The following is a 60,948-nucleotide window of genomic DNA, read 5'->3' as shown; positions in this document are numbered from 1 at the left end:
TACAGAAACGATAATCCAAAAACAAGGTCAGGTCACACGCAATGGTCGAGGCAGGCAGCAAGGAACGTAGGTCAAAAATCAGAAGGAAGGATCTGGTACACTAGTAGGATCAATCAGGACCGCTTAGGTACAGAGGCAGTAATAGCTTGATACTTGAGCAATGATCTCTCAGTGGAAGGGGCTTTTATAATTTGAATTTGGCGCCAAAATGACGTCATACTAAGAGACGCGTTGCCATGGCAACGCGTACACAACTCCTACGTTGCCGGCGTCTATCAGCAGTAGCAGGGAGTGGACGCGTCTCCATAGCAACCTGGGACCGCGTCCTCCTCCCTGCTGCTCTCTGCCGGCAGTGGAGGGGGCGTGCCTGCACGCAGCCTCTGCTCGTGTCTGTGTCAGCGAGCAGAGGCTGAGAGGAAACCCGACGCCGAGACCTGCCGACGCTGGAACCGGGGAGAGGGTGAGTTGATTTATGACACTATCAAACTACCACCCCATCTCTCTTCTTTCACTTGCCTCCAAACTTCTTGAATAGCTTGTATATCCAACTGACTAACTTTATTCATTCAAACTCTTTACTTGACCATCTTCAATCTGGATCCCTTTCTCGACATTCTATTGAGATCACTCTTACTAAAGTGGCCAATGATTTACCCACTGATAAATTCTTCTTCCCCTTTTGACACTGTGGACAACCCTCATCTTCTTCAAACAATTCACAATCTTGGTGTCTGTGATGCTATTCCTTCCTGGTTCTCTGATTGCATTTTTGGGCCCTCCATTTCCAGTAACTAATATTCTGTGCTTACACTCTCAATTGACATAACCCAAGGTTCAGCTCTAAAAACCATTTCTTCTTTGAGGATGTCACTGATTGTCTCATCTCTAATTGGATGTCTGCAGGATTCTTAAATCTGTCTTTTTAAAATCTTCATGTCTTCCGTGCAACGATAATTTTCCCTTTATAGTCTCCCTCAATGTCAGTGGTGCAGCGATGATGTCTTTGACCTCTCATTCACCCATCGCATCCAATCTCTTTCCAAAACATGTTGCCTACATCTTAGAACAATGTTTTTGATGCTTCCTAACACATAATGCAACTAGAGCTCTTATCTATATACTCATTATATGATGTCTCTTGATTAGTGTAATTCAGCATATCTGGTCTCACTCATACAGGGCTAGCCTTATGGGTGTGCGACCTGTGCGACAGAGCACAACACCCCAGGGGCCGCCTTCCAGGGGTAGAAGTGCAGATGGTTGCCAGCCCTTCCCTGGTGCCTCCTCTGGAACTGGCTGGGAGAGAAATATCTCCCCTCACCAGAGCTTTCTCTGCAGGGGCAGGAAAGCAGTCAGACACAAGTATCCACCACCCTGTCACCCCCGTAAGAGGTGGACCAGATTACCCCCGCTGGAGGAGCAGAGCCAATTGACCTAAAATAAGGAGAGCGTGAGGTCTGTTCATACATACTGTCACTGTCCCGGCTCCGGACGCCGCCGGGAGTGTCTCCATCCCGGCTCCGGACGCCGCCGGGAGGAGTTCTGGCAGCGTTTCCCGTACGCCAGCCGTTCGGGACGGCGGGCGGTCCTCCGCTCGCGGCACTAGTAGCGGGCGAAGGGTTGTCCACAGGTCCCGGGAAAACATCTCCCCGGACAGTGGACGACCCTCCGCCCGAGGTATTGGGAGGATTCGGCCCCGGGAACAGTAGTTCCCGGAGCCTGTGTACTTACCCGTCCTCCGGTCGTCGGTCCGCCTCCCGGGCACGCTGCACGTTGCAGGAGGAATGATGGACGGCTGGGGGGCGTGGTTTTGGTTCTGGTCCGGGAGGGGCTTGTGGAATGGCGCCAGTTTTAAAAGCCGGCTGTGCCTTTCACAAGCACCCTGTTGTGGTCTTCAGTTTGTGTATCTAGCTCGTGCATCTTGTTTCCTGTTTTTGACCTTCGGCTTGCCTGACTCTCCCTTGCTCCACGATTCGGTACCTTTGCTTGAGATCTCTGGTTTTGACCCCTGGCTCGTCTGACTATCCTGCTCCGTGTATCAGACCCCTGGCTCGTCCGACTATCCTGCTCCGTGTATCAGACCCCTGGCTCGTCCGACTATCCGCTCCGTGTATCAGACCCCTGGCTCGTCCGACTATCCTGCTCCATGTATCAGACCCCTGGCTCGTCCGACTATCCGCTCCGTGTATCCGACCCCTGGCTCGTCCGACTATCCGCTCCGTGTATCAGACCCTTGGCTCGTCTGACTATCCTGCTCCGTGTATCCGACCCCTGGCTCTGCTGACTACCCGCATTGTGCTCCTCTCTCGTGCTGTGCCTTGCCGCGGCTGCTGCCGCTCAGAACCTATCTCCAGCTGGTGGGAGGTTGTCCACTGTTGGGATCGTCTAAGTCCTGGACTGCTGCTGCCGGGAATTCCCCTCTCAGTAGCGGTAGTTTGGGCAGAAGAACTTCTGCGGGGACGACCTTCCTTAATAGTCCAGCTAAACAGTGACACATACCTCTGTTTCACTGCTCCCTTTCAGTGCGTGACGGCTATTGATGTTGAACACCGGAATATGATGACGCTGCACATACTCCCACTACAAGACTTCAGAAAGCTAAGAGATAGCGAGATTGATAGTTTGGAATAGATAGTAAAAAAATAGAGAGGTCAAGAGAAAGATATAGGGGTAGATAATAAGAACGATGAGAGATGGGGACACAGCGAAAGTAGAGAGATAGTGATTAAAAGGGGGGGAGATAGAGAAGCAAGAGAGGTAAAGAGAAATTGGAAAGGGGAGATAAAGAAAATAGAAAAGGTAATGAGAATTGGGGAGATAATGACAAAGGGGAGAGATAAGGAGAAAAAGGGAGAGATAAATAAAAAGAGGAAAGATTAGATGAAGAGAAAGGGGAGTGATAAAAAAGGAAATGTAAGGAGAAAAGGGAGAGATAAAGAAAAGGGGAAGAGTGATAAAGAGAAAGAGGAGGGGATTTAAACAGCGAGGGTAGGATAGGGGAAATGATGAAGTAAAGAGAAAGAACAGGAAAGATAATGAGAAGGAGGTCAAAGAAAAGAGGGGGTGATAAAAAGAAAGGGTAGAAGTAGGAAGAAAATGAGAGATGGAGAAAGGGTAGGAATAGGGGGGAAAGATAGAGAGAAAAAAAGGGGAGCATTCAATAGAAAGGTAAGAGTGACAGAGGAGAAGAGATAAAGAGAAAGGGCGAGGAGATAAATCGAACAAAGATAAAAAGAAAGGGGAGAGGTAGAAAAAAAGAGATAAAGAAGAAAGAGAAATAATGAGAAGGGGGATGAAATAGAAGGGATAGATAAAGTGAAAGTATAGCTGTATAAAGAAAAGGGAAATATAATAGGTTAATATAATAGATTATAAAAAGAGAGATAAAGAGAAAGGGGAGAGATAAAGAGAAATAATTAGGGGAAGGGGAGAGATTTACAGAAAGGGCAGAGGTAACAAGAAAGGGGAGAGATAATGAAGTATGTTTGTGTTTAAAGTGTTTGATTGCCCTTAGACATACTTGCATACAAACATACAAATATGTGGATGGAATCTGGGTGCCGGGAAAGCCCTTTGGATGCAATCTCTGTGCTGGGCAAGTCAAGTTGATGTAATCTGGATGCAGGGCAAGTCCTATGTGTGCAATCTGGGTGCAGGGAAAGTCCTATGTGTGCAGTATAGATGCCAGGGTTGGCCTTTGGGGTGTGCAACCTGTAAACTATGCCTGAAATTTAGGCTTTACATGGATTATTTATTTGATCTATACCTCCAATGCTAAATTTGCAGGTAATTGTTCAGTAGATCTATGCCTGCAAGGTTGGGTTTATGTGGAATGCTGTGTTTCCTTGTGTCTATTTGATCTGTACCTGAACTACATGGTGCAACTACTGAACTACTACTGAACTACATGGTGCAGAAAAGAGGGATAAGGCACAGTGAAGGAGGGGACAAATGGACTCTCTTACTCTTAAATCAATTTGTACATACTGTATGTCTTGTTATTTATTTCACCATCTTTTAAATTATAAACTATAAACTTTTTGTCTGTAAACTCCAGACTGTTGTATGATGTAATGCTTGTTACATCCTGTTTAGCCATTATCCTGTTGCTGAATATAATGATGCCATAGAAATAATTAATAATTAAACAAACAATATCCCAGGATTCAATTTATAACATTTGGTCCATGTTATTCAAGAGAAGTGGCCTTTAAACCTTTTTGCCTAGGGTCCTGAAAACATACAGCCACCCCTGCATCCTAGGTATGTAATATAATTGGTGACATGTTAAACATGTGCAATTACCCACATCTTAGTCAGGCTCAAAGTATGCTAAAGTTTATTTAGCCTGTAGATAAAGCACATGCACATTGATTAATCTACTAGTTTGTGAAAATGGTTTATAAAGAAAATCACGTTACCATCACCCATGACCTTTTAGATATTTTAATACACTTTTGATCAGTTGCCAGTTTCCATTTTCCATTTTATACATGGCATATCGCTGATGGGTGTGGAATGGGTCAAATGTGTTTGGGGGGATTCTTCAGAATCCCCCCATACATTTGTAAAACAGACAACAAAAAAATGACTATGCAACTGTTGGTTACTTTAAAGTGCATATGATGGCTGTAGTGTCCCATTTAACAGCCCATCAGAAGGATCCTGCTCATTCAGAATTTTTAATGTTTAGTGTACCCACATAATCTCTATATTGTGTTTTCAAGGATATATGTTTTCAAGGATACTGTATATGTTGCCCACAATTTGGTATTAGTAATGCTAAAAATAGAGAACTATTGAGAGAACGTTTGCAAATTTCTCAAGTCAGCCGCACTGATAAAAAATCCCTGACTTATGTTGAGCAACATTCCCCGATTAGACTGGTTTTATGCATGTGACAGTTGAGTGTTCCCTTTAAATTAATATTTTTCAACTTGCAAAAGCATAGGGGGTAATGTGCAGAATCAAGGATAATGCCCTACCACTCTGGACCTGCAGCTTCTCTTAAAGGTAGGTTTTTATTCCCCTTTAGCTAAATGCATATCAAGGTATGTACAAAGCACTTTAATGTTTCTTATTGCTAGGGCTGCATGGGTCAATGGTGGTGAACTTTCCACTCTTGTAAAGAGTGGCAGCATCACAGAGAACCTTCATTTTAAAAGGTTGGTGTGTTGAAAAACAGCATACTCTAAGTTAAAACCTCCACAAAAAGAAACGCATGCAGGACAATCGAACATTGCACGAGTAAGATAATACTGCTTTATTATAGCATAGTGCTGACTGATTATTCCCGGGTCCTAATACAGAAACATTCTTATAATGCACAGCTATTTAAATACATAGAAACATTTTAGCTTAGCGACAGATATGTTGGAACTTAATATATACACTATATTAATAGCTAGCTCATGTCTACCGGGATATTTGTTTTGCGTCTTTATTTTGTTGTCACTTAGACAGTTGTCATTCGGCGGCCTGACAATTAATAGATATTAGAATATGATCACTTTGATGATTGAACTGTAGAATTTAAGTGCTCATTTTAAAAAGCCTATAGGGTAAATAATTAGTAGGATCCCAGTTCACTTAAGAACCCTTGCATGGTGTGAATGGTAAACACCACCAACAATTATAAGAGGTAGATTATAGTCCAGGGGCCCTCTGTGGGGTACTTAAGTTTCCCAACACCAAACTCTTCAAACCATAGACTTTGTTTTGCACAGGGGGACAGTCATGCTGGAACAGGAAAGGGTCTTCCCCAAACTGGTACCACAGTTTAAAATGTATCTGTATGTATAATCTAGCATTAACATTAGCCTTCACTGGAACTATGGGGCCTAGCCCAAACCATGAAAACAGCCCCATATCATTATCCCTCTTCCACCAAACTTTCCAGTAGGCACCATACTTTTTCGGTAGGTAGTGTTCTCCTGGCATTCACCAAACACAGATTTGTACATCAGACTTCCAGCTAGTTACGCGTGATTCATCATTCCAGAAAGCACATTTGCACTGCTCTAGAGTCCAGTGGTGATGTGCTTTACACCACTCCAGTTGACGCTTAACATTGAATGGTGATCTTCTGCTTGCATGCAGCTCCTCAGCCATGGAAACCCATTTCATGAAGCTCCCAACACACAGTGTGTGTAAATATATCGCTTCCAGAGGAAGTTTGGAACTCTGTAGTGTTTCCACTGCTCCAGAGTGCAGTGGTGATTTTGCTTTACAACACTCCAGCCGAGCCTTGGCATTGTGCATGGTGATCTTTGGCTTGTGCAGCTGCTTGGTCATGGATACCCATTTCATAAAGTTCTCAATGCACAATGCTTGTGTTGATGTTGCTTATAGAGGGCTTATAGAGCAGCCCTGCTCTAAATGTGCATGGTCTACCACTTTGTGGCTGATGTCATGCAACAGAGACCTGCTACCAGCAGCCAAATAGCAGCTATCCAGAGCGAGGTCTCTGTGCACCCCACATAGCGAACAGCCGTCTTCTGCCGCCTGTGCAACCAGGAACTGCTATACTGAGGCACCCTAGTGTGATCCTGGTCTACGTATCTGGCGAATCTGTTTTGACTCCTGGCCTGTTTGACTACTTTCTGCCTTGCGATTTTGTACCTAACCTGCTGTTAAAGAAAGTAATATATTTTTCCATTATTATGACTTATTAACATACCTAGTGCCACACCATAATACACTACCAAATATAGGTTTAAGCAGGGCTTTATTGGTACTTTTTAATACCGTAATACCCAGTTATGCTTATAGCTGCCAGTTCAAAATGAGTAAATGTTTCAGAACAGCTCGTGACCAGCCGTTGCATCATTTGCTATTTGTGTCGACCAGCATGTATCAGACAGTGATAGGCAAATTCCATCTGCAGTCTGCACCACTTCATTCATGTGAAATATTGCCCCAGCGCTTAACAACTCTTTATTGTTTGAGGACGAATTCATGTGAAAACATCCTGCCATCTGATATGTAAAACAACTCTGACACTTTAGAATGACGTTTGCCTTCTAGCAGCAAGTCTATCAACTCAATAGCTGTCATGTAACCAAAACAGTAAGTGAAAGTAAAGCCTTAGGAAGAAATCGGTACTATTTGTATAGTTTAATAATAAACCACGAAACGACAGAAAATGTTAATGTTACAGGGCAAACCAGTCATGTTTTCATTAAAAAGCTGTCTGTACTTTCTTTCTTTAGTTTTAAAATTCTTGGATATATTAGTGTCAGGAACCAATATTTCGCTGCCTGAACCATGGCTTTTTTAATACCTGTGGTGTTTACATCTGCAACCACTAGTGGCCACCCTCCACCCTCTGGAGCACTCAGAACTCAGGTGTGCCTTGTTACCTGGGTTGAGCACTAGTCTACATCCAGCTGGGCCTTATTACCTGGATTACCCTGCCTTTATGAACCTGCCCTGCCCTTTAGTCAGGGCCTTTGTATTGAAGTCTATGGACCTTCCTGCTGTGGCTCTGCACCTGTACTGTTCCTGGGTCCCTGCTATTGTGTCCTTCCAAGTGGACTCCCTGCTATTGTGTCCTTCCAAGTGGACTCCCTGCTATTGTGTCCTTCCAAGTGGACTCCCTGCTATTGTGTCCTTCCAAGTGGACTCCCTGCTATTGTGTCCTTCCAAGTGGACTCCCTGCTATTGTGTCCTTCCAAGTGGACTCCCTGCTTTGTGTCCTTCCAAGCGGGCTGTGTGCCTTTCGTACCCTTCCAAGCGGGCTGTGTGCCTTTCGTACCCTTCCAAGCGGGCTGTGTGCCTTTCGTACCCTTCCAAGCGGGCTGTGTGCCTTTCGTACCCTTCCAAGCGGGCTGTGTGCCTTTCGTACCCTTCCAAGCGGGCTGTGTGCCTTTCGTACCCTTCCAAGCGGGCTGTGTGCCTTTCGTACCCTTCCAAGCGGGCTGTGTGCCTTTCGTACCCTTCCAAGCGGGCTGTGTGCCTTTCGTGCCCTTCCAAGCGGGCTCTCTGTCTGTCGTGCCCTTCCAAGCGGGCTCTCTGTCTGTCGTGCCCTTCCAAGCGGGCTGTGTGCCTTTCGTGCCCTTCCAAGCGGGCTCTCTGTCTGTTGCGCCCTTCCAAGCGGGCTCTCTGTCTGTTGCGCCCTTCCAAGCGGGCTCCCTGCCAAAAGACTTATTACCTGTATTTTATTTTGCCATACGTCCGGTTACTTGCTTAGACTATATTACCCTTATTTGCTGGCCCTGTTATATACATGAAATACACTGCATTACCTGGATTTCTGTTTGTGGTGTCTTTGTTTGCATAATCATGCACCGTGGGTTACATACTGAACCCCAAGTATCCCCTGCGTATGGGCTCCTACCCGACCTGATCACCCGAGTCCTGACAGAATACAAAGGCCATTACAAGGAGTCAGCGGGGTTACTTTCAGTCATCAAAATGATAGGAGAATGCTTGCTTGAACTGTGCAAATCATTAATGCAAATCTGGGACTCCAACTCCAATCACTCTCATAAAGACCATTCACCTACACCTGCTACATCACCTGAGAAATCCAACAAGCCTGTTACCAGTGTTAAAAAGGAATCTCCTAGGAAATCTAGGAAACGTGAACCCCTTACCACAACCGAATTACAACAAAGGCGTGATGAGGAATCTTGCTTTTACTGTGGCAAAAAGGGACACTGGATCACCCAATGTCCTCTGAAACCTCCTAAACCCTCTGTACCGATTGAGCAGTCTACGTCACAACCACAGAGCTCTGCTAAAAGGGGAAGTAGCTTTATTCCCCAGGATAGTGAACCCATGGAGTATATACCAACCCTGGTGATTCCTGGTGCTTCTCAAACTCCGGTGGATGTCCAGCTGAAGCCTGATGATTGTTCTGTGATGGAATGCAGCGTCTGTGATCCTACAGTCTGTGGCAGTGTGGGTTGCTCCCATATGGATGAACTTCCTATTGCTTTCTGTTCAGCTGTGATTGCAACTCCTATCACTGCTACCTCAGCAAAGTGTGATACACCAGAGACTACCATAGCCCCTAGTATCACCTCTGGACTGATAGCAAAGATACATGACCCTATTCCATCTCTGAGGAAGAAGGGGCCTTCCATCAGTGCTTCCCATACCAAGCCTGCTTCTCCCGTTTTGACCCAGTGCAGTTCTGGTACTACCCCCCTGCTCCCAGTAGTGCCCTGGGTACAGGGCAGCTATGTGACCCCTGGTACATGGAAAGAGAAAGCACTGAATCATACCTTCTCATCAACTTCTTCAGCATCCAGTCCTAATTTGACCTACGATTGCACCACAGATAACCTTTCCTTTGATTGTGTTATTACCTCTAATGGCAATATAATCAGAAAGGAAGACCTGGAGATCTGTGAACAAGCTTTACCGAAAAAGAAGAAGAAGAAGAAGAAGAAATCACGTTAAGTACACCCTTCTGCTCAGTTTATTAAAGGTGTACAGATTTTGTTCAGTCTGTTCGCGTTCAGTGACCGCTCCTTGGGGAGGGGGTACTGTCAGGAACCAATATTTCGCTGCCTGAACCATGGCTTTTTTAATACCTGTGGTGTTTACATCTGCAACCACTAGTGGCCACCCTCCACCCTCTGGAGCACTCAGAACTCAGGTGTGCCTTGTTACCTGGGTTGAGCACTAGTCTACATCCAGCTGGGCCTTATTACCTGGATTACCCTGCCTTTATGAACCTGCCCTGCCCTTTAGTCAGGGCCTTTGTATTGAAGTCTATGGACCTTCCTGCTGTGGCTCTGCACCTGTACTGTTCCTGGGTCCCTGCTATTGTGTCCTTCCAAGTGGACTCCCTGCTATTGTGTCCTTCCAAGTGGACTCCCTGCTATTGTGTCCTTCCAAGTGGACTCCCTGCTATTGTGTCCTTCCAAGTGGACTCCCTGCTATTGTGTCCTTCCAAGTGGACTCCCTGCTTTGTGTCCTTCCAAGCGGGCTGTGTGCCTTTCGTACCCTTCCAAGCGGGCTGTGTGCCTTTCGTACCCTTCCAAGCGGGCTGTGTGCCTTTCGTACCCTTCCAAGCGGGCTGTGTGCCTTTCGTACCCTTCCAAGCGGGCTGTGTGCCTTTCGTACCCTTCCAAGCGGGCTGTGTGCCTTTCGTGCCCTTCCAAGCGGGCTCTCTGTCTGTCGTGCCCTTCCAAGCGGGCTCTCTGTCTGTCGTGCCCTTCCAAGCGGGCTGTGTGCCTTTCGTGCCCTTCCAAGCGGGCTCTCTGTCTGTTGCGCCCTTCCAAGCGGGCTCTCTGTCTGTTGCGCCCTTCCAAGCGGGCTCCCTGCCAAAAGACTTATTACCTGTATTTTATTTTGCCATACGTCCGGTTACTTGCTTAGACTATATTACCCTTATTTGCTGGCCCTGTTATATACATGAAATACACTGCATTACCTGGATTTCTGTTTGTGGTGTCTTTGTTTGCATAATCATGCACCGTGGGTTACATACTGAACCCCAAGTATCCCCTGCGTATGGGCTCCTACCCGACCTGATCACCCGAGTCCTGACAATTAGCATACCTGGGAACTTCTCGGCTCTGGCTACCCGGAGCCCTCCCTTGCGGGACGCGGCCAGGACTGCACACTGATGTCAGCGGGCGGTCCCGCTAACGTATGTGGGCGGCCCCGCTAACGTATGTGGGCGGTCCCGCTAACGTATGTGGGCGGTCCCGCTAACGTATGTAGGCGGTCCCGCTGATGTCGGTGGGCGTGGGACAGCAGGGGGAAACACCCCCATTTCAAGAAAAAAATGGGCGGGGGTGACCCGGAGGATTCGGGTCTTGACCCGGAGAACCGGAGGAGCAGCGCTCACCTGGCAATCTTCGGGTCAAACACGGAGAGTTCCCAGGTATGTATATTAGTGATACCAATTAGAAAACTTTGGCATTTTGTTTTTCCTTTTTGGTCCCATTGTTTTCAGACAACAAATTTTTTTTCCTGCCCTTTCGATTCGGACAAAACATTGGAGGGCATTTTAGATTACGAAAAAAAAATTAGTTGTCACTCACAAGATGAATCACTATGTAAAACACCAGCGATATGGTAAAGAAGGAAATAATTATTCTGGCTGGCAGACCTCACCCTTTTCCGGTGTGCCACACAGGCAGCAATAAAGGTACATGGGAGATGCCAGTCCAGGCCTTTTACACAATCACATATTATTATACCATATCATTATATATTATTATATATATGTGAAACTGCTAAATAAAGCTCTAGTTTGGTTTCTTGGCTTCTGATTACAAGGTAAAATATATTGCAAAATATACGTTGTTTCACCCCAGGATTCTGTATTCATGGTCAGTGCTGAAACAACTCAAGCCCACTAAATCTCAGGGTGAAGGGGCAGATTCTTAGGGTCACACAGTCTGGAACTGACTATTTCCTATTCTTCACTGCTGTGATTACATGTAAGACTCTCAAATAGGGATGCCACAGTATTTAAGTTATCCCGGAGCCAGCTTCAAAGCACTGATTACCGTCTGTGCCGGTAAAATACCGGTTGAGTGGCAACCCTACTTCCAAATGGTGTTTTTGCTACTAATATGATATGGTTGATATCACTGATTGAATCCCTATGTCTTAATTTAGTGTGTCTTTAAATAATGACAAGTCAAGGTTTTCACAAGGACCGGTATTGACAGGTTTGCAATGCAGTGTATGTATGGGCTCTGTATGTGTGGGCAAGGGGAGGTAAATGTCTCGATAAAATGGGTGTTGTGCCAACCCTGAGTATACTGTATGTATACAATGCACTCGCCAGGGCAGTTCTTTGTATAGGGCAAAACAGCGTGGGCCTGTGCTCCCACCTATCCGGTTTCCTGGGTTACCCTGGTAACTGAGGCGTTCACTGGGGTCACCTGACGCACGTTATGCATGAACTGGCACGAGTGTGTGTGTATGGTGTTAAGAGTGTCAAGGAGAGGGGAAGAGAGAATGAGTGTACTGAGTGTTAGTGTATGGTGTTAGCGTGAGTGTTAATGCAAGTAGACTGAACCCAGCCAGGGATCATACCACATAGGGGAACTAAGAAACCCAATCTGTAGAGGGGGACTGATTTCACTGCCCCCCTTCAAACTGCCCAGGACACTAGACAGGGAGCCTGTAAGCATGCAAGTAAGTGGGAAAGCAGCTGGGTAAAGGGATATGGGGCTTCTGGTTTTACTTCAACTAGCCTCATTCTTACATGCAAATTATTACTAGGATATTTATTAAACGATATGTACTAGTCCGTGCACATATACAGACAGGAATTGCAGAAAAGATTGGTTACTGGATAGCAACACGTCTGAGAGATCATCGGCCTCTCATGCCACTTTCTGGTGATGTGCAACTGAGAAGGGACGGCCCTGGCACTCCCCGGGGAAGCACAGCTCTACAGGGAGGAATTGGATTGTGTATTATGATGTACATTGTGTCATATGTGTGACTGACACATAAACGAGTCCCTGACATAACTGGCATTTTCAAAATGAAACTCATTATAGCCCCTCCATGTGTGGCCGTTACACTCCGATTTGATTTGATCCCAGGTTCACCTATCAGGTAGTTCGGAGCGCTATAGATGGTGTCACGGAGCATGTGACTGTAACAGTAAAAACAAGTGAGTACACGGACACGCGTGGCCCCCTCAGGCCCCAGCTCGGCACGGGTTTAAGCTTCATCCACCTGTTGGGGCCCTGTGGGTGGTGTTGGGAGTGGACCTGACGTTCTCCGCCTCCCTGTATGTACCCGGGCCGGGGTCTCCAGGGCAGCTGTGTGGCGGGGGGAGAGGTTATTTAACGGGAAAGCGCCTTCTCAATTACTTTGGTCTTTTGTAGCGTCCGTCGGAAGATACGGAAGACATGGCCTCGTCCACCCCAGGCAGGAGCGCAGCACGGACGTCGCTGGCTGGAGCGCCATCCCCGGGCAGCCCGACCCGGCTGAGTCGGTTGCAGGAGAAGGAAGAGCTGCGCCACCTGAATGACAGGCTGGCCGCTTACATCGAACGGGTACGGTCGCTGGAGGCAGACAAGTCCCTGCTGAAGCTGCAACTGGAGGAAACTGAGGAGGTGTCCACGCGGGAGGTGTCTAACCTCAGGCTCCTCTATGAGACCGAGCTGGCCGATGCCCGCAAGCTGCTGGACTACACCGCCAACGAGAGGGCCCGTCTGCAGGTGGAGCTGGGCAAAGTGCGAGAGGAACATCGGCAGCTGCAGGCCAGGTACGACCCCCGGGCCCCACATACACACCTGCCGGCCCCAAGGCACCTGTCTATGGCTCCATTACCTGGAGCGAGCCCCGTCCATGCTAGCCCAACAGCCTTTCCCCCCAGTTTATGATGGGTGATGCCAATTTTACCTACACAGTGCATCGTGATGTCTCTATCTATGTTGATGCAGAAGGCCGAAAAGAATCCCCCTAAGCCAAGTTTGGCTCATGTGGTGAAAAATACCTTTGACTCCAATAAGCAGGTTTATCAGTCCTTGTTGATTAAAAATTACCAAGAGAAGTGCTGCTTTGCCATGAATCAGTTTGATTCCTTCTTAAAAGCATTCACATTATCCATGTTAACTTTATAATCAGGTTATGCATTCCAGATCTTTACTGCTCTCACTGTATAGCATACCTCCTTCTCCTTAACCCCTTAAATTAAGGATCATTTTTTATGTTGTCCTTGTTCAACTAACTAATTTAGTTAACCCCTACAAATTTGTGTGTATATGTGTCTATATGTATGTGTGTGTGTATATGTATATATATGTGTGTGTGTGTGTGTATATATATATATATATGTGTGTATATGTGTGTATATATATATATATATATATATATATATATATATATATATATATATATATATATATATATATATATATATATATATATATAGTAGAGGTTGTAGCCGTATTAGTCCAGTGGTGTCAATATCAAATAAAAGATGGAATAAGTATCTTGTGATAATACCAATAAATAGTCCAATATAAATAAATAAATAGTCCAATAAATTCTGTTAGTCCAATAAAAAAGGTATTATCACAAGATACTTATTCCATCTTTTATTTGAGATATATATATATATATATATATATATATATATATATATATATATATATATATATAAATTACACACACATATCCCCTTTTATGGGACAGGGAGGGCTTTCTTATATGTAACAATATGTATAAATTATTATTCAACATATAAAAAGAAGAAAATCAAAATTGGAAGGGGGGGATTCAGTTTCAACTTTAATAATTACACATGGAGCGAATGATTTGAGGGCCTAATATTAGTCCCTGCTGCCAATATATATATAAATATACCGTATTTTTCGCTCTATAAGACGCACCTGCTGATAAGACGCACCTAGATTTTAGAGGAGAAAAAAAAGGAAAAAATATTTTGAGCTAAAAAATGGGCTAAAATATTTATTACAATAACTGAATAAGCTATGAACACAGTAAGACACACACAGTAAGACACACACAGACACAGTGAGACACACACACACACACACACACAGTAAGACACACACACACACAGTAAGACACACACACACAGTAAGACACACACACACAGTAAGACACACACACACAAACACAGTAAGACACACACAGTAAGACCTCCCTCCCTAACCCCCCTTCTCAGTATCTCCCCTCTAACTCCCTAACCCCCCCTTCTCAGGATCTCCCCTCTAACTCCCTAACCCCCCCTTCTCAGGATCTCCCCTCTAACTCCCTAACCCCCCCTTCTCAGGATCTCCCCCCCCCCCCGCCCCGCCCCGCCCCGCCCCGGTCACTTACCTTAAACTCCTGTGTTGGAAGCGTGAGGCGTTTGTCCCGGGTGCCGGCGCTTCACTGCTGAGCGCCGGCATCTGACGTCATATGCCGGCGCCCAGCGTAAAGCGCCGGCACCCGAGACAAACGCTTCCAACACAGGAGTTGAAGCGCTGAGGCAGGTGGCGGTGGCGGCCGCCGCCAGCAAAGGATTCCTGTATATCTGTCAGGCAGGGGGGCCCGAGAGTTGCCGAGCGGTTGTCTTCAGCAACCGCTCGGCACCCCTTGGGCCCCCCTGACTGGCAGAAATCCAGGACTCCTCTGCTGGCGGCCGCCGCCGCCTGCCTCAGTTGCGACCCCCGGATTTATCGGCGTATAACACGCAGGTAGGGTTTAAGCTCCGGATTTTAGTTAAAAAAGTGCGTGTTATACGCCGATAAATACGGTATATCGTTGCCCCCCCCCTCCCTCCCTCCCTGCCTGCATCTTCGCTCCATAAGACGCGGCTGATTTTTCATCCTACTTTGGGAGGAAAAAAACTGCGTCTTATGGAGCGAAAAATACGGTATATATAAATATTAGACCCTGCTGCCGATAGCAGGTATAGATCAACACATTAACACACAAACCCAGCTTTGCATGTATAGATCAATTGAAATTCACTTGTGATCTCAGCACTGAAGGTATATATCAAATAAACAGAATCAGACATACAAATCCTGTATTTGCAGGTATACAATAATAATATATGAAATGTAGCATTGCAGGTATAGATCAAATCAATACATGGAAACAGCATTGCAGGTATTAATCAACTGAACAAGACATACAAACCCTGTATTTGCAGGTATACATAAATAATGTATGGAAACATAGCATAGCAGATATGGATCTACAGAAGAACACACAAACCAAGCTTTGCAGGTACAGATCAATTGGAATTCACATAAAAACACGGCATTAAAGGTATATTTAAAACCCCCTAAATTACAGGGATAGATCACAGGTTGCACACCCCAACCACGCTGCCCACATAGAACCTGGCCAGCACCCAGATAACACACATAAGATTTGCCATCTTTGTCCCATATACACCCTGCCTGTGCCATCTTGGTCCCCAAGGCTCAAACATCCTGCTAGTGCCATCTTTGCCCTTCCACAATTATACATCTATGATACACACAAACACATTAACTCATGCTCTCCCTCATTCAGACAAATCATCCACATATTAACTCATGCTCTCCCTCATTCAGACAATTCATCCATTTTAAGAAACTACACCCCTTGGAGCTTCAAATGAGGGGCTACATGTATTTCTAGGACAAAAGTTGAGTGCACAAATAATGATGGAATATGTCGCTTTGGCTTGAAAATACGTTTTTTCTAACCATAGCGACATGTTCATTTGTTTCTTGCGCACTCCAGGTTTGTACTAGAAACACATACACAATAAACATTGTGCCATAATTTAACTTCCTACATGAGCAGTAATGCCACGTCAAGGCTTCAACCCTAATTACTGACCATTCACATGCCTTTCATATCTCCATTCACTCACAGAAGCACACGCCATTCTTTCCCCTTCCAATCCCAAAGAAATTATGGTAAAGGGAGAAAAAAATCACTTTTACAGCAAAAATAAGTTTTGCAGTAAAAATGCAAGGTGTTCCAGGGATGATATGGTTACTCACGTACTGCACAGGCTAAATGGCTGATTTTAATAATATTTGCAGTTCATCAGGATTTCAAAGGGATCAAAGGGATCATAGGATTAAAAATTAGTATCGGCCATTTTTAAAAAGGGAATGTGACTTTTTATAGCTATATGATCGCTGTGGTAACATTGGCTACGTGACTCATATGATACAATGTAGTGGTCCCATATTTCAATTTATCCCATTAAATTTATTAAGTTAAACCCAGAGTATTCATCTAGCAAACATATTTGCATGATTCTTACTGTGACGTTTACACCAACATCTGTCAAATCCAGTGGTCAAACATTGTATTTTGTTTAGAAAAAATCCTTGAATTTGCCTTCATCAATTTAAAAATCAAACTCATAATATTCCACCCCCCCAGATACAGCCATTATACGCCTATATGATCACAAGTTCACCTGTCAGGTGCCTGATGTTTAAGTACAGAAAAATCTTTAGACCTTGCTGGGCTCTCCTATTGCTCCCCCTCCCCCCCTGCTTGCTGATCAACATGTATTGCGATCAGCAGTGCAGGGCCATGATATCACTGGCATCAAAAATGTATGAGAAGTCCCCAAAGGGATCTTGAGCCAAACTGTACTGGGATCCTATACGATATGCAATGCTCCTCCCAGAGGAATATTACTAGGGATCCTGCCGGATAATGCTAATGATATTGGGAAGTTAGGATGTTAAACTAGACTTTAAGTCACTCCAGTGAATAGGCCTCTCTGTGCTAGTGCAGTTAATTATAATAAAAAAAAAAAACATAAGGCAATAATACCTCTAACACTGCACTATTTGACAACACACTGTAATTGAAAACTACAAAGCTACCACTGACCACAAGAATTGTTAACTTTTTTTCTTGGAACTAGTCAATTACAATTTATTCTTCAATGAGAAGTAGGCCATGTTTGTTTTATATCTTTTTTTAAGGCTTGTTTTGTTGTATAATCCACACATTTTCTGATGCAATCACCTTACTGCCTTGTAGTTCTGTTCAAATAGAATATTGGAGTATGGAATATTATCATGTTCTATAATCGACCAGAAATGTAATCTGTTTTATCTCTTTGAAGAAATTCCAAAAAAGAAGCAGATTTGAACCAGGCTCTAAATCAGCTGCGAGATCTGGAAGCTAAACTTAACTCCAAAGAAGCTGAGTTGGCCACTGCTTTATGTGAAAGAAGAAGTTTGGATGCACAGCTTCAAGATCTGAAAAGCCAGATAACTGGAGTAAGAAACGGATTTTCCGTTTTGTGAGCAACTAAAGTTCTTTCAGGGAAAAAAGACATCAATAAAATAATACACAATAATAATGTATGTCTGGTTTGCATTGTTAGTGCTGTGCAAAGGGTTAATAATTTAATGATAAACACATTATCTGTGTAAAAATGAGCTCACATGTTTTCTTTTTTTTGTTCATTTTAGCTTGAATCATCATTAAGTGATACCACTAAACAGCTACATGATGAAATGCTGTGGAGGGTTGACTTGGAAAACAAAATGCAAACACTCAGAGAGCAACAGGAGTTTGAAAAGAATATGCATGGACAGGTGTGTTGCTCTTTTTGCATATCTGTGTTGGTGGAGCTGGTAATTTTTGAAATATGCTGTATGACTTGGTGTGGGCCCTAGTTTTCCGGTAATGATTAGTCTTTACTGCTGGCTTTCACTCTCGCCCAAAGTTGTGCTCAGTCCAATTGCTTCAAGAGAAAAGAGTGCACCAGAACCGAGGTGTCTGAGACTTGTCTTCGTTGGTCCTTGTGAGCATCCCTATAGTTCTTCATTACAACTCCCACAAAAGTGGGGCGATTTTCAAGTGGGGCACGTTGCATCTGCATAAGGTAGTGGTCGTGCCCCAAATTTTTCTACATGGAAACATCCACTTTTCTCTTAAAATCTTCCACTAATACTTTCGCTTGACCATTGTTTAACAGACTTGACATTGTGGCAATACCATGTTGTTGTTGTTGCTGTAGGAGGTCAGAGAGATGAAGAAACGTCATGAGACCAGGATTGTTGAAATAGATTCTGGTCGTCGGATAGAATTTGAAAACAAGCTAGCTGAAGCTTTGCAAGAGCTACGGCAAGACCATGAATTACAAATCATGGATTACAAGGAGCAGTTAGAGAAAACTTTCAGTGCAAAGGTAATAGTTGTGTTATAAATGCTCTTGTGTGCATTAGTACAACATTTTTTGGATGAAAGCTTAAGAGTGTCATAAAATAGAGAGTGTATACACTAAAAATGACTTGCTCTGCTTCATTGTGAAGTGTTGTTCTGTGCATTCTAAACATGTAATGTTACCTTTGCTCCTGCTGATTTTTGTTTTGCACAGTTGGAAAATGCACAGCTTGCAGCAGCAAAGAATAGTGACTATGCCAGTGCCACCCGGGAAGAGATCATGTCTACGAAGCTACGAATAGATTCCTTAACATCCCAGCTGAGCCAGTATCAAAAGCAGGTATGACTTACTAAGAGTGATTTTCCATATTTGTTATTTGACTAAACACACCATTTGAAATATGATTATCAGTACTGAATGTCCAAACCTTTCCCAAAAAGCACTCTGATGATGATGTTAAATTCCACACATTAATGTGTGCTTTTTTTTTTTTGTTTTTTTTTGGAATGTGACAAAAAAATAGACAACCCCCATTTCATATAACTTATCGGTAACTGCTTATATATTTTTTTTCAAATGGAAAAACAATACTTCAGCAAATAATATTTACTTGAAATTCTAAGTTCAACATTTTTAAACGTTAAGTAGTTTGTTTTTTCTTTTCCTCCTTTTATTGGCCTACAAAGCTTCTTGTTCCTTAGCCCAATTAACTATAACTGAACGTTCAAGCCTTCTTTGATTCGGAGTTTTGTTTTTATGGTAGAACTTGGCACTGGAGGCTAAACTGAGGGATCTTGAGGAGATGCTGGATCGTGCCCATGACTTGCACAGAAGGCAGATGAGTGAGAAGGACCGGGAGGTTTCTGAAATGAGGCGCCAACTACAGACTCAGTTGGATGAATATGAGCAATTGCTAGATGTGAAGCTGGCCTTAGATATGGAAATAAATGCATACAGGAAGATGCTGGAAGGGGAGGAGCAGAGGTAAGAGCAGCATCCCTGAATAAACTATCGTCTTAACACCTTTGCTTCTAGTGATAATACGAGGAACTCCCCAAAAAGCTGTTCCTGTAGGACCAGCTATATGCTTGGTGCTGCTGCCTTCTCTAGCTCCAGCTGACTTGCCCAATTTGACTGCACACAAAGCACGTGAGGCATCAGGTAGAGTAGCAGATACTACTTAATAAAAAAAAAATAAAAAAATAAAACAAGATCATACATTTAAAGTGTCACCAAGACATTGGGGGTACACTGTAGTTACAAGAGAGATCCCGGGGGTCTAACATACATTAGGTTTCTTTTGCTAAAGAATTAACCCCCCCCCCCCAAGTAAATCTTGTTTTTGTATAAATATGATCCTAAACTAAAGCCCTACATGCCCTGGAAAAAAAAAACACAAAACATTACATAGTTAAATATATATATATATATATATATATATATATATATATATATATTACTGAAAAAAGATGTGCGTCCATCAAGTTCAGCCTTTCCTATATCTGTTAATTTGTTGCTGTTGATCCAAAAGAAGGCAAAAAACCCCAGTTTGGCTCTTTCCAATTTTGCACTAACCAGGGAAAAAATTCCTTCTTGACCCCAAAATGGCAGTCAGATTTCTCCTTGGATCATTAAGCTGTTTTCCCATAATTAAAGATTATATCCCCGAATATTATGTTTTTCCAGGTATCCATCCAGTTGCTGTTTAAACGTCTGTACAGACTCACATAAAACTACCTCTGCAGGCAGAGAATTCTACATCCTTAGTGTCCTTACTGTAAAAAACCCTTTCCTCTGCCTTAGCCTAAATCTCCTTTCTTCCAGTCTAAACGCATGACCACGTGTCCTATGCATAGTCCTGTTTATGAACAGATTTCCACACAATGGTTTGTATTGGCCCAGAATATAGTTATATAATGCTATCATATCCCCTCTGAGGCGCTGTTTTTCTAAACTAAACAGATTTAAATTAGTTAACCTTTCTTCATAACTACAGTGCTCCATTCCTTTTATTAATGTTGTAGCCCGCCTCTGCACCCTTTCTAGTCCTATGATATCCTTCTTTAGAATAGGTGCCCAAAATTGCACAGCATATTCAAGGTGCGGCCTTACCATTGATTTATACAGAGGCAAAATTATATTTTTATTCCGCGAATTGATGCCCATTTTTATACACGACAATACCTTACTGGCCTTGGCAACTGCTGACTGACATTGCACATTGTTGCCTAGTTTGTTGTCTATAACAATTCCCAAATCCTTCTCGTTCGTCGTTACCCCTAATTCACTACCATTTAGGGTGTAGGTTGCTTGTGCATTCCCTGCGCTGAGTGGCATAACTTTACATTTATCTACATTGAATTTCATCTGCCATTTGTGTGCCCAGTCCCCCAGTCTATCTAAATCACTCTCACACTGTATTACTTTACCTAGTTTAGTGTCATCTGCAAACACAGAAACATGACTTTCAACGCCTATTGCCAGGTCAATTATAAATGTTGAATAAAATTGGTCCCAGAACAGAACCCTGAGGGACACCACTTACCACTTTTGACCAGCTTGAAAATTTATCATTTATAACAACTCTCTGCACTCTCTCTCTAAGCCAATGTTCTACCCAAGCACAAGAATTAGCATCTAGACCAATTTTCTTCAGTTTGAATACTAACATATTGTATGGAACCGTGTCAAACGCCTTGGCAAAATACAAGTAGATTACATCCACTGCCACACCCTGATCTACACTTCTACTTACTTCTTTGTAGAATGCAATTAAATTAGTTTGACATGACCTATGTTTCATAAAACCATGCTGATTTTTGCTAATAATACTGTTCTTCCCAAGGAATTCCTGAATATTATCCCTAAACAGCCCTTCAAATACTTTCCCAGCCACAGAAGTTAAGCTCACAGGTCTATAATTTCTGGGCACAGATTTTGAACCCTTTTTGAAAATAGGAACCACATCTGCCTTCCTCCAATCCTCTGGTACAATTCCTGAAAGAAAAGAATCCCGAAAGATTAGAAACAGAGGTTCACTTATTTCCTGACTCAGCTCCTTAAGTACTCGAGGGTGAATACCGTCAGGCCCCGGAGCTTTGTTAACATTAACTTTCTTTAGTTGCTGCAGCACCTTGTCCTGAGCCATCCACTCACAGTTTGACTGAAATTTTTTTTCAATAGTCCTATATATATATCCATTGCCATAGGTTCCTCCTTAATATATACTGAGGAAAAATAGTAATTTAAAGTTTCTGCTTTTTCCTGGTCCCCCTTAACCAACACTCCCATCTCTGTATCTTTTTTTTTTTTTTTTTTTTTAATGTACTTTTTGGGGGGGGGGGGTTAGTTTTGCTCTCTTTGGCCGTCACTCTCTCTTTCTAGTTTAGCCCATCTAATTACCTTTTTGCATGCTTTATTAGCTTCCTTATATCTTATATAGGATGCCTCTGATTCGTCTGATTTAAATGCTGTAAAAGCCATTTTCTTATTTTTAATTTTCTGCTTAACGTCCCCACTAATCCACATTGGTTTCAATTTGTTTCTTTTGTATTTATTTCCTAGTGGTACATACTGAGAAGTGTACCCTGCTAATATTTGTTTGAAAATACTCAATTTTTCCTCAGTGGTTTTATCCCTAAAAACATTGGTGATGCCATGTGTGTTTGTGCAGGTTGAAACTATCACCGAGCCCTGCTCAGAGAGGCACGGTATCTCGAACATCAGCTGGTCACACAAGCCGCTCACATCGTGGGAAAAAGAGAAAGCTAGAAGACAGCGAGAGGCAAGAGACCAGGAGGACGTACCAGGTGGTTCAGCAAGGCTCTTCTTCAGGGCCTGTATCTATTGATGAAATTGACCCCGATGGGAAGTTTGTTAGACTGGTGAACAATTCAGAAGAGGTACTGGTTTTATGCTTTTGCACATGTATGTTTAACGTAATTGTGTTCTGATGAAAATGTGTTATATATGATAATGCGTACTAATGTTTGATCTGGCAACAGACAAGGTTAACCCCTTCGTGACAATGGCCGTTTTAACATTTCTGCGCTGCTCGTGTTTAGTTGTAATTTTCTTCTTTCCCGTTTACTGAACCCACACACATTAGATATTGTTTTTTTCAGGACAAGAAGGGCTTTCTTTAGATGACATTGTTTTGGTTGTATCATATTTACTATTAAAAAAAGTATAAAATATGGTGAAAAATTCTAACTTTTAGTTGAAAAATCTTTTACTCGTCTATAAAAGGTAATGAAAAAACCTGCTAAATAGATTCTATTTGTCCTGAGTTTAGAAATACCCAATGTTTTTATGTTTTTTTGCTTTTTTCTACACATTATGGGGCAAAAAGTACAGGTAGCGTTTTGCTATTTCAAAGCCATTTTTTCCAAATCTGGTAATTCTTCCCCCCATGTGCCATTTCAGGTATCTTTGAAGCCGGCCATTGCAATTTACCCCATCAAGTCATATATTTTTGAAAACTAGACAGCCCAGGGTATTCCAAATGCTAGTATTTTAACCCTTTCCAAGCACTAATTCTACCATCAGCCTTTGTCAAACTTTATGGTAGTCATTTTTTTTGCATTTGTTTTTTCACACACATTTTACTTTAGGTATGAATAAACAGGTTCTGGTATATGTCACTATCATAAAACACCCCAATATGTGTTTAGCAACATATCCTGAGTACAGCGATACCTCACATGAATGATTTTGCCTGGGCCATTTCAGTGTGCCCAACAAAACCATATATTTTTGAAAACTAGACACCCCAGGGTATTTTAAATGCTGGTATTTTAACTCTTTGCATGCACACATTTTTTCAAAGTTTGCAGTAGTATTTTTGTGTGTATTTTTCCCCACACACACCTACTTTATATATGAATTTACAGCTACTGGTATATGCCGCTGTCACACGACACCCCAATATGTGTTCAGCAACATCTCCTGAGTACAGTGATACCCCACATGCATGGGTTTGTCATTTTTGGGGGGAACTAAAAGGCCACATTTGGTACGTGTGCATTTTTCTAATTGGAAATTTGATGTGTGGCCATCCTTCCCCCCCGTGTTAATTGGGACATTGTTGAATCCGGCCAATTCAATTTACCCCATCAAATCATACACCCCATGGGCATTTAATATGCCAGTATTTTAACTCTTTCCATGCGAGAATTGTTTTAAGCTAATGTGCTAATTTTAGGACTTGCTCACAAAAATATATTTTTAATTTTTTTTTTTGCCTTTTTTAAAACATTTTTAACATTTTTTTTCAACTTGAAGGTTCCCCTGACATCAGAGGGAAATTATTTTTACATTTTACGGTTTTTTTACTATTTTTTTTCTAATTATTATTTATTTTATTTTTAATTTATTTTTTCTAATCACACTGTGATTAGAAAGCTGGGCTCCATTGACTTGCATGGTTGAATGCAGTACCTTTTTTTATTCCCGGGCCGCCGCCATCTTGCTGATGGCGAAGATCACCGGCAGCTGCGGCTGTGACCGCTCTCCGGAGCGGTCACAGTCCATCAAGAGGTAAGTGTTTGGTGTCGCTGGTGATCGTTGATGCCTCCTAAACGCTTTTAAAACGTGTATGGCGGTTGTTGACGCCCCAGGGAGGGGCCAGACATGGCCCCTGATTCCGATCATGGCGTTGCTGAATGCCTCGAGGTCGAGGCATTACAGCAACGCCGTTTGGGTAAAAAAATCGATCACGGATCGAATATTTTTTTTTTTTTTTTGTGCGTTTTTTTTTTTTTTTTTTACCCGTTTTAACAAATGACAGTCCTGGCACGTCATTTGTCGTTAACGACATGTTTTTCCGTGACGTGCCCGGACCGGCAATTGTCATCAAGGGGTTAAGCAGCTTCCTATGTTCTTGCGGTCTGCTTATATGGTGTCTGTGATTAAGCATGCTGTGCCTCCTTTTGAAAAACTATTGAGATTACATTCTTCAGACAGTATTTACCATCGTTTGCAATGGTTTGTAGGAACATGTTGAGTATTGCTATCTTGTTTTAAAGTATCCAAACTTTATAGAAAAGGCATACTGGAGTCTGGCTAATCTGAGGCTTTGATGTTGGGTGCTGTGTAATTTGTGCATATACCGATATTTATAAGCGCAATGAGATTTAAAAGAAAGAAGAAAACAAAAATGAGGGGTTAAATGCAATCATATTGCTTACAACTGTCTTCTATAAAATAACTGTTTAGAAAATGGGATGTTGAACTCTGCGTGATAAGAGTATTTAACTTTCCCTGCCCACCTCCGTGGCACATAAGGTAAGAGACAGACTAATCCTTCCTAGGTAGACATGACTCTAGAAGAAAAATACAAATAGCCCCCTCTAGGCTCTTCAGTGGGTTTTTCTGCCTACTTTTTCTTGTTATGATCAAAATAAGGGTTTCTAAAGAGAGCCCTTGTCCTGGAAAAAAATATAATTTGTGTGGGTACAATAAAGAAAATTACAGTTAAACACAAACACAGCAGAAATGTTAACTATTGTCACGAAGGGTACAAAATTTGAAAAAAGGTTTTGTCGCGAAGGGGTTAAAAACCTTACTTTGGTACTTTGAGTGTGTTTTTACAAACAAGTAACGGAGGGAGACTTTACCCGTGTGGAAGGTGCAATGTGCAGATGCACTGCCCAAGATTATCTATAGCGGTATAAAGCACCTCACAAAAAGGGTGTTTCTTCAAGATGCATGTAGAGAGAGTCCAGATGAAGGGTGGGTACTGGGGGAGTCTCTTATTGGGGCATCTTCTGAGTGGCGCCTGTAAACCGAAATACATGTGAGACATAATCCATGGTGCACACTAGAGCCCTGTGCGGGACTGCTTTTTTTTTTAATCCCGTTCCCGCTGATTTTTTGTTCAATCCCGCCCTCTCCTGCAACATGTGTGCCCAATCCCGCCCGCTCCCGCCACAAATGTGGCCAATCACGCCCACCTCCTTTCCTGAACTGCAGACTTCTCACGCAGTCACGCAAGGCTGTCCTCGAGTTTCTCACTCACAGTGTCTCTTCTCTTGCTCCGCCCAGGAACACAGCAGAGTCACGGGAAGTGACGTCACATCACGTGACTGCGCTTTGTTCCTGGGCGGAGCAAGAGAAGAGACACTGTAAGGGAGCAGCGTGAAGGCAGCTTTGCGGGACTGCGCAGGATTACCGGGACCGCAGGTACAGTGCCTGACCGCCCGCAAGACCGCTCGCGGGACCCGCCTCCCAATGCAGTCCTCTAGTGCACACCTCCTCAGCCTTTAACACCCAGTGCCTCAGGTAGAGTTTGGCTAGCACTTTAACCCCAGCAAACATAAGGACCTCTACATTGAGCTTCATATTAATCAAAGGCTTTGTTTTTATGGTTTAAATACAGTAGTATTACATTGGCACTTCAGTGAAATGTGTTAAGTCATTTTGTAGCATTTCTTCCCTTAATTAATGTTGCTGTTTTTGTAACAGTATTATGGAAGTGAGAGACAGTGCTTTGCAATTTTTTTGTGCTCTCAACACAGGATCAACAACTTCATGGATGGACGATGAGGAGACAGCATGGGTGCCTTGCAGACATTGTGTATAAACTTCCTGCCAGGTTCACCCTAAAGGCTGGTCAACATGTAAAAGTAAGCAGAGACTTACAAATGCAACCACGTGACCTAGATCTGACCTAACCTAAAAATCACCCCACAGTGATAAATGTACATATGTATGTTAGCTGGTTTCATTGAAGTGCGTTTGCTAAATATGGTATACCGATGAACTTTGGCTTTTTTGTCCCTAGTAGAGCCTGCTCTGCAGAAGCAGTTTCATGGAGTTTGACATTTCTTTTGCTTGTAATGTTGACCTACATGAGCTACATTTTTAACCACATGATCAAGAAGAGGATACCAGTCTAGTTCCATGAGTGATGCATCCTTTAAATTGTTTTTCAGGCTATTGTGCACTCTATGGCCACCCAGTTAATTAAATTGTGTTCTTGTGTCTGACAGATCTGGGCTTCAGGAGCTGGAACCGCACACAGCCCTCCTACAGATTTAGTGTGGAAGTCTCAGCTATCATGGGGGACAGGAGACAATATGAAGGTTACACTTTTGGACCCTAGTGGTCATGTAAGTATAAAATATGTGACAATTAGACTTGCGCATTCATCTTCGGGCGAACATGGAAACGAGCACGAAGAGGCCGTTTTTTTGTTTGTTCTGAAGACGCGCCGAAGAGAATACAGTGCCGGCAAAACGTAGGAGAAGCCGAAGACTCACAACCACGAAGAATCTTCGATTGATCGTCTTCGCCGCGCAGCCGGCAAAATTTCAAACAGGAGTGAGCTGATCCTCGTCTCTCCAATCAGCTCACTCTTGTGACGTCACGCTAAGGGTCTCGTCCAATGCCTGTGCTGCTGTTTTTTGAATTTCTGAAACCGCCTTTATAAGACCAGAGCTTGCCTGAGAGATCCATTCATTTTTCGCTGTGACTGCTTTGGCAACACTGCTGTGCTGCATCCGAGTGTTACAGAGAGAGATTGTTCTGTTCTGTGTGAGAATGGTAAGCCTCAGCCTGTCATTTCTCACAGTGTACTGTGTTCAGTTCTACATCTACTGAATTAATAATTTTATTAATTTTATCATTTTTTAATTTAATTTTTTTTCAGTGCTTTTGTCTGTCATCAACTGTGTAGTGCTGTTGAGTTGACAGTGCACCCAGTGCCTTACTGGCACTGGGGTGCCCTTGCCCTGGGCTGGCACTAGTGCCTACTGCCTGTCCTGCTTAGATAAAATAAATAGAATTTATAAATAATTTAATAGAATATATTATTAATAATTGAATACATATAAAATTATATATATATTTGTCAGTTATATATACTATAGTTAGTATAGTAATATACTAGTGTAGAGTGTACTGTAGACATTCAAGACATCTACTAGTGTCTAATCTAAAATCATTCAGTAATATCAATAATTCTATAATTCATTTTAGCTAGCTTAATAATTAATTAGCTATAAATAAAATTAATAATTAATTACTACTAGCTTATAGTTCAGCTAATCTTATTAGTACTGGTGCTGCAGCTCTTTAGTTTGTGCTTTGTTTTAGCAACAGCAAGAGACCAAGTCAATTTTTCTTAATTAATATTTAATTTTATTTCATTTGTTCACCTCAGTCCATCAGTGAAGTGAACTTGTTGGGCTAGTGAGTGCAGCCGCATAAGTGCTGTGTGTTTCAGCAAGCAGTGAAGCTAACTGTTTTGCTGTGACATTTTATTTTATTTCTAATTTCTTTTCAAGAAAGATTGACTGTTTGACGACAACAACTGTACTAAGCAAAGCTTCAAGATACTAGCTGTAGTACTAAAATAATTATAATCTTAACCTATAATATATTATATAACATAATATAATATAAATTCTAATTCATAATCTATAATATAAGTAATTCTAATTCATAATCTATATTCTATCTATAATCCATAATATAAGTAATTATTCTAATATTAATTATTACATAAGATAATATAATAAATTCTAATTCATAATCTATAATATATATAAGTAATTCTTTCTAATTCTGCCTAGAGTTAGACTAGAATACTAAGAAATATAGCTTTAGGTTTAGCATAGTAGTAGGATAGGCTCTTAGGCCCGTGTAAATTCAGTCTTTAATTTTTTTATCCCCCTTTTTTTTCTTTTTTTTTTTTTTTTTTTTTTACACACACAACACAAAATTTGAAATGGATCCTCCTTTTGGGACTAAGGAGGGACAAGCTCCATCTACCAGCACCACCACCAGTTCTAAGATGCAGCCTTTGCGTCAGTCTAGTCGGCCAAGTAGGCCAAGCTCTCGCTTATCATTTGGGGAAGCATTGCTTGAAGGATCATCAAGTAAAGGAAAGGCACCAAAAGCAGGCAGTAGTAGTGCTGCTAGGCCCACAAGCTCTATGGTTTTTTACGGAAAGCCTAAAGCACCAGAAGCACGTTCAAAGTTAAAGGGTAGCACAACTAGTACTTCTACTAGCCCAGTGAGTAAAAAGAAGTGCCTTTTGCCCCCAAGCAGCATCTTCCCCATCCACAAGCAGCATGCAAGGTACCAAGCAGAGCCAAATTAGCAGCAAGACTCAGAGGGGTTTTCCCAAACCAAAGCGATCTCATTCCTTCGTAGGGAAAATCACCCCCCCCACCTCTATCGCCTCTACCACCACTAGTGCTGCGCCTACTGTTCCCACCGGTACCGCCATGCCATGTCCTCCTAGTACCTCTAGCAAGCCACCAAGTCCTTACAATATTTTTGTAAAGACAGAGAGAGGGCTGCACATAGTGGAACTCCACCTAGCAGAGGAGCCTGAGACTGAGAGGCCAAGTGCAGAGTCTGTTCTTCCTGCTCACACTACTACTAGTCACGATATCAGTCTTAGCTCCAGCCTAGCAGGAATTCCATTCGATCTGGCTAATGAAGAACTAGACTGAGCCAGAGGAAGTAGAGGACATGAGTGGTCAGGAATCAGATTCCTCAGGGAGCAGTGTCCAAATGACTAGTGCATTTTCCCCCGAGCCTCTGTTCATCCACCCCGACCAGTAGGAGCAGCACCCAAGGCGCGCCCCAATTTGGGAGCACTTTGAAAATGTTGAAGAAGGGCGCTATGGAAAGTGCAAACATTGTGGGAAGCTAATAAGCAGAGGGAAAGTGTCTGGCCATTTTACCAGTGCTAGCATGAAGCATCACCTCAGCACTGGCATGTCCAGCCCACCCTGGAACAATTTGTGGCATTCCACTCCAAGAGAACAATGCCCAAACAGCAGGCCAATAAAGTAATGTGACTTATTGGTCAGTTCATTGCTGTTGGAGGGGCATCCTTCTCTATGATTGAAGGGGAGCCTTTCAAACAATTGATGGCGGCTGTGGCTCCACAATATACAGTTCCGTCACGTTCCACTTTCAGCAGGAACATTGTCCCCTCATTGTATCGGTCCTGTGTTTCAGCAGTGAAAGAGGAGCTTTCCAAGGCTGCTGGTCAGTGTGTTCATTTCACAACAGATTTGTGGAGTGCACCTATTGGGTAGCATGCCTTTCTTTCTTTGACAGCACACTGATGGCAGCCCGGTGTGCCCAAGGAAGCTGCTGCAGCAGGCTACCGATCATTCCTTCTCCATGCAGAAGTGATGGATGAAAAGCACACTTCCCAAAATATTCTGCATGCGATGAGGAAAATGTTTAGCCTTTGGGTGGGAGCAGAGGCAGGCACCAATGTTGAAGTTGGTTTTGTGGTAACTGACGGAGGTGCCAATATGGTGAAAGCGCTGCGAGATGGTCATATTGTTGGTGTGCGCTGTGCAGCCCACATCATCCATCTTGTAATGAAGGCAGCAATGTCAGAAGGAACTAATGTGGCAGCAGTAGTTCTGTCCCGCTGCAGAAAGATCGCTGGGCACTTTCATCATAGTGTTAAGGCTAGCCAACTTTTGAGGGAAGAGCGAGAGAGGTCAGGTCTTCCCATACACTGCCTACGTCAGGATGTCAGTACACGGTGGAACTCCACGTTAGACATGCTGGAGAGGATTTTGGAGCAGCAGAGGGCAATCCATAATCTTACCTCAGAGCATAATATTGGGATTACATCTCCATTGAATAGGGAGGATTGGACAGTGATCGCCCAGCTAGTGGCAGTCCTTAAACCATTCAGGGATGCCACAGAAAATTTAAGATCAAACACTGCCAGTCTGGCCCAGGTAATCCCAGTGTTCTCCCATCTAGGCAGCAAGATGGATGTGTTCCTTGAAAACCGTGAGGCTGTTCAAGGTGGCACTCTACATCCTGACATAGCAGCCATAGTCAGGAAGCTGAAGGATCTGCTAAAAGTACACCTTCGCAAACGCATGGAAGAGAGTCCCGAAATGATGCTAGCGTGCCTTTGCGATCTAAGGATTAAGGGAAAGCTAGCTTTGAAATTCAATGTTCTCAGTAGCTACCGGGAGCAATTGGTCAACAAGGTGCGTGACTGGCAGCGTAAAATGGGAATGCTGTCCGAGGATGGAGAGGTGCAGGAGGAGGAAGAGATGATGTGGTCTGCTACTCCTAGCAGCAGCATCAGCAGCAGTGCCACAAGCATCACAACACAGGTGAGTGGAGCAGCTGCGTTTTGGGAAGAGGCACTTGGTTGGACCATCTGACAGAGCTAGCAGCAGAAAGGAGAGTAGTGCTGCTGAAATGGTCAAACGTTACTTCTGTGAAGTTCCTTCTGCACCTAATGTTGATCCTCTTAGCTACTGGGATGAAACGAAGAGTGTGTGGCCTGCACTCTCATGGGTTGCGCAGCAGCTTCTATCATGTCCGCCAACCACTGTTCAAAGTAACCGCGTGTTTTCTATGACTGGAAACATACTGAGTCCACAGCACTCACGCATGGCACCTCATCTGATGGAGCAGATCGCCTTAAATTCAATCTGCCCAAATTGGGTTACCCAGCTCTTGGCTTGGAAAGTTAATTTTCTTTCTCTAATGTTCAAGGTAGTTTCTCCCCCTGGTTGCACGTGTTTGTGGTGTGGCAACGTCTGCTGCATCCGCCGGTGTAGCCAATTTACGCTAGGGCCTAGTGTCTGAGTTCTGGAAGTCTGCTCCCAAACGGGTGAGCGGGTCGTCAATTGCCCACTCATTCGCCTTTCCCAATGCTGCTGCTGGTGGTGGTGCCAGCGTCTCTTTTCTGCCAGTTCGCTTCCTGGCTAGTGTCATGCCTCAAATGTCCAAAATGTTTAAGGTAGTTTCTCCCCCTGGTTGCACGTGTTTGCGGTGTAGCAACGTCTGCTACCTCCGCCGGTGTAGCCAATTTACGCTAGGGCCTTGTGTCTGAGCTCTGGAAGCCCGCTCCCAAATGCCAAGGACTGACAGTTGTTTGGATGCTTTGCCCTGGGGTGAAACAGGTGAGTGGGTCGCCAATTGCCCACTCATTCGCCATTTCCATTTCATTTTTTTCCGTCTGATACACAACCTACCAAACACACACTAACACATATAACACAATGACATAACACACACATGTACAATTCACAAATCACAAGGACCTTTCCTCCTGTTATTTCTCCTGGCCTTCACTTCTACACTAACTAGCATTAACGCTATAACTCACACTTCACCCTATAACATTTTTCCATCCACATAGCTGCCAACAGACCCAACTTTTTCAGGTCAAATTTAGCTAAACTAGGTATGCTAGTGCACCTAGGTATAGCTGGGTAGGGTAGCACTACAACATTAAATAAATATAATAAAGTAAATAATAATAAATATAACTTTAAAATAAAATTCCTCATTAAAATTAAATTATATTTAGACATAATAATACATATTTAACCAAAACAGTGCACTAATAATCTTAAATAACCGTACATTAACCCTAAGCTATTTTTTAGTTGTCCAACATTTTTTCCATTCGCATACCTGCCAACACACCCAACATTTTCGTGGACAGTCCTGCTTTTATCCAGTCCTGTCCAGTAAAAGTTGGGTTGTTGCAAAGTATGCCATTATAAATAGGTAGCAAATGTTAGGCATGTATTACAAGTGGTCCAAAATCAATTTAAAAATGTAAAATAATCCCTGTTCTTTTATTAAACATCTATGGATGTGTGACTGTGTGTGATAAAAAGGAGGCCAAGTTCCTTGGAGCATTTGTCTAGGTCATTTTGTGTACAGTACACCTCGGTACGTGTGTGCAGCTCTATTGGTCGTTTCGGCAGGGGGCTCGCCTGCCATCAACGAATGAGGTGCATTCTGCAGTTCTGCAATTCATTTGTTGATGCCAGACCAGCCTTCCGGCGACCAATAGAGTCGCACACACGTACCTTCACGGCGCGAACGCATCTGCTACTGCTGCTGCTCCGATGTGTTCTTAACCCCGTATTAACCCCTGCTACGCAGCCGGGAGAAAACGAAGATAAAACGAGCTCGAAGAATGTCCACAAATATTCGCCCGAAAAGAAGATAGGAACGGCGAATATTCGCGGAATACGAAGTTTTTTTTTTTCCTCCGAAGACGAACACGAAGAGCCCCCTGGTGCCCAAGTCTAGTGACAATACAGTTTCATGCTTCTTTCATCAAATGTATGATTATTGTAACTGTCCTAGCTGGTCTCCCTCTTTCCTGTCCTAGCTGGTCTCACCCCTCTACAATCCACCATGAATGCTGCTGCCAGACTTATCTTCCTCTCCCATCGCTTCACTAAGACCTCTCCCCTCTGTCAGTCTCTTCACTGGCTGTCTGCGCGCTTCAGGATTCATTTCAAAATTCTGACTCTTACTTTCACAGCAGCTCCCCTGCTTAAATCTCCTAACGCATCTCTAAATACACTCCTTACCAGTCTCTCTGCTCATTTAACCTGTTACTTCTAGGCATATGCAGAAAGAACTCTTGTAAGAGTAAGGAACGAGGAGGGCGACTCCGAAGAGGAATTACTTGAAGAGGAGCTGGAAGAGTATCGTTTTTGTTCCCAGGTAAGTTTTGTTCTTTGCACCGCTTGTGCATAGGGAACTTAGCCATGTTAGTGTTACATTTTTATTTTACAATTTCTTTGGTAAACCAGCGCAAAAGAAGAAAAAAGAAATGTTGTTCAGTTTCGTGATGGCCTCAGTCCCATGCACTGGGAAGTGTCAGTCGGTGAGATCACTTTGATGTGCCTGCTGCATTCCCTGTGTATAGCCATGCATGTGCCAGCTGTAAATGACTTAATCAGTGCAAGTCTCCTTAGTCAAAGGGGCTGTATATTTATATGCATGCGTACTGATTCATCTGCTGAGTAAGTTAGAACATCTATGGGGTGAGCAATAACCACACTTGCTAGGGGTTCAGAGAAATATGAAAAGTGCTTTTGTTGTGAAGAACACAAATTTTGATAAGAGGGTGTTGGTCTTAAAAAAACCTTAAACATTGGCTTCCAGGATGAATATAGACACCTATCAAATATATATTTTCTAACCTGTATTATTGCTTTGAAAACCATAAACAATATCTCTCTAAGAACGCATCTAATCTAAAAAAATCTTTGGTTTCTCAGAGTAATGTCTTTGGGTGATTACTTAAAGCTTGCTGATGTGCCCTACCTTGATTATGGAGGTTTCCAAATATTGATTGTGCCATTTAGAATATGTAGTGTTAAGACACTTGCATGATGTGAAAACCCACTGCCCCTCTCTGTCATGGAATGTTTGCATTTTTTTTTCCCCTCAAATGCCTACCTAATCTGCATTGTTTTTACAAATGTCAATCCAGCATGTTTAGATGGTTTAGGTAGTTTGCTATTTTTGTCCACCATTAATACTGTGTAAACCTTAAATGTTGCATGGGCTACACTAATATCGCGTGTTATGCATATTCACACACAATTAACAGCATCATATAATGATTTAGGTAAATGACTTGTCTAATTTTGGAAGCTGTGGAAATGTTTACTATAAGTATACTACTAGTTCAGGATGGTATTTCGTTTCTCTGAAACGGAGGCTATACCAAAAGCACAAGTGGTTTACAAATATTATTGGCTAATAAGTTAAAATTAACTAACACACTGTATGACTAAAAGCATGTAGACCTCTGGCCATTACACCTTATTTGACCCTGTTGGACAATGGGGAGTCCAGTCATGTTGCAACAGGAAAGGGCCCTACCCAAACTGGTGCTACAAAGTTAGAAGCATACACTTGTCTAAAATGTCTTTGTATGCTGTAGCATTCACATTACCCTTCACTGGAACTAAGGGGCCATAGCCCAAACCCTAAAACACAGACCATTATTCTTCCTTAACCAATCTTTACAGTAGGCACTATGGATTCTGCCCATCAGATTCCCAGCTAGTGAAGCGTGATTAATCACTCCAGAGAACACGTTTCCACGGCTCCAGGGTCCAGTGTTGACGTGCTTTACACCACTTCAGCTAATGCTTGGCATAACCCGTACTTTGGTTAAGCTGTTACTCCTAGACTCTTCCACGTCACAATAAAAGCACTTGGACAGCGGACTGGGGCAGATCTTTCACAAACTGACTTGTGACATCTTATTACAGTGCCATGTTTAAAGTCACTGGCCTCTTCAATATTACCAATTCTACTGGCAATTTTTGTCTGTGAGATGGCTGTCTGTGTGCTGGGTTATCAATGGAAATGGCTAAAAAACCTAAACTAAATCATTAGAATGGATGTACACATACTTGTGCTCAAATATTTTTTGATAACCGGAGAGTAGACCTTTGAAACAGAGTATTGGGTCTTCTGTCCTTACTCAGATGTCAGGGTTTAAGTGTAGAAGGCTTTTGTTTTTGTCTTTAATTAAATATTCAGCAGTAGCATCTTTGATGCAGCTTTAATAACCAATTGCAGCATGTAGGGTATGAGTGGTTTGATACATCCCTGCATGCTTGGTCTTGGTATGAACATATTCCTTTTCTAAAAAGTTTACTGTTGCTGACAGTTTAAACTCGGTGGTTGAGTTACTATCAATATTTTAAGTTGTCATGTATTTAATTTTTGAGCCTAGACAAACATTGGCAGTAGAATATATATAAAGGGGCTCAGTCACTTTAAACATGACACTGTCATAGGATGCAACCTTTTGTCGCAAGTCAGTTTGTGAAAGATCTGCCCTGGCCCACTGGTAAGTGGTGCTATTGTGACATGCATATCTGTGAACTTCTGAGCTCTGGCTACCAGGAGCCTTCCCTTGCGGAACGTGGCCAGCACTGCCCACTGACATCAGCGGGAAATGCCCCCATTTAAAGGGAAAATGGGCGGGGAGCGCGTTGTCAAGACCCCGCTCCCTGGAAGATTTGGGTCTTGACCCGGAGAAGCTGTGCTTCACCTGGAGATCTCCAGGTCAAACCTGGAGAGTTCCCAGGTATGGTGATGTGGAGGCGTCTAGGAGTAACACATCAACCACAAAGTGGAGACCATGCACACCCACAAAGCAGGGTTGCCGAGTGCTGAAGTGTGTAGTGCATATTCTCTGTAGTATCACTCACTAGAGAGCTCCAAACTGCCTCTAGAAGAAACATCGGTACAATTACTGTGTGTCGGCTGCCGCATGAAATGGGTTTTCCGTGGCTGAGCAGCTGCACGCAAGCAGAGGATCGCTAAGCCCAATGCCAAGCGTCAGCTGCAGTGATGTAAAGCACACCGCTACTAGGGTCTGGAGCAGTGGAAACCTATATTTAGTGTTTAGATCTATTCACGTAATTATAAAATCTGTATGCTTAATAAGGCAGGCACTGCCTTAAGCAACGCCAAGGTGGCCTTCCATTAATGCTTCCGTAATGAATTTTTACAGCTTCCAATTTCGTATTGGCCACGTGTACTAAAAACCTTTTAAAGTGTTATATTTAAGAATTTTTAAATCTTTCTTTCCCTCTTATGTTTTTTTTGGTTTTTTTTCTCCCCTTTAGCCTCACCAGCCAGTGGATCCCAGCTGTGCAGTCATGTAGCCGTTACAGGGGAAAATAAATAAAGTGAAAGCAGGCAGCGTTTCCTGAATGTTGAACTTCTTATGATAGTAAAGTTATAAAGTGGCACTAGTTTGGTTTGGGGTTTAATAGACGTTTAATAGAATACTTGCTCTAGTCAGTTTTGCCTAGTAGGACGTCTAAAATATCGGGGATTATCAGTTCCTGGTTTTGTACCAACTAATGGCACTCTGGAGATAATTTTGTGTCTTTCAGCAGAATGATATGAGCAGACATTACTAAGTTAGCAATGTTTAGAGGTCCACCAAACCCACATTTTTTTTCCCCATAAGGTAACAGTAGGATACAAGTTGTCCTAAGAGTCAAGTTTGTACATTTTAGGCTCAGTTCGGATAAGGCCAGATAACTTAATTTACCTAAACACTTCAATGTAATGTGTGCCAAATGCAGTCCTACAGTTTAACTTGCTGTGAAGGTGCCTGTGTAGATCAGCTTCACATCACTCTCCAGTTTTTGAAATGGAAAATACTTTGTACCGTAGTAGTAGAAGGTCAGCGTTGTGTTCAATCTTTTTATGTTAAGATTTTAGTTTAAAGAATACTTTGATACGTACAGGAGCTATAGGTCTACTATGATGTGAGGACTCAAGCCAATATAGGCACTCCCTACTATATAACAGATCTCGCCCCTGCAGGATGGAATGAGGGTAAGAAGCACTGGTGTTTAAATACTTGTCTAGAAACTAAAACTTTATTTTTATTTTTTAATCTTTTTTTGGGGGTCTTTACAGTCATGCTATGGTGCCTGGTGTGACCACTACATCACTTAAAAACACGAAACAATTAGTTAAGAATTTGTTTAGAATGCGAGTATTAAACCATGTGTACAGTTTAATAAGACCATGTATAAATAGTAAGATATTCTAAAGGTGACTATGTACAGTCACCCAAAATGTAAAATTGTTAAATACCATAATTTTTGTTTTATTTTAGTATTCTAAATAAAGAAGATTTATATGTTTATTATTTCACTACAACAAATGCAAACTCACCCTTTGGAGAGAGCCAAACATTCTAATTTTTTATAGTGCAAATGTATATATGTTAGTGGCCTATATAGGGGTTGGGGGATCTTTAGTTGAATGTTTGCTACAACCCAACATTTCTTAATGCAAAATCATTTTAGCCTATAGGACATATCAAATTGGAGCTCCTATTTATTCTCTACACGCTGTACAAGAAGTACCAGTATATCTGATTTCTTACAGTTAAATTTTTTATTTACTCTATGGCAATATTAAGCGATAGTACTCCAGGTCAGCTTTAGAAAGAATATGAAAGAAAAAAAAAACAGTTTAAAACTGCTTTCTGAGCTGAAAACACCCTATTCAGTAAATCCAGTATTATTAAAGCCTGATAGACACAAGCACTTTTTACTGCCCCCAATATATTTATAACTGAGGACAGTATTGCTAATTTGCACATATGCCTTTATCAATTTGTTTTCTATTATTGATCTTTGAATTAAATGATATCCATATGCTCACTCATTTTTACACTTTTGTCTATTGTTTGCACTTTGTGTGCTGTCTATAAGACTTTACTAATTCCTGGTTTACTTAATAGGGTGTTTTTCAGCTCAGAGTGCAGTTTTAAGCGCTTTTTCTTTATTCCATATCCTTTCTATGTTTTGTGAACCATCTGCACCGCTGTGTGCTTCTGAGATTAAGCGACACTTAGTTGTCTATTAGCTCCACCACCTATTAAATATCCGGAACAGGTGATAATGGTCTTCTTACCCAAACTGCCACAGACAGCTTGCCCATCTTGACTAATTAAGCCTTCTTATATAACAAACACAGGAGGCCACATATAAACGACCACTCCATCTGCTGGTTGTCCTTGTCATTTACTTTATCTCCATTGGCTTTCTGTGTACTCTACAATTGAATTAATACTCACAGGCCTCCACAAAACTTGTTGGGCATGTATACCAAGAGATGTTCCCTTTAACACCTTTTATTTGAAAATTGAAAATGATCCTAGAATTTTCTGTCTAAAAGTCCTAATTTCATTAATAAGACATCTGGTGGAAAGTGCTTGGGTGCTGAATGCCAAGGTGCAGTCACAGTATGCAGTTAGCTGTAAATCTGTGTACGTAAGCTTTTAAATTACAACCTTGTGAGATATCCTAAGTTGTATTTAAACACTATTCAATACATTGCATTTAAGTATGGAATTAAAAAGTGATCTGAAAATGTTAGGCAATGTATTTGTATTTAATATATATTTGGTCAGGTAGACATAACATTTTACGTTATACAATTTACAATATTATGACATTGATTTTCACAAATATTGTGCAATGTGTATCAAATTATTCACAGTTAAACATGGTTTTAATTAAGGACATAAACCATTAACATCCTTTCGTTGTTTAAAGCGGACCGGTCGCTGTTTAAAGTACACACATGCATGTATATCACTGCTTGGGATGGCAATGGTATAGAGGAACTTGTGTGGTGTTACATACATTTGACAGGTCCACTTCGGATATTGTAAGATGGCATCAGAACTAAAAAAAAGTTCCTTGTTATGGAATTTTCACAAATACGCTGTCATTTATAGAACAAGACAGTACAGGTTGACATAAAACAGAGCAAAAAACACAGCCAATGTTTTCATAAAAAATGAAATAAATACATAAAAACACATGACACATTTTAAAGATTTTAATTCAGTTGAGTAGCGTTCACGGAATGCCACATACGGAATACTGAGTCCATTCACACATGGCTAATTGTCATGTTGAGTCAGTCTCTTGTTTATTGAGGAAGTGGAACCATGACCTCAACGTAATTAATGGGAAAGAATCCAGACTCCCCGTTGACCATACCTTCAAACCAGTTTTCGTCAATTTGGTTGGTTAAAGTAATGATGTCACCTTCCTTAAATCCAAGTTCCCCTTCATTTTCTGGATCAAAGTCATAAAGTGCTTTGCAGCAAGGTTGGTCAAAATGTACACTTGAACCTAGAAAGAGATTATACAGAGCCTTTAAGTGTCTAAGAAAATAAAATATCATGTAATTGTTTCTAATATATATATATATATATATATATATATATATATAAATATATAATATATGATGAGAGAGCACTGGGGGGTGCATTAATTGGTTAATATATATATATATATATGTGTAACATGCTTTTGAATGATTTACTGTGTTTTAGCCAATCCGTCATTAACAGTGTTATGAAGTCTAACGTTCCATTGTGAAGCTGTGCCTTTCCTTTGGCCATTCTTTAGTTTAGTTTTAGCGCATGCACTTATGTACGCAGAAATGCACCGGGCGGCCTGATTTACAGAGACACAAACCAGGAAAGAAGACATGGGGAGAAGCAGACAAAGACAGAAGAACAAGGAGATGCAAGAGAAGAAGTGGAGCTGCGGGAAAGGAGACAGGGACACGGAAGCAGTTGGCAGAGAAGTTACGGGGACATTGACAGGGTGTGAGACTGGATATTAAAGATATAACACGTTGAACGATACCATGAAGACCAACTGTATATATGTTTGAAGTAAACATGACAGACACTTCTGCCATTGGACAGAGCCTTTCAAATTAAATTTAAAACCTATCGATTACATTACATTTATTTATGTAGCCCAGCAGATTCCGTAGCACTGTTACAATATTATAAGAGGTGAATACAGAGATTGTTCTCGATTTCTAATTCAGTGTAATCAACCTAAACAGCAATTTGTTACATTTAGGACAAAATCTGTTTCATTAAACCCCAGCTTTGTCTACAGGTTGAGGTGAACTAGAACATTTTAACAAACTCATCTTTCTGTTTTACAAATGGTAATGAATGTGTCTATCACTGTTAAACTGGTGAGAAAGAAACTTGTTGTTTGCTTTAATAACGAATGATAAAGCCTTACTGGTATAGAAATCTAGAAGCAGTGGTTCACCCACAGAATCCAGGTAAAACCCAGAGTTCCTAAGTACGATTAGCACTCACATTTCCTGCCCTGTCTAATAGTTAATCCCGGCTGTAGTGTATTGTATTGCATTTGTACAAATCCTTGCTATTCTGAGGTGGTCTTTTTTTTTGTAGCAAATATGTTACTAAAATGGAAGGAGCATAACAGATCCATGTGTAAAATACCGTATTGGCTCGAATATAGGCCGCACTCCCCCCCCCACTTTAAGTCTTTAAAGTGGGGGTGCGGCCTATATTCCGGGTCTAGTGCCCGACGCCCGGGACATGCAGGGTTAGGATACAGATCCCCCGCAGCGGTGCAAGGGACCTGCATCCTACTCTCTGATACCCTGAGACAGCCTCCCCTGCCATAACTTTCAATGGGGGATTGCCGGCACGGGAGGTTGTCTAACCGCATCGCACAGACGTTCACCGGCAATGTGCTTTAACGATCTCCCTTGCCGGGAATTCCCACGGGGGGAGTCCCGGCAAGGGAGATTGTTAAAGCACATCGTGCAGACGTGCCGGCAGCGAGAGGTTGTTAACGTTTGCATCGCCGCAGCCGGTGAACGTCTGTGCGATGTACGCTAACAATCTTCCTTGCCGGAACTTCCCACGGCGGAAGTGCCAGCACTGGAAGTTCAATACACGTACTGCGTAGCTGTCCCCCGCTGGCCCTGCAAGACCCTGGGGAGTCTGCACCGATAAGTCTGGGGGGGGGGGACCTCTTGGGGGCCGAGTGGCAGCACATCTCGGGGGCAGAGTGCATATCTTAGGGGGGGAATAGAGTGGCAGCATATCTGTTCCACTAAGTGTTGGTTTTTTTTGTTTTGTTTTTACTAAGACATTTTTTTCTTTAAAAAAGCACCTAACTTTTAGGGTGCGGCCTATATCCGAGCCAATACGGTATATACTGGAGTCCGTTTTGGTCTCATAACGTATTTTACTGTCTGTAAATCAGAGCGGGCATTCTATATTGAAGTTACAGAATGTGGCTTCAAAAGGAAAAAATATAAGGGCCCAACTAAAATTAGGTTACATACTAATGCCAGAAGCTTGGGAGCCATGTGGCTTAGCCTTATCGGGTGCTCCCAGGTAAGTTATGTGAAGCAAACGATCTGCACTAGCGGGTGTATTACGGCTTAATACATTTAGGTATCGCTCATAGTGCGGCCCTGCGGGATATGGGGGATTACAGCAGTTCTGTAACAGGTTTTACTGTGTACTGTACAGGACAAATGACGTGTTGATTCTCTCACTTAAAATCGAAGTAAACTATATGTATGTTAACACTGAGGTTTCAGTATTATTGACTGCTGTTACTCCCACCGATTTTAACGAGTGTTACTGTGCATGTGCAGGAACTTTTCTTTCTGTTTATTCTTCCTTGTTTCAGTAGAGGGGGTGTGTGTGTAAAATCCGAATAAAAGGTGTCATTTTCTAAACCAGTAACTATCTGTGCACCAATTTGCATTGAAAAACAAAAATACAACTTTGGAGATTTGACCATTTTCCCTACACCAAGAACATCTCTACCTTATTCGTAATATTTGAATGAAGCTACATTGATAGACATGTTGAATTATTCTTATCACTGGAATACACAGAGGTTTTCCCCAAGAAAAACAACTCATTTTGTGATTGCAGTGCTAAAATCCACATTTTACAATGGATGACTCTAGAAGTTTGCATTAACTTTTTTGTTTTGTAACAGCATAGAATCCACTCCACGTTAGCTCATGTCTTCTAATAGTATAATGTACAAGGCCACATGTCTACACACTCCGCTAACATGATAAATTATATTTTTGTCAGATTATCATCATTTTTATTTGCAGTTCTCATTTCCTGAGTTTAGCGCATGAAATTTGACTACCATCGGGCTTAGAATTTGTATTTTGACTAAATCTGGGTCATTTGCCAAACCAACAAAGCTATTATCCTCCTGAAGCCTTTAACGCCCCATCTGAAAACATAGAACTTGTGGCAATCCGGGCACGAGTCTAACTGAACACGGGAAGCCAGGAAATGGGTAACACCGAAACGGCTCTGTGATTTGTCTAATATCCAGAAACATGCCACAAAGCACTTCAACAAGACAAATGCCTTTCTCAGCTTTCTATGAAAGCAAAAAAGTAGCTGTGAGAACACTTCTGGAACAGATTCCTGGCACATGTGCGTGCTGTTATCTGTGTAATAAAAACTCTACAAGGAACACTTCAGCCATCATATGCACTTTAATGCACATTGTAGGTGCCTGATCCCTTTAAATATTTGTGTTGCTGAAGTGCCTCAATATAAAGGCATTCAGCAACACAAACAAGGACCTATGAGCATTTCAACATTGAAAAATGCACACCTACCAAATGTGGCCCTTTGGCCCCCAAACAAACCCACGCATGGGTGGTATCACTGTTCTCAGGAGAAGATACCGAACATATATTGGGATTTTGTTTGACAGGGACATATACCAGGAGCTGTATATTCATACCTGGAGTAAGTGTGTGTGTGTGTGTGTGGGGACGCAAACAAATGACTACCAAAAAGTTTGACAAAGGCTGGTAGTAGAATTAGTGCATGGAAAGAGTTAAAATACTATCTAGTTATCATTAGCTTTTTAGCTAAGTAAAAGGTTTTTCAAATAAAAGTGTTTTTTTTCAGCATATTTTATAGTAAATTAAATATGTTAAAAATACAGGTAAAGAAAGCCCTTCCTGTCCTGAAAAAACAATATAAAATTTGTGTGGGTACAGTAAATGAAAGAAGAAAATTGTACAGCTAAACATGAACACCGCAGAAATGTTAAAACAGCCATTGTCACAAAGGGTAAAAAAATTACATTATTTGCTCGATTATAAGATGACCCTGATTATAAGACGAGCCGTCAGTTTTAATAATAATTTCGGAAAAAAGATAAAGCGTGAATATAAGACTACATACTATAGGAAAAATGTTTTACTAGTAAATATTAATTTTTGTAATAAAAACTATGATGGAGAAAAATGATTTTTTTTGGTTTTAGTTCTTTTATGTGCCAACCTTCCCCCCAGTTATGCACATCCGCTCCCAGGCTTGCCCCCAGATATGCCTTATACCCACTTATATGCCTGATATGCCACTCTGCCTCCCTGATATGCCTTTTAACCCCCTATATGCCACTCTTCCTACAGAAATGCATTTTAACCCCTACATGCCACTCTGCCTATAGTAATGCCTTTTAACCGCATGTATGCCACTCTGCCCCCCCCCCCGACTTACCAATGCTTCCCCAGACTTGTCCCCTGTACTTCAGACTCCCTGGTGTCTAGTGGGGGCAGCTGGTGGAGGTCTGCGCGCTGCGCATAGACAACCTCTGCTGCCCATTAGTTCCACCAGGGATTCTATGACTGAGCACCAGAAGGTCATGTCACGCCGGGGCTCTGTCATAGAAGCCCCAGCGGAAGTGCACGCAGATTGGGGCTTCTATGATGGAGCACCGGAAGGTCATGTCAGGCCGGGGCTCCGTCATAGAAGCCCCCAGAGGAAGTGCCCGCAGAGGCTGCCAGAGAGGGGGATCCACGTCCCCTGCAGCGCTCTATTTTAGGTCTGATTAGAAGACGACCAAAAATATAAGACGAGGGGAATTTTTCAGAGCATTTGCTCTGAAAAAAACCTGGTCTTATAATCGAGCAAATATGGTAATACAAAACAGCTGTCCTTAAGGGGTTAAAGTACTAAGAGGTTTAGGGTTACCCACAGAGTACTTTAATAGCGGTGCCAGGACATTTAGAGTGTTACTTTAAAGATCAAGTATATAAACCCATCCAGGCCGTGTGTACTGTTATGTGGTGTGACTACTGAGAGTTTATTTGTATATTTTATGTATTCTAGCCTCATGAAGCTGAAGAGGAAACAAAACATCTTATTTATTCTAACAGATGTATCTAAAACTGAAAAAGCCTTCATTCGAGCACCAATAGACTGTTATATAAGGAATGCCTGATTGTGCGATCAAGTATTCCTTTCCGGTAAGTGCGATCAAGTATTCCTTTCTTTGGAGGAGAGATTCAGCCCTGTTGGCTGTTTGCACTGATGGCACCATTTCCATTTCATACATGTTTTCTCCTAGAAAATCACTAAATGCGATTTTTACCTGATGATGCCGTCGACGGATTGAAGGAAATACCATTATATTGCAGCTTTTCAGTAGATTCCAAGGTTGAGATTATCGATGTCGGATGAAATTCCCGCCTAGGGCGACTGGATGCTGTATTGATTCTGGGAGTAGAAAAGAACACTATGAGCTAGCTAGCCCATAAAGGTTAATTCATATTTTTCTCTTTTATGCACATTTTCTTGTATATGTACCAAATATGTATTCTGGGGACATTTTTTTTTCTTTTTGGTTAAATGTTGTTTACCTTTTTAAATGCACATTCCTTTCATCCTGATCCCCTCTGGCCTCCTACAGCCACAACCTCTCGTCTTATTTACTTTAAATTCCTTATTCATCGCTCAAGTTCCCCTCTTGTAGCTTTCCCGAAACACCACAAGCCCTCTGTAAACCATGATTTTGAGATGCAAAATGTTACATCCCTGTTTATTTTCTTTTTACTTCCTTGTTGGCATCCTGAAACCACTTTTCCCCTAATTACTGCAACAAGTGAGCTACTACTCCCTCTTTTCACCCCCTTCTTTTGGTCTCAATTACCTATACTATTCCGTTAGATTCTAAACTGGGCTCTCATAAGCCCACCATTTTTGCTAGGAACTATGATGGCAAGCTCATGGGAAGGGTCTTCAACTCATGTGTAAATGTGTATTTGCTCTGTATGTGTTAACTGCCCCATTTAGATCGTACAGCCCTGTGTACTATTCTTTCTTAAGAAATAAAGGATAATAATAATAATAATAACCTGCAATCTCATAAAAATGCATAAATTGCAATAATATCAGATGTAGACAATCTCCAAAAGAAATCCAACATATATCAAAAGTTTTTGTTTTTTAAAGTAGCTATGATACCAATATGTAAAAAATATTCAAGGCCGGTATACTGCGGAGTTCATTAGTAAACCCAGTAGGTGTGAGGGGATGCATTTGTTGTGCGAGTGTGAAGTGCTCCTGCCTTCATAGGTTTGTTCCATCACCTCAGGAGGAACTTGGTCACAAAGCGTTAGTCAATGTCTCATTCGAATGCTTCTAAACTTTCAGGACTTCTTGCACTGTGCAACCTTGAAATAACGGTACAAGACCACAGAGGTCCTTCAGATTTAATAAGGTATAACAAACTTCTTAAGACTCCCTCCTCTGTGACCAACACAGCAATATTCATTTGTGTGCTCTTTCCATTAGACATTTTTGAATATCTTTGAAGACTTTTTGAATTAAATTCAAATCAGTAGCGATTTGAAAAATCAAATAAGATTGGGCCCCATGGAAGGGTTGTCTTCTCTTCTTACCTGTTGTAAAGCCTACTGTAAAGCTCCTCCAGTATCTGAGCTGTCTGTCTATGATAGTCTGATGCCGCTTCTACCAACACAGCCAGCTGGCTTACTTGTTCTATCTGAGGAAGTAGAATAGGAAGTAAGGGTCCAGAACCTCCAGATACAAAGTGTGTTCATAAACAGATGGGAAGGGGGGGCGAGTACAGGTCAGGACTAGGATATCACAGAGGGTCATCTTCTGATGATGTCATAGAATCAAACACAGAATTTGTCGAGGATAGCCATCCAGCCTATCCATTTTTCCGTACTGTAATGACATGCTATATAACTACACTGACATAGCTTTGCCTACTTTATTCCAACACACACAATGCTTTTCCTGCTACTGGCCTGGGTGCTTTTACATAAATATAAAAAAATAAATTCATGGATCACACTGAAAGGATTGTTCCAACTATTTTCAAACGGACTATCTAGCAAGATTGGTTTAATTTGAGGTTAAGCAGTCCATAACCAAATATCTGTAAAAAAAAAATATATAACTAAGGAGTGTGGGAGTGTATATCTAAGGGAAAGCCCAGGCTATCTGTCCTATTTAGCAAATATATGCCACATTTGTAATAATGTATATCCAGCAGGTGTAACTGTAGGACTATCCACACCAGATGGAAATGTATCAAACAATAATTGGAGGTATTTTGTGCCTTACATAGCAAGGAATTTGCCCACACCGAGCAGATTCATTCTGTAAATACTATTTAACACTTAGTATCAATATTGGGGATTCCATAACACTATATGGCCGTATATTACTAAGATAAAATTAAAGTACCCCAAGCTTGGTGAGTCTTATCTTATCTTAACATTACTGTATTTCTTAGTATAGAACTAAATCAGTGGTAATGCACTGTAGGCTTTTAGTGTTAGTGATTCATAACACATCATGTTGCAATATTGTTTTTCAATTACAATGGATTTCCTTATAGCATGCACTAGTAATTTTTTTCGTTCTGTTTTTGGGCAACAAATGTCATATCAGGACATTTCAGTACGCCCGGAATTCAGAATGGTTTTTTGTTCAAAAATGAGATTTGTTCCACACGAGGAGTATTCATTAAATTACAATTTGTACAAATCCAAATGCACAAGTCTATTTCGTAACATTTTCCTACATCGTTTGAGCTGCAGTTTAAACAAAATCCTTTAGAGGGCAGCATAAGCCATCTTCTTAATTATTGCAAAATGCGTGTTTTTCAATGTAAAACAAGATTATTGAGCTACATTGTGTGCATGGGATTTATTCCCTCTCTGTATATTTGTCAAGCCTCAAGGAGTTCTGATGTCACTGATGTCAATCTATTAACATGTTGTCATTTTTTAGTCTCATACCAGTTTTATAGATTTCTAGCTGTGAAAATGTAGAATCTGCAGCTCTCAATATCCAAAACCGTTTTAGTCTGGATACGTGAATTTTCTTTTTATTTTAAGCACTGGATTACACATGTATTAAATCAATGTACTATAGGTATGGCATGTCTTACAATCCAAAACCAGTCTAATCAATATATTCATCAGTAAGTTTTCAAGATTTTCTGCATGACATACTTACATCATTTTCTAAAAAATTAAACATGCTTCTTTCTGCAAGTTCTTTCGATTCTTCAAACTTCTCAACTGCTTGTCGGATTTCTTCATCTGGGATCTTACCGTGCCGCTTCTTTTTGTAATCGTAATCTAAACGCCGACCCTCTAGCTTTTTCAAATGATACTGTAAAACCAAAATAGATATGCGTGATTGGTGAGTGTTATGAAGCAGGGCCGTGGGAAGGGTGAGGCTAGAGAGTGCTTCCGACGCCCATGGTTGTTGCCATCAAAGCTGAAAAGGTTTCTTAAAAATGTTGTATGATCAAAGAAAAGCAAATTTCTTATGTTAAAAAAAGTGCAAGGCCAGAGGAAAGAATGGTTGGTTTCGGAGCATGCAGCCCTTGATTCAGGAGATTTTACAAGGGGTCCCTGTTTTTCCTGATTTGATAAACTGAATATTGTGGGACTGATTTTTATTTACAAACTGTGTCCTGCTGACATTTTTTATTATTAATGGCATGTATTGACAAACAGGACATAATTGAATTATTTTCACGGGATGACAATTGGGACTTGGTTTTGTTCTATAGTATTTGTATATAATATTCTCCCTTTTCTGATTTATTTTATTTTCACATTTTGGCTAACTTTGGGATCTTTAGATGTTTTTATTAAATAGTCAAATATTCCATGGATGGATTTTATTATCGGTTGTTTATAATGCTATATATAGCTGTATTCAGGCGCTGTAACTGCATGCCCCTATTCAGTTTCTCATATCTTATAATACTTAACATGCTAGAGAGTGCAATTAATGGTTTTGTGTCTAAATGGAACAGCACCTCTAAATAGTGCCTCTCTTCCTTTTCTTTATCTGGAACTACAATAACCTTCTCTGCAGGGGGAACCAAGCAGTCCAAAGTAAACAGTTACTTGATATTATCCAGGCTATAGTTGTGATTTATACGATTATCTGCCATGTTTATATAAACCAGATGATTGTAAGGGTTCTTTAGATAGAGTGAGTCACTAGAGCAAAACACTTTCCATTATTTCCCAAGCAAGGTAGAATTTGCCTTCTGTGATAAAATTACAACTGTGCAGATACTATGGTACGCAAGTAAGCCTTAGCAGAAATGTCATTTTATTGAATTTATTAAAATTGTGTTTTTAGGCTATATAGTAATAACCTATGAGTTCCTTATTTTGCATCTCATGACAATGAAGTGCTCCCAGCAAAAGAAATGAAAGGCGCAACATTTGACGGGATTATAGAATTTTTTTCTGGGAAGGGTTTTTAACATTAAACAGTAGTACGGATGATGCGCCTAATTCTACATTTAGTTACTTTAGAAAGTGTTAAACAAAAACTCTACAAATATACATAATAGAAATTCAATTAAAAAAGAGGTTCTAAGCACAAGAATGTGATGATTTAACCGATTATTAACAAAATAACAGCATATAGACAATTTAGAGATTGTCCCCTATAAGAATATTAAATTAATCATAGTAGCATAAACAACCTGCCAACATGTAGTTGGCTTTATCATTTATCATCATAATTTTTCATCATAGCTGCTGTGGCTCTCACAATAACAAGACATAAATGGCAGGGATACAGCACCGATCCCTCTTCTGATATCTGTTCGAGTTATAAAATAAATAGAACTAAAAAGATACAAAATAAATAGGCATGCTCTAAGGCCAAGATAAAGATATTAGAAAAATGTAAGGGTTACATTTTTTGGATTACTGAAAAAAACATCTTCCTGGTTCCAAAACTGGATACATCTGAGTAACGAATCTGTCATGGCTGCTAAATTTTTGCTGCTGATACCTAAATCTTTATACTGTCTTATATTGATCTCTAGGACTGCTAAAAATTACGCGGTCTTCTGGTTTCTAATTCTACATAGATTTGTCAGATTCTACCTAGTGCTGCCATATACTTTGAATCTATGAATATATCATATATTAGAAACACTAACCATAATCTCTTTTAAGTCCTTGTCTTGTAAGGACTGCAGCGGATCAATGAAGTTCTGTTTGACGTTGATATCAAGAGAGTCCTTCACCTCTGCCATTTGTTTCATGCATTCTCCAACCTCAAGAAGAGCACCTCCTATGGAAACAATTGATATTGGCAAATTAATATGTGTTACGGACTAAGTGAAAGGGATACATTCAGCAATCTGTGATTACAGAAGCAACAATGATTAATTCATTCCAAGCCACAAAAAAGTAAATGTTCTGCCCATCCAAACTCCATGCACCCCTGTCTGTTCAGAGTTGTCCTCTGCTGTCTCTATATATTTATTAGCCTTCTACATTTCTAGAACGGCATTAAACATGCAGGAGACATGTCTCTGTGGCTGGCATCATTTCTTCTGCCTGTGTCTTTGAACTTTGACATGAATCCATTATAAGCTTTGTTTGCTATCAGTTTGATTCCTGTGTATCAAGCTTAACAACATCAATTACAAGAGTATAATTCCCATGGTCAGAATCCATTAGCGGTATCAACTACAGCAAATATTTTATTTCACATGATGTAATTGAAGGACATTGTAACGGGAAAACAAAGCCATTCTGTACCTAGTGCCTGTCTGCATTGATCATTGCCTGCTGGGTTTGGGGAATAAAAGGGTTAAGAAGCAGCCACTCACCAAATTCAGATTCATCCCCTAATTCTCTCCCATAGCGCAACATGCAGTCTCCAAGTAGCCCTTCTGTCTGAGGATATCCAGTGTTTTTCACTTGCCCTCTGATTTTTGACATTGTATTTAACATTCCCAGCCTTGCTCTGTATGCTGAAAAAATATATTTAGCAATTTCTATAATAATGCACATTTTTGTATTTACTTAATCAATAATATTCTGTTTTTAGAAAATCATAAACCAATCTTAACCAGAATGCATCCTAGTCACAAATATTATTGGCATTGGATGGCACCCATTGATTGATGAGAGGGTTAAGGTGAATATCTAGTCCTCCAAAGCAATCATAATATTCTAAAGTTCAGAGATCTCACCAACAGGGTTCAAACTGTTGCAATACGGTCTATAACAAAAAATATATATAAAAACAACCATGAAAAGAGAGCTGAAGACACGGAGATTGCCGGGTGAAGCACTGCTTCTCCGGGTCAAGACCCGAATCCTCTGGGTTGCGGGCGCGGGGTCTTGGCACGCCCCCGATGTCAGCGAGACCTCCCACCGACATCACGAGACCGCTCCCCTGACATCATTGGCAGTCCTGGCCGCACCCTAAAGACCCGAGACTGGCAAAAATACAGAGGTGGGTTCCAACTCTGAAGTATGTTCAGTGCTGTCCACAGTGATGTAGGCTGGCATTGTCAAAATTTTTTTTTTTTTTTTTTTTTCCCTTTTGTTCCAATAAACCTCTTATGTACAGACCTGGAGGCTGACATTGTCAGGCATGTGATATTTTGATGACTTTTCCTGCTCACCACACTAAGCTGAATGCTTTATGGCAACGCTAATAAAGTCTGTCCATTAGTCAGGGTGTCTCTCTGGGTAATTAAAATTGAGCCATTCTTCTATTTCCCACAGGCTGTATGATATGGATTCAGGATGCTAACTAAGAGAACTAAAACACATACAAATGTCTGAAATGTCTGAAAACACTATTTTTTCTTTTTTTTTTTAAAAACCAGCACACTATTTTTGAAAACGTATTTTTAATTTTATACTGGTAACATAAAACGGTAGGAGCTCCTCTTTAATTATATACTAACTGACTTAACTGACTTAACAGCTGATTAACACTGATATCTCATCCAGTGCCAATACAAAACTAAACTATACTTCCAGTGTGATATAGTTCGTGGTACTGTGATGTGGGTCAGGTTATGCAGAATAGGGAGTGTAAACAAAGGCCAGACAAAAACATGGTGCACCGCTCATTTACCTGGGTTTGGCTGCAAGTATTCGGTTGTTTTAGACAGCAATTCCGCAACAATCTTATTTGTGATTTCAATTTTCTAAAAATAGAAAAGAAAATATTAGACAAGATTTTAACAATACCCATAAAAAAACAGTCCCACATTTGGGAGGCCTTGCGTTTGATTAAATAAAGCATTATTTCAGTTTTTGTGGTTTTTTTTATTTATTTTTATATCTAAGCTTTCACATGAGGAACTACAAGAGCCAAGCATACCAATGTGGTTCAAACTGTAGCCAACTTGGACCTATTGTTATTGCTCAGATTATTATTATTCAGAAGTTTTTCTTTAACCCCTTCAGTACCGGGACGTACCTGGTACTTCCTGGTTAACAGTCACCGGTAGACCGGGACGTACCAGGTATGTCTCCTCCAAAAAACGCCCCCACATCACCACAATCGCGGTGATCGTGGGGGCGCTGCTGCACAGCCTGTCTAAGCCCGCCCCCAAGCCCACGATCACTCCCACGGAGTGATTCTCTAGGCGGAAACTGCGATTGCAGAAAAATCTGCAATCGCGGTTTCAGCTGCCACAGGCAGCTTCAGGGAAGGGTGGGGGGGTATTGAATGGGTCCCCACACAAGTGTGGGGACCTGACCCAACACCCCCCTGCTGCCTGATCGCTCCATGAGAGCGTCAGTGCAACGTTAACCCCTTCAATGCCGCGATCGCGGCATTGAAGGGGTTTATTCCCGTTTTTTAGGGGGTTCTGCTGCTGGTGGTCTGCCTGGAAGCCCAGGCAGACCAGCAACAGCAAAAACGAGCCCCCAGAAGTCCTCTGATCAGTCCTGTAGGACTGATCAGAGAGACTCCTCCCCTACAATCTCCAGTCTATTGGAGATTGTGTCCCAGCTGCCAGAGGCAGCTTCAGGGACAGGGAGACAGGGTTCTTTGGTCTCCACATGAGTGTGGAGACCAGACCTCCCCCACCCCCACCCTTCCTCAGTTAACCCCTACCCCCCTCTTCCTCAATTAACCCCTTCAATGCTGCGATTGTGTATGACCCCCATCGCAGCATTGCAGGGGTTAATATTAGTCCCCACAAGCTTGGGGTAAAAATGTAAAAAAATAAAAAAAAAATTTAAAAAATAAATAAATTAAAAAAAAATAATAAAATAATAATAATAATAAAAAAAAAATAACAGCACTGACCTGAAAGTCCAGCGTGCTTCCAGGTCAAATGCTGGGCTGATCAGATCACTCCTGGCCAATAGGAGTGATCGGATCATTATGGCAGCCCACGGATGACCCTGCTCTACAAAGAGAGAGGGGTCATCTAGGGTAATTATGAAAAAACACAAATTATTAATAAATGAAAAAATCATAATTATTACCTGATCACTTGTCGGTGACATTTTAAGTCGCTGATTATTGATCGGTTTCCCTGATTGATGTCAGCGGCCTAAACCTGTCACTTACAAGTAATCTGATGAAAAAAAATATTTAAAAAAATGTAAATGCACATGTTCCAGTTTTGCCCTCATAGCTTCCTCAAAAAATACATGAACCATGCATGTGAGGCCTTGTTGGAACCGGGGGGGGGTTGGTGAACAAAATGTGGTGTTTTTTTCCAGTGTTACACATATGCTGTGCAAGAAATAAATTGCAACATTGAAATGTATGCGTTAAAAACGCAATAAAATAATTTCCCTGTGAAGTTTGGCAGACATCAGTGAAGAAATGGCTGGCTGAAAACCCTAGTTGAACACCTTGACTCGTCTACTGTTCATAAATATATACTTTTATGGGGTAATTTACAGTGGGGGGGCTTCCAAAATGTCCCAAATGGGATATGGGCCCAGGAAACCAATTTCTGAAAACTTGCGCATGTTCCAGTTATGGCCTCATGGCTTCCTAAAAAAATGCATGAACCATGCATGTGAGGCCGTGTTGGAACCGGGGGGTGTTGGTGAACAAAATGTGGTGCTTTCTTCCACTGTTGCACATATGCTGTGCAAGAAATACATTTTAACATTGAAATGTATTTGTTAAAAACGCAATAAAAAAAAATTTCCGTGAACTTTGGCAGACATCAGTGAAGAAAAGGCTAGCTGAAAACTGTCAAAACTACCCTAGTTGAACACCTTGTCTTGTCTACTGTTCATAAATATATACTTTTATGGGGTAATTTACAGCAGGGGGCTTCCAAAATGTCCCAAATGGGATATGGGCCCAGGAAACCAATTTCTGAAAATTCCAAATGTGAAAACGAAAATGCGCATGTTCCAGTTTTGCCCTCATAGCTTCCTCAAAAAATGCATGAACCATGCATGTGAGGCCTTGTTGGAACCGGGGGATGTTGGTGAACACAATTTGGTGTTTTGTTCTGCAGTTGCACATATTCTATACAAAATATAATATAAAATCTAAAGCAACATTGCAACATATGCAAAAAAAACCCCAAAAATATAAAAATACCTCAAAATTTGGCAGCAATTGGCGATAAAATCCCTGTTTGAAAAGTGTCAAAATGACCCTAGTTGTACACCTTGACTTATCTACTTTTCATAAACATATAATTTTGGGGGGATAATCAGTATTTGTGACAACTATTGCAGTTATTAGACTACCATGCCAAATTTGAAAAAAATTACATTTCAAAAACGTGATGCATGCCTTGCAATATTTGCCCTATACTGGTCAAAATAGATAAAAATCCTGGCCATGTTGGGTGGTTTCCAAATCAGGACAAGTTAATGAATATATTTGGGATAATTTTTTCCCATTGGTTTAATGTGTGTACAATTTGTATGTATACAAAACTGTAAAAAAAATGCGTTTTTTTTTCATTTTTTCCCCACTTTTTTTCAAACAAAACAATGTACTACCCAGCTTACTTTCAAATGAAAGCCCTACTTGTGCTGAAAAAAACAATATATGATTTGTGTGGGTGCACCAATTGATAAGAGAGAAATTACAGTTGAAGAAAGACATGGCAAAAACACAAAAACGGCTCCGGTCCTTTAGCGACACCCTATCTTAAAAATCCCGGTCCTGAAGGGGTTAAACTGCAATAACTTTTGAACCGCTGTACCAAAATTCAATTGTTACCAATGCTAGATAATCTTGGGCCCCTGACTTTCTTTAATCATGCATTTTTCACCAACTTCAACAATCTTCTTCTCTGCAACCACCAGAGCTATAGATGGGAAACGTTCACAGTAGCTTCACACTAGAGCCCTGCGCAGGACTGCTTTTTTAATCCCGCTCCCGCTGTTTTTAATCCCGCTCCTGCCTGCTCCCGCAATGTGGGTGTTCTGCTCCTGCCCGCTCCCGCCACATTTATGGCCAATCCCGCCCGCTCCCGCCACATTTGTGGCCAATCACGCCTGCCTCCTTACCTGATTTCCCGAGCAGTCCCGCAAGGCTGACCTCGAGTTGTTCCCTCACAGCGTCTCTTCTCTTGCTCCGCCCAGGAACAAGGCGGAGTCACAGGAAGTGACGTCACATCACGTGACTCCATTTTGTTCCTGGACAGAGTAAGATAAAATACACTGTAATGGAGCAGCGAGAAGGCAGCCTTGCGGGACTGCGCAGGATTACCGGGACCCGCAGGTGCTGTGCCTGACCGCCCGCTCCCGCCCGCAGCCCCAGCAAGACCGCCCGCATGTTTTCTGGTGGGTTCCGCGGGACCCGCCTCCCAATGCAGTCCTCTACTTCACACCATCACCCTTGTCATGGTTCAACAGAAATCTCTTGCTCTGCAATTGCGCCTCCTATATTCAATTTCTCGTTAAACTTTAATTGACTTCCTCTCATAAACCGCTGCTCACAATTTCTTGCAAATTAGCGCACTTAACCTCAGTCACCTCCTCTATCAAATGTGTTCAATATGCAAGTTGTTCCATCAAAACTTAAGCAGTACAGTCCACCAAAATGCCATTGGCCTCGTGTCAATTGCAAAATCTGTCCCTGCACTGCTAATTAACCTTATTATAACCAATCACAACCAACATCACATAACGATATGGGTGCCCCAATATCATTTGAGGGGAAAAGGTCACCTGTAGGGGGTGCTGTCTCGAAAATGAACAACATGCTAAAATCACCAAAATCATCAAAAATCTACAGCTCTCTGATGTGCACCAGTACCTAAAATATGGCCGCCATTCTCTGACGCTTCCTGTGGCAGCCATTTTGTATTTCTCTATAGTGACCTTCTGCAACAGCGATTTTTACCTCCTAGGTCACATGGTCTTAAACCAATATTTTTTTTTAGTCTTCAATTTTTCACTTCACTCAATCTTCTTCTCCTCAACCACTCAACTCACACACCTAATACTTACTGTGAGAACTTTACCCTACCAGATTTGTTCAAGACAAGTCGCTCGGTTGCAACACTCTCTAAATTCAATTGACTACTGCTCTTTAACTGTTGCTCAGAACACAACCACATTTTTGCAAACATTACCTTTGCTGCTTCCATGCCAAAAAGTGCCAGATGCAAGACAATTGCGCAGCGAGCATGAACACTTGCCTATAGCATCTGTCACATGTCATTAAAATGCTGCTGAAAGTGTCAGAAGCAACTATAAGTACCATTATATAACTCTATATGGGTGCCACAAAGTAAATTGAGGGTCAAAGGTCACCTGTAGGTGGGGCCGTCTTGAAAAACAAATACAACCAAAAACCACACAAATCTCTACAGCTCTCTGGTGCTAATACCCAAAATGTCGGCACTCAGTGGAAACCTAGGGGGTGCTATTTTTAGTTATATAAAACTTTGTCAGTCACATTGTGGCCACCATATTGCACTCAGAATTCACTATATCTGAAACCGATGCACCAAAACTCCTCAAATTCCCACAAATTCTACAAATCTGCAGTGGGCCGATACTCCTATAGGCTCAAGCTTCATGGCCTCACATAAACCTTCTTTACCGCCGCAACACTAGACATTTGCTAGGGCTCTGCGTGTCTGCAATATCTGAAGCTCAGCCGCCAGGCTTGGCCACCTGCATTGCTGCACGCAGCTATATTTAAGATATTATTTGTAGTATTTGTTTTTACCTGTCAATTCATCCTACTCGTCCACATTTTTTTCATAACTGGAGAAAATAGACATAAGACAAGTTGTTGAATGGTAGTATAAGGGAAATTACTTAGTCTTACCCTTTCCATCTCTTGGAAATCATCATCAAGTTTTGTTCCTTCTACTCCGCTAATTTTTTCACTTAAAAGCTGTCAGAGAAAATAAAAATAAAAAACATGAACATGCGTGAACGTGAAGCAGCCCCTAAAACAAATAATTCCACATGAACTGTTCTCACTAGTGTGTTTTCGTTGTATTGATGGTGTTACTGGTAGTACTTTCCAGCATAACGGTACCATTCATTGTATCTACAATCCCTGCTGTAGAATAATAGTGCATTCTTTATTCTCTGTCATATGATACAGATCTTACTTTTATGCAGATTATAGCGTTTTAGGATATTGAAGGTTTCTTAGCTTTTCAAAACCTTGTCCCTACACACACACTGGCTTGTTTATTCTCACACTTTTTTGTTCGCACTACAGACAACACCAAGGACACAGAGTAGGAATTATTTAGCGTAATAAATTACCAAAGACATTTAAATAAATTGTACACATAACCCCATCACAACTACCGTACACCTTGGCTTTAGGGGTTTCAGAAGCCATGGCTTAAAATAATCCATACATCTTCATTATTTAAACTTGTAACTAACAAGACCTAGATTGTTACATTTGAATGGAACAAAATTATTGTAGTTTATTGGCTAAATACTAACATAACCTTGCTAAGCACGAATTGAATATTATGCATATCCTATATCTAATATTGGAGGAATTAGAAAACGCAACTTGACACCACTTTATCTCTTTATAGTTACACAATTGCAGACGTTGTGAGTTGGTTCAGACTAAACCATAATTACATCAATTACATGGATCACATTAGTCACATAAAGTATTACATTCCATGTTAGTTACTTCCTGGTTCTTAAGAACGAAATGTGCAAGACTTCTCTTTTGTGAAGAACTATTTTACCTTAGGGAAGATTAGTTCAGCTGCAGATGGTGCCCCATCTCCCTCCTGTTGCCCAACCTCTTGCAAGTCGGCCAGAATCAGCATTAGTAAAAGAGGTTGGGAGGGCAACTTATTAGAGAGAAATAATTGTGAAAACCTTGCAAACGGGAATTCAAGATTTGGAGAAAATGTTAGATCCACTTAAAGAATGCCGTAGTATCAGAAAAAAACAACAAATATATAAAATTGAATAGTGAGGGGCAACCAGCAGCAGAATATTCCCAACATTTCATGAACTCGAAATGGGACACATGGATAGATTATTCAAAAAAAATTAAAACATACCAACACCTCACAAACTGTTGGAGCAGAACACAAGCATATGATATAATATCTAGATGTTCCAATTCCAAACGTTGTAAGGTGGCCATCTCTGAGCTCAGACCCCAATCGATTTTAAAGCTCAGTGGGCTGGTCAGGAGATATCTTCTGATCTCCACAATTAGCACATGATCACAACTATCTGCAGAATTGGGACATTAGGTCAGCTCAGCAAGACAATGCCAGAAAATGCGGGACTATCCGGTGCAAAATTGGACTTTCCCCAGACAATGAAGCATTTAGAAATACCAAAAGTGTCAATTAAGTTATGTCTTTCTTTTTTCATAAGATAACTTTGAAACACATGCATTCCTTCCTGTGTTAGCCAAGGGCGTGAAGAAAATATGATTGTGGTTACTTTCTTCCGAAGACTGGTTCCTTACTTTTATACAGTGAAGACGAGAATGATTTTTAATAAGCATACCTTAATATTTACATACGTAGGCCTACAGTTTACAGGCTTTACTTAGGTATTTAGCTTTGATTGTCTTTGTGGTAATCGCCAAACCAGCTTACATTAGATGTTCTAAACTTTCTTTTTTAAGGAATTATTCTAGTTACTGAATGTCAATATATGAAATCTACATATCGATAGGCTGGTGTGCCGCACACAGATTCCATATTCCAGATGTATGTGACCAATTCTAAAATGATCGTTAGGTATGTAATTTTGGTGACGAGCATGTATATTAGCTCTAGGTAATACACAAAGCCTAGCCAATGTACTATATCAATGTGTCTATATATCAAAAAGGTTTTAAAGAGATGGACAAAGACCCCTACAATGCATTTTCAATGGTTAATGTTTAAGAATGACTACTGTTCCTATTCTCTATTTACTTGCAGCTGCAACAAATGAGTCCATGAGACTATTTAAATCAGTGTGCACTGAGATCAGGCTGGATTAGGGGGACCAGATGGCAACTTTAACAAGGAACATAAAAAAACATCATACGGGCTTGTTTTATTTTTGTTGCAATCTCTTCCTGTCAATATCTGTGAAAAAAAGCATAATTAAAAAGATGATGCACAACACAAAACATACAGCAATGGTTTACATGCAGCCACCCATTATGATGAGATGAGAAGCCGAGTAACATAATGAACTTCATGAAATAACATAAAACTTAAGTGGGAGGAATCATGAGTTATAAAGTTAAACGCCTATAAGAATACCAATATTTATATTCTTTGTATTTATGTTCATTGTTTTATAAAGTTGAACTAGATTTTAAAAGAACACAAACCCCTTTTGGTTTGTTAAACTATAAACGTAAGCAATAACCTTTCTTCAGCGGTATATCTATAACACAGATACTTGGTTTCCCTCTTTATCACATTAACTGGCACAGAGAGAAAATACCGGCAATTCCTGTAATCTCTTAGTAATGAAGGATCCTGCACGCAATTGGGGTAAATGGGGCTGAAGTTCAAGGCTTGCCATTTTTATTTTAGAAAACAGAGTCTTACTCTACCAGCAGCCGGTCCTATAATGTGCTCCAAAGGCAGTAGGTTTCCATAAGTCCCATTAGAATCAGAATGAGCCCTGCTATTGCCACCTTTAAACCATCTGTGTCTAATGTGAAAATAGGCAGTTTTACGCTTGTGTAATCTATGCTGGCCACATGTACATACATTTAGTTAGTGCTAGAATGACAGATAGATATAATAATTCTGGCATTGAGGAGATAAGTTATTTATTCACTGGTAAAAAAAGAGCATATTTTCTTGCTGTTTGAATAAATTTGCACCAGGCAGGGACACGCTCCAGAATTATGCTACATCTGTTATAAGTAAAACAATTCTGCTGACACCATTCTTTATAACAAAAGAACTCAGTATTCCAAAGCCAAAGATACATTTCTATCAATATGCGCTTTGTTCCACACCCTGCAAGCTTGCTGCATTTTCCTGTTTGCTAAATATGAAAATCAATGTTTTTTGGAAAATTCGGCAGTAAAAAGGGACACAGAAATGATTGAATAAACGCACAGGTTTTAACTCACATTAAGTCATTCTTTTAAAACTGTTATAGAGCATATATCATGAGATACGTTTTGTTCAAATAATTAGTAAAACTCCATACATGCTGTAATCTCGCTAGTCACCAGGCCAAATAATGACTTAATAGTCATTTTAACTGCAATGTTTATTGTCCCTTTTATGATATATTAGCTCAGCAGATCCCATGCCTATAGATTTGTTCTTCTCCTGTCTCCCCCAGAAACTTATCATCCCTCTCTATTCTCTGTTGGATTCCCCAAGGCTCCGCCATCCGTTCTCTGTTGCTTCCTCAGTACATCTCAACAAAACATCACCAGCAAACCTGCTCCTTTTATGTTCCTCTCAGCCATAATCTCTTGAATGCCTCATTAGAATTGATAACTCAATGCTAAAACAGAAATATTGGTTCTTTTATGGTGCTATATAAAATAATAATAATAATAATAAAGCAATGTTATTTTATTACATCTTTCCATTTCTTTCAATTTTCATAATAAACCCCTTGTTTGATCCCATCTAATGAAAATAAGCTCACTGTTTTATATTTAGGACCTTAGGTTCCCTCATCCATTACGTCAAGTTCAGACTATCATTCCCCACTTGGTTGTTTGATGTCCAACTTATGCAAAATGGTGCCACCGGGCCTAACTTCCTCATCCATTATTCATCATTTGAGCTTTTGAAAACTCCCTTCTGCCTTCAATTAAAACCAACACTGACACCGAACGTCCTTCAAAGCTCAGCACCCTGTATTTCCTTTTTGTCCGTATCACTGGATCATCCCTAATATGGTCTCTCTGATCTTCCGAAAAACTTGCAACATTCTTCCCACCTAACTACGTTTATCTTGCCAACAAAACTTATGCCAAGCTATCCCACATCACCACTACACATTCCTTCCTTCAACTTTTTGAAGTTCCATAAAATTGATCTTTTTAAGAGAGGCATATGGTTAATTTAGCATTATCCTTCCTAATAGGTCATTGATACCAACTGTACAGCTAATATAAAGACGAAATCAAAGACTGGCCAGAGTCTTATATCATTAGAAATGGGCCAAATGGTTCTTATCTGCCAACAAACTCTAATTTCTATGTATTATAGTTCAATTTCTCACATCTTTACCTGAGGCACCTAATCTCTTCTTTCTTTCTATATCTTATCTTTCACATGTCTTGTCCAGGAAAAGGGTTTCCTAATGATCAATTAGCCTTTTACACGTAAACTTACAAACACAGCGTGCCAATGGAACACAGGCGTGATGGATGCTGATAAAGGGCCTCTATATGCCTACGAAGATATTCCATTAAAAGTCAGCCATTTCCAGCTACAATAGTCAATTAAAACATTAACTACGTCTACACTGTATTTCTGATCCATTTCATATTATTGTAGTGGATACAATTTGCTTTTCTTTCGAGTGGCCCTAAACTTTTGAAAGCTTGGGGCTGCCCTGAAAAAATCCTCTGTCAAGTTTTTGAAACTTTGGGTTACTACAATGCTACCTTTTTGATACTACATAAACAAATAATATTTTTTTAAAGTCTACCTCCATAAATATGCTATGGCATAATGGAG

General features: G+C 41.2%; 2 protein-coding genes across 5 annotated transcripts; one reads left to right on the top strand and one right to left on the bottom strand.

Moving 5' to 3' along the window:
• The first annotated feature begins 12,839 nt into the window (after nt 1–12,839).
• Nucleotides 12,840–36,045, top strand: LOC149278421 (lamin-B3-like). Of its 2 annotated transcripts, none has more exons than XM_089501958.1 (11): nt 12,840–13,198; nt 17,540–17,696; nt 17,892–18,017; nt 18,443–18,613; nt 18,803–18,928; nt 19,353–19,573; nt 22,263–22,491; nt 26,107–26,214; nt 26,581–26,700; nt 32,969–33,070; nt 36,007–36,045. In XM_089501958.1, the coding sequence occupies exons 1-11, from the start codon at nt 12,840–12,842 to the stop codon at nt 36,043–36,045; spliced, it is 1,758 nt and encodes a 585-aa protein (XP_089358084.1). The 2 variants fall into 2 exon arrangements, with proteins under 2 accessions (XP_089358084.1, XP_089358085.1); XM_089501959.1 differs by lacking the exon at nt 36,007–36,045 and adding an exon at nt 33,160–33,198.
• Nucleotides 36,046–38,848: 2,803 nt separating this feature from the next.
• LOC149278420 (endophilin-A3-like) lies at nt 38,849–56,171 on the bottom strand. 3 transcript variants are annotated; one of them, XM_089501962.1, is made up of 9 exons: nt 56,106–56,171; nt 50,958–51,030; nt 49,693–49,836; nt 49,015–49,148; nt 47,049–47,207; nt 45,455–45,558; nt 44,146–44,270; nt 42,174–42,216; nt 38,849–39,047 (listed from the first exon to the last, which is right to left on the bottom strand). In XM_089501962.1, exons 1-9 carry the CDS (start codon nt 56,112–56,114, stop codon nt 38,849–38,851), a joined length of 990 nt encoding a protein of 329 aa, XP_089358088.1. In that variant the 5' UTR covers nt 56,115–56,171. The 3 variants fall into 3 exon arrangements, with proteins under 3 accessions (XP_089358088.1, XP_089358090.1, XP_089358089.1); XM_089501964.1 differs by lacking the exon at nt 42,174–42,216 and adding an exon at nt 43,424–43,430 and having other exon boundaries at nt 38,849–39,054; nt 44,156–44,270; XM_089501963.1 differs by lacking the exon at nt 42,174–42,216 and having other exon boundaries at nt 38,849–39,054.
• Nucleotides 56,172–60,948: the final 4,777 nt, after the last annotated feature.

The sequence above is a fragment of the Sceloporus occidentalis genome, unplaced genomic scaffold (genome assembly GCF_023333645.1).
Source record: "Sceloporus occidentalis isolate IW3139 unplaced genomic scaffold, rSceOcc1.0.p SCAF_189, whole genome shotgun sequence".
Classification (NCBI taxonomy): domain Eukaryota; kingdom Metazoa; phylum Chordata; class Lepidosauria; order Squamata; family Phrynosomatidae; genus Sceloporus; species Sceloporus occidentalis.
This window is presented reverse-complemented; position numbering and strand designations above follow the sequence as displayed.

What these genes read in the sequence shown, in the direction of transcription:
- LOC149278421 (XM_089501958.1), top strand. Translation starts at nt 12,840, where the DNA reads ATGGCCTCGTCCACCCCAGGCAGGAGCGCAGCACGGACGTCGCTGGCT. An exon ending in CATCGGCAGCTGCAGGCCAG is followed by an intron (nt 13,199 to 17,539) that starts GTACGACCCCCG and finishes ATCTCTTTGAAG; the next exon opens with AAATTCCAAAAAAGAAGCAG. An exon ending in TGAGCCAGTATCAAAAGCAG is followed by an intron (nt 18,929 to 19,352) that starts GTATGACTTACT and finishes TTTTTATGGTAG; the next exon opens with AACTTGGCACTGGAGGCTAA.
- LOC149278420 (XM_089501962.1), bottom strand. An exon ending in AGGGGATGAATCTGAATTTG is followed by an intron (nt 49,149 to 49,692) that starts GTGAGTGGCTGC and finishes TTGTTTCCATAG; the next exon opens with GAGGTGCTCTTCTTGAGGTT. An exon ending in TCCGTCGACGGCATCATCAG is followed by an intron (nt 42,217 to 44,145) that starts GTAAAAATCGCA and finishes TTCCTTGTAGAG; the next exon opens with TTTTTATTACACAGATAACA.